Raw genomic sequence first — 72,089 nt, forward strand, 5'->3', positions numbered from 1 at the left:
ATCATTCAGGACCAAGTTTACCAAATAAATCGTAACTCTTAATTTACAAATCGTATGAACATGATATTTATATGTTTGGAAATCTAAGATTAAGATCTAAAACTCTTATGCTCAAAGTTTTCCCAAAATCATTAGTTTTCAATAGCTTATTGTGTAATCTTTACAAGCCTTCCAGTTTTACAATCCTGCATAACTAGTATTGCGTCATCTGAGCAAAACAGTCATAACCTTTAAACTACATGTCGTTAGATTCTCTAATTGGTCATTCTGGAAAGCTAAGACAAATATCTAAAATATTGTACTTGAGCAAATTTTCCCAGTTCTGAGCATTTCAGGTCGAAAAACTGGGTTAAATGCTGATATAGTTTCTGGGCAAAATCATAAAGTGCGGTTTTAGCTTGTTCTTACTCTAGACTTGATTAAAACGTGATTATCATCTTAAATCTTCCCCTTAATTCACTTGAATATGTTAATTAGGTTCCTATACTTACAAAATCAGAAACTCATCATCCTCAACGATCTTCATCTACTCAAAGATAAACAAAATTAACCCTTGTAATGAATTTGTAATCACTTTGTTAAGACCGTCTTACACCTTTGTCTAATCCTCCCGTTTTAGATTAAATTTACCTTATGTTACATAATAAGCTCTAATTAGGAAGGATTAAGCTAAGATATTAAAATTAGATTAAAAAAATTAAGCTTACTTACAAAAATTAAGGAGAACAAATGATGAAATGGATGGAGATCATGATTTTCTTCTCCCTTCTCCTTTCTTGCTTGCCGTTTCCTCTTCTGCCTCCTTCCCCTTCCATTTTTCTTTTTTTTTCTTTTATTGTTTTTTTTTTATATATGAAGTATTAAAATATTTGGGGGTATTACAATATTCCCCCTTAAAAGAAACTTCGTCCCCGAAGTTCGCATTCATAAAACATTAAAAAAAATATCTTCGCAAAAATGAGTGGTATTATAATCAACCGTTCTCAAAATAAAATTCCAGTTGCACTGTCAAACAAATAAAAACTCAAAATTTTTAAAAAAACACTTCGAAATAAAGCTGGCTGTAACACCCCGATTTATAAAGGAGCCTCTAGCAAGACATTCCCTAATAAACCGGACTGTTACCATCCCGGTTTCCCGAGGTAGTGAATAACAAATTAAACTCCAAGGCAAATTACATAATTTCTTTAACTTAATTTTTTACAAAACCTCATTTACATCAAATTACAAAGAACTAACATAAATAAAAGTGAAAGTCTTCTAAATGATGATCTAGCTACTAAGTCTTCTGATCCAGTGTCTCACGCCCATCAAGCTCCCATCCTATCTCATAAACCTGTCAAGTCTGCTCCCCAATATTTGGATCGTCACAGGTGTTCACGAATACACAAGGTCAACCACGAGGTTGAGTAGGGAATACAATGAAACAACAAAATATGATATGCATGCTCCTCCGTCACCTCCACCTCCATCTCAACTCATATCTCATAACCCGGAACGCCCAGCCATACCGATCCCCGGCAGAATATCAATCGACCGTCGTTGATATACCAACTTATGTGAGGTTATCCAGGCAGTGTCCCTGAGAACCCGCCTGGGCCTTATCACAACATCACAACGTATCACAACCTCGTCACCACCACACTATCCTCCAACTCCAATGCACATGAAATGCTTAACAGTAAACAATGCAATGCAATATGTATACCATTGAACTGATCAATTATAAAATCATGCCAGCTACAAAATGTTGTGATAGCATACTCAATACGATCAACTCGGTAAATCACAATACAATATATGAGTCATAGCATAAAGCAGCAACCACGAGATAAGTCAACGTTCACAACTTGGTCATACGAAACACAACAAATCAACACCATTCAACAACAACGATAATAAGTCAAGTGTATTTCCCTACCTTTTCGCAATCCAAGCACGCACAAGCAATCAGTTATGATCCTTCACATATCCATCACCTACATAACATAATTATATATAATTAACACCTACTCAGTCAATTAATCATTCACATAACCTAGGCTCATCGTAATTTAATAGGAATATCAACTTAAGGAACAAACACGACTTTCCCTGATTTTCCTGCACATGGCAGACTCGGTATAAAATGAATAACTAATTCCAGAAAATTCGAATTGATACAAGGCCAATTGAATTGGAACCCCATGAGTCTTAGCTACAAATTATATCTAACGTGTTTTTCTCAAATTCCAAGCTTATCAAGGGTTTTCAGACTAATTTCCAAAAACTGACAGAAACCATCGCATAAAAAGTATTGATTCATAAAACGAATTTGACAAATGATTTTTAAGTAAAACCAACGCCTAACTCATCTAAACTCTTTAAATTAAATATATGAAAAATACCCAGCACCAATTCAATATCTAAATTATGTTTTAGAAGTAATCTTTCAGCCTCTACTGATTCGCGGACTTTTTAGATAGACGTTCACAAATAATTTCTTCAGGAAAAACTACACGGTGAAATGCTACAAATTTTCACAGGCATAAACTAGGCTTGGAATAAATATGAGTCTCTTCTTTAACTTTTTGCATCCCACGAATTTAAGACAGGTAAAACACTCAAATAACACAGACCAACGAATCTGTAAATTGCTGTAACTATTCTATTCATTTATCTCATATAATTTATAATCAAAACCCCCAAACCAATTTCTAGGGTTACAAAAATTATTCCACTACTACTATAATTATGCTAACAATTGAATAAAGAGGTAATAGGATAGTCTACTTACGAAATAGGATGAGAATAGGCTGAGAAATCGCCTCGCAATGCCTCACGCGGCTCCCTTCACACACGGCTCCCTCTTCTCTCTTTTCTCTCTTTTCTCATGGTTAAAGTGAATATGGTGATAGGGAGATTAGGGTTTGGTTAGATGAGTCATACATATAGGATAGGTGCTATTAAGACGATACGGGCCTAGCCTAGTTAGATTAATTAAAACCCGAGTCACAAATACACTACACGACCCAGCTGGTAACTCGGCCTAATATAATATCATATTAAAATACCGGGTATTACACTGGCGGTGCTAAGATATGGCTATCTCAACACCAAACCAAGAAAGAAACCCGCTCTGATACCAATTGTAACACCCCTATTTTCGATTTAATTAAAAATAAAATTTACGAACAAAGCTCGCAAAAATTCGGGGATATCATAATTAATATACAAAGTCTTTAAATAAATTCTCCACTCGAAAATCTTTTTGAACTGCAGCGGAAATAACCTGAAATATTACTAGTAGCCCAAAGGGGAAAAACACATCCCACACTATCTCAACATAAGCAGTATTTTATCAATTTAAAATATTAGAACAAAAGAAAAGAGAAACAAGAATTCTTTAGTTTAGTATTTCCAATGATAAAACAAATGGACTAACTTTGTCTCTACAAAATGGTTGGTACAAAATGGTTGGTCAGAAGACAATTCAAATGCTAGCAAAATAAGAGCCTTTTATTTCCCCAAGACTAAAAGGTTAACACAACCGACCATAGCCTTAAGGTGCACACTTCGTATCTCGCGTATCTAACGGCTGGCTGACGTATGAGTCACTCTACCTCATACGACTAGTAAACGCATTTTTATATGCTCGGCTCGCCACTGCGGGTTATGAGCCAACTATAATCCTTAGCATTTTTATATGCCCGGCTCGCCACTGCGGGTTATGAGCCAACTATAATCCTTGGCATTTTTATATGCTCGGCTCGCCACTGCGGGTTATGAGCCAACTATAATCCTTGGCATTTTTATTTGCCCGGCTCGCCACTGCGGGTTATGAGCCAACTATAATCCTTGACATTTTTATATGCCCGGCCCGCCATAACTCGTTATGATACCGGTATCCAAATCTCAATATTAATGTCATACTCTCAAATGTTCTTCTAAATAACTCCTTTACACTCGGAATAAAATTCCGAGTTACTCACCTACGACCCGAGGTCAAAGGAAAAGGTAATTTAAATACAATACCAAACCATTAGTTGTTCACAATAGTATAAAAAGCTTGGCACTTAACTCAACTAATCTCAATAAAATGACCATAAGAAAATATGTAGTGATCAATATCATTTACTGGCTTTTGCCATAAAATCAATATCAAAGAAATGCCACCGTTATTTCCAAACTCGTACAAATTCATATCACTTCTAATTACTAGAACCACCACCTTGTTAGAACCTCCTATACATATTCATCCTTCTAACCCAATTACGGATGTTACATATATATACCACCATAAATGTCCGAACATTATATCCAAGTAAAGAGTAAACTCAATCTTAGGCTCAAATTATCAATACACCACGATCTTAAATGATAACTTTTATTATCTAATAGCAACTAAACCAAAGTCTTTGGAGCTAATCATTATCAAATCACCTCTTTATGAACAACTTCCTCTAAGACAAGTTATACATTTGAAGCCTTTAAACTCAGATTTTAGGATAAACCTATACTGACTTCCCGTTAAAGTGCAATTTTGACCCTTATACCTTCATACAAGAAGGTATCCTTAACAACAAATCACCTATGAAAGTAGCTTACCTCTCTGAAAACTAGATTAAATTTGTGTCAAATAACTCCGACTGAAAAATCTCTGAAAATGAATTATTCTTACCAAAATTGTACATGCTAATAATCTCTGTTTCTGGGAAACAGTTATGTATCATTCCAGACCAAGTTTACCAAATAAATCGTAACTCTTAATTTACAAATCGTATGAACATGATATTTATATGTTTGGAAAGCTAAGATTAAGATCTAAAACTCTTATGCTCAAAGTTTTCCCAAAATCATTAGTTTTCAATAGCTTATTGTGTAATCTTTACAAGCCTTCCAGTTTTACAATCCTGCATAACTAGTATTGCATCATCTGAGCAAAACAGTCATAACTTTTAAACTACATGTCGTTAGATTCTCTAATTGGTCATTCTGGAAAGCTAAGACAAAGATCTAAAATATTGTACTTGAGCAAATTTTCCCAGTTCTGAGCATTTTAGGTTGAAAAACTGGGTTAAATGCTGATATAGTTTCTGGGCAAAATCATAAAGTGCGGTTTTAGCTTGTTCTTACTCTAGACTTGATTAAAACGTGATTATCATCTTAAATCTTCCCCTTAATTCACTTGAATATGTTAATTAGGTTCCTATACTTACAAAATCAGAAACTCATCATCCTCAACGATCTTCATCTACTCAAAGATAAACAAAATTAACCCTTGTAATGAATTTGTAATCACTTTGTTAAGACCGTCTTACACCTTTGTCTAATCCTCCCGTTTTAGATTAAATTCACCTTATGTTACATAATAAGCTCTAATTAGGAAGGATTAAGCTAAGATATTAAAATTAGATTAAAAAAATTAAGCTTACTTACAAAAATTAAGGAGAGCAAATGATGAAATGGATGGAGATCATGATTTTCTTCTCCCTTCTCCTTTCTTGCTTGCCGTTTCCTCTTCTGCCTCCTTCCCCTTCCATTTTTCGTTTTTTTTTCTTTTATTGTTTTTTTTTTATATATGAAGTATTAAAATATTTGGGGTATTACAGGAACGGACGTTGTTTCTTCCCTTCAAGCTCCCTGTAACTAAGGACCAACTTGATGGGCGCATGGTCCGACCATTCCCTATCCAGATAAATGAGTCTGACATAGAGGAATAAATCAAACCATGAGGACGATCCCATAGCCCTATCAATCATACTCTGCCTATTCGCTTCACCTGCTTGCCCATTATCAAACGAGAAGTTGTAGCCCTCCCAAGGAACATCACGAAGACCACACTCATCGACCGCAGCCCGGAAATTATTCATCTGCCATTGCGGTCTACTTCCCCAAGCACCTCGTTATAATCTCCGACACACATCCAAGACAATGAGGATTACCTATTAAGTAAACGTAAAAGCTCCCAAGACAGGTGTCGGTCTGACACTGCCGGCCACCCATAAATACCCGTTATCCTCCACTCCCCCTTCCCCTCTAACCGTAAAATCCATATGATGGATCAACGCAGAAAAAAAACACACAATCCATCTCCTTCTTCCAAAAAAAGGCTAAGCCACCAGACCGTCCAACACTATCAACCTCCATACCAAAGTAACCATCCAATCTCTTCCCCACCCTCCTCATTTCACGACCACACAGTTTCGTCTCACATAAAAATAGCATGGTCGGGGCCTCTCTCCGTACCAGGGCACGGAGCGCACTAACCATGCTGGGGTTGCCCAATTCCCGACAGTTGATACTTAGGATTTTCATTGAGCCTGGCGAGGTTGACCTCCCTCAGGTATCAAGACGCCCCCGTCTGCAAAAGATTTCAACTTCTTCTGAGCTCCCTGCCCCATGTTCTCCTCCATTTCCCGCTTACCCAGTAAAGCCCCACCCTCACCAGTATTCGCACTGACCCTAGCATCTCCACCCTCGCCCCTGGTAAGACGCGTTCAACTCCTCCCACCCCTCTTCCCATTGGATCCCTCTTTCCCCAGCTCCTTTCCTGTCCCAGCCCTCCGTGCATCCTGCCCAGTCATATCTACTCCCATGTCCACAACATCCATCACTCCCCCTCCCATCGATCCTCCTGAGTCACTCCTCAAGCCTTCCCCTTCCCCTTGTATTGACACATTCAAACCCACATCGAAGCCACCCTCCCTATCCCACACCCCCGAGCGGCCTGAACAGAGACGCTCATATCCTGCTTACACTCAGTATTCACATCATCCTCTCTGATCCCTAGTATCGTCTCATTCACCACCCTACTCGCAGAACTAGGCCATTCTTCAAGCTGCTCGTTTTTCTTGCTATGAAGATCAAGAGCAATTGTCTGAAACTTCGTAATCATGTTTGTTATAGCCTCCTCCGACTCTTTACGTTGAGACTCATCAAAACTCGACCTTAGATCCCTAGCAGCCTTCCCAGCTCGTTATTTTGACGTCTTTACGACCTTCCATGGTGAAGCACGCAACCATTCCCCGAACTTTAAATCTTTATCTTCGTAAGGACCATCGTCACAGTCTTTTTCCCCGTAGCCAATACACCTACACCCATAGTCGAAGGTAGGTAATCGTTCATATTTAACGTCAAAGTTGGTCATACGTCCACCCTTCAATGTAATATGAATAGATGTTTTTAGTGGCTTCCTAATATCATGCATAATCCGAATACGTATCGCCCTATCAAGCTCCACATTTGGTCCAAACTCCGCACTAACAAACGTTCCCAGGATATCCCCAATCCTCCTTGCATTAGATAAACTCGACCTGCCCGAGATTGAGAGATCATACACCCTAGACCAAATTAGAAAAAGAAAAAGGGGGATATCAGTCGGTTTACCTGATAAATTTGGCTCATTGAAGCACCACAAGAATTTGTCGAAGTGCCATGGTTTCCCCTCCAAAACCCTAGCTTTGTCACGATCCGATTCGAACCGAAAAATAAAGGTTTTCGCCTTCGCATCCACTACGTTACCCATAATCGGTGTCGACGGGTTCCAAAGATTAATCATCGTTTCAATCGCAGCCTTTACGTTTATCGCTCTCGACGCCCATAGTTTATCAATAAGCATCAGTCTCCTACTCCCCTCCGTGCTACAACCGGCCTCTTCCCATTCAAAAGATTCGACTTGTGAACCCATCGGCTCTTTCCCCTCCCGGTGCTGGCCCCTCATACAACTTGTCATCAACACCTGCACAAAGAAACAAAGGAAAATAGAGAAAACGAATAGCAAAGACAATCTCACGATAAAAATCGAGAGAGAAAACCCCGAGAACAAGGAGAAAACGAAGAACCTAGGACGGAAACCCTAGGAAAGCCCTAGACCACTTAATTGCATATTGTTTACTGATTTTGTTATCTTAATTAAGATACTTTATTGGTGCAATTAGCCATCGACGTCATTGACATACAATAAGATTTGATTATTCATTCCCAGATTGAATCAAACATAAGGTATTAGGAATCGAGTTCCAAACCCATGCCATCCTGGTTTGATTCCTTATTCAATACCGTTACCTTTGTGCAAACCAAACACCACTTAAGAGTGTTTCAACCTTTAAGTCGAGTTTTCCATTTTATCTTTTCTTTTTCTTTAAATTTGGTCGGTTGGGTTTTGAGTGGATTCGAGTGAGACTCAGATTCTGAACGAGGATGAGTTTAAAGGTTGATGACTCTACCTATATTAATTAACTAGTTTTAATTTGCGATCTGTGAAATTCACGGGATTCTTCGTTCAATTACAATAGCCTGTCTCCTTTGTATATTGTTTTGTCAATTCCAAACTTAATTTTTCATAAAACCGTTTGTGTTAAACCTATATCCACTTTGACTACTTGTCCATTACTTTTACCAATCAAATGAAAGTAAGATAAATGCAATGTCAACTAGGTTAGTTGGTTTTTTGGTAAAGTTGTAGACGTGGTAAATGTAATACTCCGTATTTATGAGTCTTGGGGTACTCTATCGAGTAGGCCTTACTCTGTCGAGTAAGGGAGTTTTGCGAAATAAAATAGTTTCTGACCTGTTGGGTACTCGATCGAGTAACTACGATACTCGATCGAGTAGGGGGGTACTCGATCGAGTACCTGGGGCTACTCGATCGAGTAGCCGGTTTACGGGGGTTGTTTTCTCGGGTTTCGTTAATTATGCGATTAAGGTATATAATCTTTTCGTCATTCATTCTAATCACTTTTCTAAAACCTAAATCACTGTGAGAAGAGAAAGCAAACTACGTTCATCACCTTAATCGCATTATTAACAAATCCCGGAGCTTGGAAGGTCGGATTTCACTTGTCTTTACACCGTTGTAATCCTTGCGTCGAGGGTAAGACCTTTATACCGTTTTTGTTGTATTTCGTCAAAGTTAGTTAAACCCTAATTTGGGAATTGGGGATTTTGTTGTGTTATGTGCATAGTAGTAATTATGTGCTTGTATAATTAGGAGGAGGATTCGTAGAGGAAGCTTTTTGATATCAGCTGTGAGATCGTCTGACTATTGTGCTTTCCAGGTAGGGTTTCCCTACTCAGTATTACTTACATGTGGTGTGTGTTGTGCTGTAATTAGTATAATTGGTTGATTCAAACGATGTGGTGGTTGTGATTGTGATTGTTTGTCTGTGGTTCTCGAGATGCGTTCTCGGCTGAGTGGAGTCACTTGCGGGAGTGGCTTCACGCCCTAGTTTCGCCCTTCGTGGAACCCGCCACGGAAGGGGATGTGCACATTAATGGGACAGGGTTATCGCTCGGTATGATGAGCGGGGCTTAGGTGGGAACGGCTGCGGTCCCCACCGCGGTGGCGGGTCCGGTGGACGATCGGAGACGGAGATGGAGTGGAGTGCTTGATCATATATGATTGTTTGAGTTGTATTAGTTCTTGCATTGTTGATTATACCTCTTGTGTAAATAATCGACCCGGTGAATGTTTTGAAAACTGCGGTGATCCATTCGGGGATGGTGAGCAGTTATTGAGCGGGTATGACATGAGTCTTTGGGATAGTGGGACCGCCACAATCGGATGATAGAAGTCTTCCATTTGTAGTTTAGTAGTTTTCATATACATTTCAGTTAGTTCAGTAGACAGCCGTTTTGAGAACATGTATTAGTATTTGGTTTGGTTTTTGGATTGTAACCTTTCGCTAAAGTATTACTATTTAAATATCGTTTCATTATTGTTTATTTGATTATCATTGCCTCGGGTAACCGAGATGGTAACGTCCTTATACCTGAGTGGTCCTGGTAAGGCACTTGGAGTATGGGGGTGTTACAGTAAATGAAATTACGTATCGCCAATAAGAAATAAATACTCCGTAAAAAATAATAATGTTTTCTCGGTAAAGTTAGTCATCTATTAAATCTCATATCATAACTATGAAGAAGATCTTCAATTTATATGTGTTGCATGGTGAGTAAGTTTATAAAACTCATATTATTTAGCCATAATAAATACAACTTTTGCCCCGACAAATACAATTTTTACCTAAATATTTACCCACGTAATAGAAGATGTGGCAACTCCCCCTATAACTAAAAAAAGCCTTCTAGCATTTTTTTCTCCGGCCAATTACAATATTAAGGGAGTGGACCCTGTTAGATTATGTAATTCTATTAAATTATTGTGTAATAAAAGTTGGGTCCACTTGTGTAAAAGTTCAATAACTAATTCTTGTAAAACCGAAAATTGTCTTTGCTGCAATCACTCGAGAATAATTTGTACGAATACAATTTCAATTCTAAGAATAATGATTGCATACAGTGACGTCTATACGAAGTAAATAATTTTTTTTTTGCCTTATACCCTAAGAATAACTTTTTAGCGCAAAAAATTTTACCATAAAAAATTATTTTTTTCTCTTTACACACGAAGAATAACTTTTTATCCTAAAAGTTTAATATCATAAAAAATTTTTTTTACCCTTTATACGCAAAGAATACGTAAATTATATGAAGTATAATTATGCACATACAATTTCAATCACTAGGCACAATTTATACTATAAAAGTAATTTGTTACCCTTTATACACCGACAATAACGTAATTGAACCTACAATGAAGATTGAACCTACTGCGAAGATTGAATCTCTAAAGGAGATTGAACATACAATGGAAGTTGATGCATACCAAAATCAGGTAATCCTCTATACTATTTTATGTTAGTTTTGTTATATATTCTTCATTGGCATATGTTGATTTTGATTTTGTGATCATTTATTCGGGGGTGGGTTCCGGATTGAACCTCTAATAGAAAAGCCTTAATGGATTTTCTTAACGGATGTATTTGGTTTGTGAGGATCAAAATAGTTAAAAAAAAAAAGGCTTTGATGATGATAATTTTGATGATGATGATGACGATGATGATCATGATGTGGAGGAGGAGAAGGGAAGAAGAATTACCATGTGGTTAGTTTAACTGCTTTTGTCGTCGCTCGGGCAGGTCGGCGTAGCTATTTGCTTACCTGTTCACACGGGAATTGGTATGATTTATTGTACCAATCTTGTTAGTGGTCATGGATCTTTGGGTGAACCAATATTTAACAAGAAAGGAGAAGTTGTGGGAATGCTAGTAGGGGGATTGAGGGGTATCATATAAAGGTACGTGTAAGTGCTTTCAAACATTTTGTTAAAGTAGCAAAGCCGTTAGGAAGAAATTTATTCACCTCAATATTAAAGTAGGAAAGAAAATTGAGAAAAGAGAGAAAAATGGGGAACAAAAGGAATTGTTGTGATTCTGTATGACTGTGTCGGTTCAGGGTTGATTAATATTTACTTTACTCATGCATCGATAATATTGAGTTTTAAAAATGGTCGATCAAATACTTGTCGAGCATATTCGATTAATGAATGAAAAAAAACTCTCTCGTATAGGATAATGGGTTATGTTTATATTCAACAATATTAGAATGAATATGAATTGAATTTTGTGAGAGATCTTCGGTTTGATATTCTCATTATTTATTTCGCTATTTTGGTATTCATATCCAAGTTTCTATTGTTCGGTTTTTTGTTAAACCTTGGTCGTTTGGGAACCAAGTTCTTGATGTTCTGATGATTAATTTGCACTGTAAAATGTGACGTAATTGATTTGCAAAAGTTGTTATTTATCAATTACATATCGCCAATATTCAACAACGAATAAATACTCCGTAAAAAATAATAATGTTTTCTCGGTAAAATTAGTCATCTATTAAGTCGATTGTGAAGAAGATCTTCAATTCATATGAGTTGCATGGTGACTAAGTTTACAAAACTCATTTATTTAGCCACAATAAATACAACTTTTGCCCCGACAAATATAATTTTTGCCTAAATATTTACCCACGAAATAGAAGATTTGACAAAAAATAACTATTTTTTACCTAATAGCGGTAATATGCAATAAGTGGCTCAACAATTCCAAGTTTGTAGAAAAATAATCACAAACATATAGAATAACGTAAATGTATTCTAGTAAGTTTTGGCAAGATATCATTTTTATGTACTCCTTTATATAGGAGACTCATTCGTCAATAAAAATCAGGGGCGGCCAATGAGTTTTCGTGGCCCTGTTCGATATTGAAAAATGTGGCCTCAAGACATAAATAAATTCAATTTCAAAAAAAATCGATCTAAAATTGTTGTTTTATAAAAAAATACAATACAGAAAATCCTTTTTTTGAGATTGAATCAACTCTTCAATCCTTTTTCAACTCTTCAATCCTTTTTTTTCTTCTTTTGTTTTTCATAGCCAGATTCATGTTTTCTGACTTTAGAAGACATAGGGGGAAATTAACAACCAACACACTTAAGCAAATGAGCAATTCATAAGGAAGAAAGACTAGAAAGCCATAACGTAGTGAAAAACAACCACAATTGATTATTGATTGAATTATAGTCTTTAAAACTTCAAAATGTTTAACCTAAAATAAAATCAACATTCAACAAGTATTAACAACAATAATTGAAATAGACAAACTTATTGAAAGGAAAAAAAACTAAACAAAAACCATAACTAATCAACACAAATAAAAAATAACAGACTTGCCGTAACAAGTGAAGAGTAGAGATGATCGAAGTTCGAATGATTGAAGAGTAGCAATGATCGAAATTTGAATGATTGAAAATTAAAGATGATCGAATTGATGAATTGCTTCTCTTTAATCTTTACCGTGTACTTGTTTTAATGTTTTTTGGAAGAGTAAAAAGTAAAGCAAGTTTGGTTTGTCCTTTTTTTTTGTTTCCTGTTTGTCGTAGAAAAGTAACATTGGATTTTTTTAAGTTAAAAAATCAGGTAAGTTTTGGCCCTTTATGCACATGGGCCCCGGTGCAAGGAGCTGAATTGCTCAATGGTTGGGCCGCCCCTGATAATAATTACACAATTCTTCTCCTTCTTATAAATTTATCATGTATCAAAACAGTAAAATCAAAACAACCAACAACGTTATCCCGTCGTCGGCGATATGACTGTCATTTTTTTCATTTTTGACAAGCTTACTTATTAGCCTACCCTTTTAACTTCAGTTTTTTTTTTTTTTTTGGGTTATTTAATAGGAATAATCTAAACTAAGTCTCGCCTATCCTCTTAATTTTGCTCTCATCTATCTATCTATATAAAAGTATAATACATGAACCACTAATCACTAAACTGTACACGTATCGAATTATGGTGTAAAGATTTCCTGCCTAAGATTTTCTAATATCTCTAACCCTAATTATAATATTGCTTACAGAGTTACGGCTGCCTAAACCAAACATTTCTTATTTTGTTTTCTTCCTCTTCTCATCTCCCGCCATCTTAACAATCCATTTTTTTCATTTTATTTCCCAGATTGCTACTCGATGGTTGTTGACTCCCCAATCTCCATACCATGAATCTGTATTCTTCCGCCTAATACATTTTTCTTCTTCCGCCTAATACATTTTTTCTCCGCACATAAATTTTCGTCATTGTTTGAAGAGCATCATCAAAAGTTCATTGATAAATTAGTGTACGTAATTAGGCAAAATATCCCAGACTCGATGTTTGTCGACTCCGGGTGACGCCCAAATTGGGCACCACCCTCTCACAACCATTCTTAATTGATGGGGTCTCCATCACCCCATGTGGGAGGGTGACGCCCAAATTGAGTGTCATCCGGTGACGCCCTTTCATTTTTCCTAAATAAACAATTTGAAAGTGTAATACTACAGTTTTATGAATCTCTGGGTACTCTATCGAGTGGGCCTTACTTTGTCGAGTAAGGGTGTTTTGATTTTAGAAACAGTACTCTGCCTATAGGGTACTCGATCGAGTAGCCTGGGTACTCGATCGAGTAAGTGGCACTCGATCGAGTACGTTAGTTACTCGATCGAGTAGGTCGGTTAACGGGTATTATTTTGACGGGTTTTGTTAATAACACGGATTAGTATATAATTCATATCGTCTTCTTCCCTAAACACTTTTACAAACCTAATAAACTTAAAAAGGAGATTGAAACTACGTTGTTCGCTTCATCCGTGTTCTTGACAAATCCCGGAGCTTAAGAGGTCGGATTTCATCATTCTTTGCATCTTAGTGATCCTTGCGTCAAGGGTATGATCTACATACCAATTTTATAGCATTTAATTAACTTTGTTTAAACCCTAATTTGGGGTTTGATTCAGCTGTTGAGATTGTCTGCTTGTGTTTGCATTTCAGGTAGGGTTTCCCTACTCAGTATTAGTCACATAATGTGGTTTGTTGTTGATTGTGATTGTTGTAAAGTATCATATTCATATTGTGACGGTTGTTGGATTTGGTTGTTGTTGATTGTTGTTGATTGTATCTGTCTGTGTTCTTCGGGGTGCGTCCCTGGCTGAGTGGAGTCACTTGCGGGAGTGGCTTCACGCCCATTATCTGCCTTCTGTGGAACCCGCCACAGAAGGGATGTGCACATTAATGGATTTGGGTTTATCGCTCGACGGAGATGAGCGGGGCTTAGGTGGGAACGGTTGCGGTCCCCCACTGGCGCGCGAGGAGTAACATGTTGCGATGGGTACTCTGCGGGGGCTACACACTTTAGTGTGTAGTCGATGATTGAGGAGTTGGTGATGGAGTTCGGGATGATGTGATGAATGAGTTGTGTTGATTTATTGTCTTATTGTGATTATATAATTGTGTGATTAGATCGACCCGTTTAAATGTTTAAAAAGCGTGGTGATCCATTCGGGGTGGTGGCGATTATTGAGCGAGGTATGGTTGACGCGTATGGGATAGTGGGATGAGTCATCACGTGGCGGTTAGAAGTCTTCATTTGTGTCGACGATGTTTTATAACTTTGTTAGTTTTATCGAGACCAAATCGAGAACCTTGTATTTCAGTTTAACAGTTTTGGTTTTGATCATGTAATCACTTTAAACTATATTGTTATTTAAACTATGTTTCTTCATTGTCATTTGATTATCATTGTCTCGGATAATCGAGATGGTGACATTCTTATACCTTAAATGGTCCTGGTAAGGCACTTGGAGTATAGGGGTATCACAGAAAGGACCATGTTCTATAAATTGACCATAACAAGATTAGTCCATTGGGCTTAACTTATTAGTTAGTTATATAATGGGCTTTTCTGTCAACGGACCCATGTTATCCATGCCCAACTCATCTGAAAGACAACTTCTAGTTCGGTATATTTGGGACTCAATTTCTCAATCCTTCATGCATGGACATGCAGTCTACGTAAAGCCCGCCTGACTTAAACTAGTACTCCGTACAATAATTCATATACTCCTCCTCATCCACTCTAAAGTAACATAAACCCAATTTTTGTGACAGAAAAAGTGAGCCCATATTATTTTTTGGAGTAGAAGTAGATGGGAGGGAGTAACTAAAATACTTAGGAGTCGTTTGGTTACATACGGGAACTTACAATGCCTAGGAAGTGTCATATCACATGATTTTAGAATTCATGTGAATTAGAAAATGTTGTTTGGTTACATGTAGGCATTGTAATTCATGTAGGCATTCCCACTTACCTAGGGGGATCTAGGTAAGCAACTTCCTCCATTATGGAGGAATTGGAATTCATGGGAAGTTCCAATTCATGTGAATTGGGGTAACCAAACAACCTACCCATTTTGCAATTCACATGAATTAAAGTTCCTGTATAATTTAGTGGGCAACCAAACGACCCCTTAGTAAAAATTTACAAAGTATATTTATTGATACTAATGGTTTATAATAATCTTATCTTAAAGACCTCTCACGTAGTACATATATATTATATACTTTTTTTTTTCCATTTCATCATTTTTTTAATATGTTTTAAATTCTGAATCAGAATATTTTTGTAAGAAATATTCAATTAAGAGTTTTTTTTTTTCTATTTCAAATCACAAATCCAATGTCAAGCATGACCTAGGTTAGTGAGTCTTCAAGCATTGGAGCTGCAAGTCAACCAAACATTTTCGTAAGAAACACTTCACAAATCCCAACATCGACATGGGCTACCCTTCGTCGAAATTATTTGTATACGAAATTATACGAATGGTTGAACTAGGATTTTTAACATGTGTTCCAAATGCATACATTAAAAATTTAATTTGAAAATTATTTATAAGGTTTTTCATTTATTATGATAAATACTTTGTATTAGTTTGTACACCATTTGCTGATGATATATTCATAAGAATCTTTCTCTAATTAATTTCTTATCGTTGCTCTTAGGGTATAAAAACCGTTATATACTTCATGTAAGACAATTGTATCCATACAGATATACAATGGAAAAATCCAACCAACAATTAAATGTTGAACGCTATTTAAATGATCTTGATTCTTGTTTGTAGATTTGTAGGTATAAACTCGTCATCATATATTCATACACAAATTTTAGAATAAGACGGTTTTACACCGTGAGATGGTCTCTTTCTATACAAAATTTATTCATTTATTACTATCAATAAATTAAAAGAGTAATTTTTACACAGATAAACTGTTTTACAATAATATGAAACCGACTCACGCACTAATTACTAATATTCCTAATCCCTAATGATAAGTAGAAACTTTACGACCACTTTCTCTCTTCTTTCTAAGCAATCCAAAATTCCAAACCTTCTTAATAACCGTGAATATTAATTAAACACCTTTAATTTGTCACTCAAAAGTACACTCCTAGTCTTTGTTCTCTTTCTGCTAATTACACGACAAAAAATTCCTTGCTTGACTCCCACTGTTTAAACATAAAAAATATTACCGTATATTAAAGATTAATTAAGATTACAGAAATCAACAAATAATTAATTGTTAATTTAACTTTAAAGTGTAGGCGAAGTAGTTCAATTATTAGGGGGAATGGGTGTCTTTTTTTGCTAATGATGACGAATTGTTTAGTAATACTATGAGTATGAGGTATGAAATTAGTCAGCTTCTTGACTTACAATAGTGATTCTACTATTTTTGTTTAGTTTGATGGGCTCGAAAAAAATTAGATACTTGGTTAATTGCACTTTTTTTTGTTAATTGCATGTATGTTTGGTCATCATCACTTTCGATTTTTTTTTTTTTGGTCATGTTAGAATATAAATCCCTACAGGTAAAGTGTCCCACATTATTGAAAGAGAGATTGGATTAGTTTATAACCAAAGGGGCTACTCGTTTTATTGTCAATTGATTTTAGGATGTAATCTCCTTGTGTTGTTGAGTGGTCCGCCTTTCCTCCGTTTGAGTGTGGTCTGACCCATATGCATGTTCTAACATGGTATCAGAGCCCAAGGTTTCGTCATGGGTTTCGAATTTAAACTGGGCTTAAAAAGATGCCACCGGTGGAGGGCCTCTTTGAGGATTCGTTAATTCCCACATTGGTGCGCTCCCTTGATAACTAGTTTATAATTAAGGGGGCTAGTCCTCCTATTGCCAATTAATTTTAGGATGTAACTCCATGTGTTATCGAGTGGTGCGTCTCTTCTCCGTTTGGGTGTGGCTCGACCCGTTTGCATGTTTTAACATGTCAAATGAGCTATAAGGGAGATATAGTACTAGGGGTGGGACAGACTTAGAATGATTTGAATATAAGATCTATTGTCCATTATACATCCATTTTAACTATTATGCTAAGATATATCCAGTACATCATCATCACTTTGATAAAACGTATATGTAATGAGGTGGAATTGTTCGGCTACCATGTATCTGTTTTGTAACGTAAAGTAGACATTTTATTTTACCAAGTAGTTTATTTGCCTAAAATTTTTCTATACCGTTTCACTATATTGCACATTTCAACTAGTATCCCTGACATTTTAAAATATACTTTAGGTTAAGTTTGTTTTCTCGATCTTCAATTACCTATCTTTTTAGCTAGTTTTACGAATATAGCTTAATTCTTTTGTTAACTCAAATTATATGAACTAAAATGTATATCCAACATTTTTTTGTCTTTGAGAGTTTGTGTAAATACATATGTATTTTAATTAAAAATTTGGAACCTTTTTGCTCATAGAAAAACTAGTCTAGTATGAAACGGACTCACTATAAAATTATTTAAACTCACTTACAATTTATTTTATAAACTATATTCTTCAATTTGATTTTTATAGTCAAACAAGTCAACTTTCAAAAATTCTCACAAAATATAGTATGGTAGATATATGATAATTCAAAAGTAATTAGATTTATAAATCAAACATGCATAGCGAATTATAACTTTTATATATATTTTGAGAAATTGATGATGGAATGAAATAGATATCGATAATATAACATGAAAAACAAATAAAGATCCGTAACAATAACAACATATATTACCCCTATCGCATCCATTTAATTTTAAATGATCGATGGGGCATATTCTCACTCACACCGTGGAGTCAACATATTGAGCAAGGTCAAAGATATCCACAAAGAAGCCAACGCTTAGATAAATTTAACCGACGCGCACTGTCGGCTGTCTCTTGGGTCCCGGCTGGGGCGACTAGCCGGCCGAGGCACACATCCACGAACTCATATCCAAGACCCTCGGCGGTGAGTCAACAGGCCCGCCCGGCTGCCATGGGTCCCTCGGCCGAGGGGTAGATCGGTCTTTCCACCTGTTAGCCACTTGGCCACTACGTGACAAAAGTTGAAAGTCATAAATACTCCTCAACTCTCATTGAGGAGGAGATCCACAATTTAACCTAAGAATCACTATTCATCCGGTAATATCTTCCTTATCTCTCTACAATATATACTTCACCAAGTAACAACAACTTATCTTTCTAAGTTTTCATCGACTTGAGCGTCGGAGTGAGATCGCTCGGTCCAAAGCCGAGCCCTCGGTTTGTTCTTTGTTTCAGAGACCGAAAGGAGGATTCAACCAAGGACGTTATTCTACAAGCACGGGTGGTAACATATAAGCGCTCGGAATTACACCGAACACGTACATTTGTTTAAACTATTCACATAATTTAGACAAATGTAAGAGAATAGAATAAACAAATGATTGAGTATGTAATAATTTATATTTTGTTTTAAAAAATTTGAGTAGTGTATAAGCAGCCGAAGCCCTTGACGTTTGATGTATGCGTGTGCATTCAATTAAGGGGACAATTTGTCCAACTCCATGTTAACATATGTTATCATCATGTATTTTTTAATTAGTTTTTGGTATTTTATTAAAATAGACGATTACCAATGTTTGGTAAAGCTACATTATATTCAAACATATTAGCTCAAGGCAAAATGGGTCCATTAAGTGCCAACCATCTACAAATTTATCGTTAATTAATTTCGACTTTGCTTTGATATATAGGCTTAGCCTACAAACATTTGCTCATTTGCAACTTAAATTCCTACGAGTAATTTGTAAGACAATCATGCAATGCCACCTTTTTAACGTGGAACCCCTAATATTCCTTTTCTTATATAAGGTATTTCATATATTGAGTCATTGAGATATTGACTTTGTCGATGTTAACTACATTAGTTGGCCTGGTAAAGTTATGTGATATAATACTCATATTATAGGTTTAAATCCATTAGGTATCAAAATCATTTCTTATTACTGTTTTATACCAAAAAAAAATATTTACTTTAATTTTAATTTATTTTTAAATTTATTGTAGAATAATTTAAAATAAATTTTAAAAATATACTTTTATATAAGTACTCGCTCTAAATTTAGTGATACAAATTTGCATGTAATTTTGTTCAAAAAACTTTATAACTAGATTGAAAATTATATCATCACCTAATTAGCAGTTTAGGAGGTGAGAGTGAAATATATAATAGAATAATCCTTCTGAGGAGAAATGGACCAAAAAGTAATGTAGAGGATCATTTTCCATTTAGGAGTATAAGACAGCTAATTGCGGTTGGAGGGTTGATTGAAGTGTCTGCCTCTGCTGAAAAAATAAAAAGTTTGAAAATCTAGTTAATTTTTCATTTTTTCAGTTTATCTTATTGTATTAGTAGTCTGTCGATTTTTAGTAAATTTTCGCCATCTAACCAAAAATTCTACTCTGCCACGGAATTAACTTTTAGGAGCAAGCATTTTGGGATGCCATAAGAAATAGTTGCTATGTTGGACTTGATTAAAGGACTTAAAGACCTTACGTGTGACAACCATTAAATTATTATGTTGTGGTTTCCCGCAAACAAAAGTATGAGTACACAATCAAGTGCGTGCATGCATATGCTAAGCTTCGATACAATTTAAAACCATTTATGCACAATGGTGCATGTATATATGTCAAGATAACTTATTTGTTTCAATTGGATATAATATGAGATCGTTTGAATAATAATCATGGCATTCGTGGCCATGTTCTAAACCCACATGGGCAATTATTTAAACTAATTATTGTAGCATTGTGTACTATTAGTAGTGGGGTCAGAATCCCCTATTTACTAAATGAATAGGCAACGTCACAAATTTTCTCTCCAAAAAACATATTTTTAAATAAGGTAAGTAACACTTATGTATACATTAACTAAGTAAGGTAACTAATAATCATAATAATTTATTTCATTAACATATTATCTTTTCATTAAAATTAATCTTTTCATCAAATTATATTTTTTTTGACTAAACTCTAATCTATAATCTTTTAATTAAAATATTTTAATAAAAAAATTGTATCAAACTATAATTTATTAAATATTTTATTGATTTTATTATTTGAAAATGATTTGACTCATATACTATGTATAAAACAAAATTATAAACCGTTTTAATTACTTTCGAGACAAAAAAAATGAGAAAATTTATAAATTGGAATCATTAACTTTGCGTTATAAAAAAGATATTATTTACAAAAATACATTTCAACATGCTATTCAATTCTTTTAATTAATTTTCAGTTTCAACCTTTTATTTCTCAAAGCAAAATGCAATGATGAGAAAAATGAACAACTAATGAGATACCAATATCATATATCTAATTTAGTAATAAAAAAAAGTTATAAGCCGTGTATTTAATGCACGGGTCTAACCTAATTAAGTAATATAAAAATTAAAATTCTATAAATACCGCGCATTTATTGCACGGGATCTTAACTAATTTATAATTAAGAGATCAAAAACGAGTTCTATCTTAATATAAACTCGAAAAAAGTCGAAAAATATAACTATGAACTTCAAAATTATAACTTTTCAGCGGGGATAAGCTCCCCTGCTAACCACCTCACTCTACCACTATTCATATTTAAGCTCAAATTTAGCACCTCAATTTAAGCTCAAATTTAGTACCTCAATTTTAAAATAATATATGGGTGGTATTTGTTGGAATATTTTTTGTTTACAACCTCTTTCAAAATAATTTTTTTAAAAAATTATTCTTAGGCAAAAACTACATATGATATATTATATGATGAAACAAAATTTAAACTTAGGTTAAGGTCAGTAATAATGAATTTCGAGGAAATTTTTAATTTACTAATCGGTACAAATAATTTTGTTAACATCCATCCACATTATTAATTCCAAAATGTTAATGGTAAAGTTAATAGCTAGTTTGATTAAGATAAGTAATATTGTTGGAGTATACAATCTTAAGTAAAACCGAACAACTTTTACTAATTCACATGAAATGCAAGTTCATGGGAAAAGGTTTTACTACTTCCAAAGCATTCTACGATAATCAAAAGAACCCTAATTAGGTACTTTAGGCCCTGTTTGGTAAACAGCATATTAGGTGAAATTAGTAGATTCCGGCTTAAATAGTAGTTTGACCAATCAATCTACTAATTTTACATGTTTGGTTAATAGCATATTCAGATAGCATATTGGTAGGAATCTCTTGTTTTTGAATATCTTTGCTAATAGCAAAGATATTGTAATAGCATATTGAGTTTATACATGGAAATGGTAGATTTGTCCTATAATCTGCTAATTACCAAACACGCTTTCTTAATTCTGCTAATTTCATATGATGGTCAAACCTGCTACTAAAATCTGCCAACCGTATTCTGCTAACGCTATCTGCTATCATTAATCTGCTTCTGCTGTTTGCCAAACAGGGCCTAGTCTCACACTCTCACGTGTGTTGCGTATAAATTAAGCACAGTTTAGACTCGTGATGCACAAATTTGAGTCCTACGACACCAAATCATATAGCACCTAGTACATACCTAGATTGGAGATTAGTAAGAAGAAGTACTACATACACAATAATATAAAGTTGTAGTTGTAATGATTTTTTGATAATAAGGATAATACATGAGCCTCGTAAGTTTTCCCGTCTTAAGTCAAATTAAGCGGTATGCTCCATTTTTGGTGGCGCGCTTTTGTCAATTCACAAAATTCCTTCAAGTTTCAACCTGCTTGTGACCATAATCCCGAGAATAAAGTTTTGATTTCTCATAAGATGCCGAAGGTGTCCTAAAATATCTGTTGATCCCTAGTCAGCATCTTTTACGGTTGAGACCAGCAAAAAAAAAATGCTTCTAATAAAGAAAAAACTAAATCGATAGGAACATTTGTGTATTGTATGCACAATAAATCACAATTATTATTTGTCCGAAGATTTTTGCTTTTAATGTTCTGTACAAAAGTAGGAGTATATATTTATCGTTTTGAAGCTAAGCTCACTTAAAACTATTTTTCTCGTCTGAGTCCATATCATTATTCATTTATTTGAGATTTTAATAAACTTTGTCAAAATAACACTGATTATTATTCGAACCTTTACCTTCTAGTTTATAGGGAGATTACCAACTTAACCACCACACCTCCTCAATTTATGTGTAGGAGGCTAGTAGTGGCTTTGATATTTTTCTTTTTGTTTCTTCCTTTCAAAATTTCATATAGGACTGAAGCCGCTAATTCACAAGTAGCGGATTTACCCTGATTCTAAAAAAAGGTTGACATAGAGTCATTGACAACAATTTATTTTAAATAAGCACCAAAATAATAAACAGTTTGATAAATAACATTAAAAACAAAACCCCAAAAAAAAAACCTTATTTCTCATCCAAAATACATCAAATTCAATAAACCTTTGAACTTTTTCTTAGTAGTTGATTCATTCATTAGCTAGTGTTTACTTTTTTTGCTACAATAATGAAAAAAAAGGTACATAATGTGTAAGCCAAACATAATCTAAGTCTAAGTAGCTAGTATTCCACTAAACATAAATTCTTCTGACATTCTTAATTCCTCTTATATATACAATCGTACGTGGAGTGGAACATTACTACTCCCTCCGTCCCGGTCATTTGTTTACATCTTCTATTTTGGGTGTCTTACACGCACAATCATACGCGGGAACCACTACTACTCTCCATATCATTTTCACTAATCAAAATTAAATAAAATTAATTTCTCATCATTCTAAGTGCAAGTTCTTGAAGTTCACCCATTTCATTAAGTGATCTTTTCTTTCCAACAATACCCTCAAGTTTGTGTTGAATTACACCTCCATAGTGATCATGACTACCTTGTTGTTGGTCAATTGAATCAAGTGAACTTTGAGGTGAAATAGGGGTATTTATGTAATTTTGTATAGGTATTGTTGTTGTTGATGATGTTAGGCAACTTTGGGATTGAAATGGTGGTTGAATGCTAGGATAGTTGTTGTTGTGCATTGATGCTCCACTCCATTGATTTTCTATGTTGTTGCAATTGTCTACTAGATTGTTTGCTAGTTGTGCCTTTGCTTGCATCAATTGTGCTTGTAAATATGTTACCTATACATAACAATTAAATTGTGTTAGAAACACGATAGCCCTGAGGTTTGACATTTTGTACGAAATACCCAATACTTTGATTTGGAACTGAGAGATCATAACTCGTGTTTACGAGTTCAAAAAGTGAAGATTTTTTTTTTTCAAACTGATCATCTTTTGAGATACTGCAATTTGAAAAAAGAAAATTGTCGAGTTTGGAATTCGTGGCCAAGAGATATGGTCACTCAAAATCATATACATAATAATTTTTCAAAGCTAATTAAAACTAGATACCTAATCAAGATGTTTAGTTTTATGCACATGCATTAAAACAACATGAGCGTTTACCTGTTGTTGCAAGGCAAAGATATGAGCAACACAACCGTAAACCGGGTCACGAATCCGGGCTTGAGCTTCATAAGCAATAGTAACAACAGCCTCACATCGATCATGGACCGGTAGATGCAAGAGTAGTTTAGACACATTACTAGCCCCAAATACCTTATGAATAGCGGCAAAACGAGCCGGACCTTGATCGGAGCTAAAATACGGGGCGAAAATGCACCCGGAGGCGCACTTTCGCCTCAAAAATTTGCATGCTCCACAAGGAGATCCAGGCCCGGCTGCCATGGCTAGAAGTATAAGAAGTTGGAAATATAAAAGATTTTGTAAGGCACACGAGTGCACTAGGAAATGATGTTAAAAAATGTAAGTTAAGGTGTAAGACTTTAATGTGGAAGGTAGGGGGTGTGGGTCATAATAAGAGAGGGTGTTATATTTATATGTAAGAAGGTAGGGTATAGAGGGCCCATTAATGCATGGTTTTAAGGGGACATTTGGTAATGGTTTTATGTAAATTATATTTGGAATGACCTAAATTGGCTTTATTATTGTATCATACATACTCTATTTTTAATGTTCTAGTTTGAGTGTGTCTTATAGCCACATAATTCACCATTGAGATTAATGATTCATTGCATCAAATGAAAAAGGCCACTTAATTATATGTATGTTATTAATTACTTATGTTAAATAACAATATAAAAATATGTAAGAGACGGTCTCTTACTAAATTATTGAAAAATTTATTTTTCGTATGCATTTTATGTAGTTTTCATAATTCTGTTATTACTGATCGTTGCTCAAAGTAACTTTTTGTTTGATATATGTGCATAGTTAGGGTCTATTTTGTTATAGATTGTGACACACTAACGATTTATATTAGTAAGTTTATATATATTTATACGTGCCAATGTTATAAATTTCATACCATTTTTTTAAATGGTCTCACAATAAATTCGTCATGTAAACCTCTTTCAAAAAACCAATTTATTTATTTTCTCCAAAAAAAATTTGATTAACGAGTAAATCTCCTGATAAAGGGTTTCTTGATAAAATTATTGTATGGCAACTTCTAAAATAAAGATGACACAAAAATTAATACAATAATCATAAGCATGAATGATAAAATATGTTACTAATAAAAATGGTGATAGTCAACGAGAAATGAGTAAGTTCTTCATAAAAACATTTACTATAAAAAAAAATCCATAATTATTTTGGACCATGATAAATAATACGGAGTATAACAAAATACACATAAAGGTCACGAGGTCTAATCTCACGGAGTACATTATTACAAGGACTTAAGGAGTACATGTTATTTAAAGCATAATCAAGTACTTTGAGGAAGTACTCGTATTATACTAACACAAAAAAGAAGAGTACATGGTATATGGTATAGTGATAGTTTGGTCTTATTGCAAATGCAATGCTTTGCTTTTGATGGGATAATATATTTTAAGAGTTGTGAGTTTGATTTGGAAAGAGTCTTTACTCTTTAGGTCTTCCCGTTCAATTTCTCCGCCGAACGCCGCATCAAGTGAAAGAGATACAAAGTACAAACTGCTGCCTTTTGTTTTCTTGCTTCTTGGCTAAAATCCACATTCCACTCACACGTGTCATTACACTTATACAAGAACTTATTATGTATAGGACTCGAATTGAGCTAGATTTTAGGTCGAGCCTAGGGAGCTCAGTTTTTGTAAGCATGGTAAGATCGAGCTCGGCTTGATGAGCTTGAATTTGCTTTATGATTGAGCAAGGTCAAGCTTGTGTTAAGCTCAGCTTTCTATCATTCCTACATAGAGCTGGCCAACAGCACGGGTCGACCCGGTCCGGCCCGGACCCGGCCCGTCTTGGCCCGTTATTTTATGCAACTTGGCCTGGCCTTAGCCCGGCCCGGCCTTAGCCCGCCGTTAATCCTGGCCTGGCCAGGGTCCTGAAATTCCAACCCGGCCCGGCCTTGGCCCGCCATTTTAACAAAAAAATAAAATGGTAAGGCCCGCCAACCCGGCCCGCCCGCCAGCCCGCCTCTGGTCCTGGCCCGGGTCAGGCATATCCCAGCCCAGCCTGGCCTGGCCAAACCCGTCCCTTCCCCCTGGCCTGGCCCGGGTTTGATCAGGAGAGCCCTGCCCGCCCCCTGGCCAGCCCGGCCCGACCCTAGCCCGGCCTGAGTACAGGTCTATTCCTACATACCACGTAACGTAACAATATGTATTGTGTATGTATAATAATTACTTAAAATAAAGCACTTTCTAAACATAAAATGGAATCAATTTCATGAGATTTCTTTAAGCAACCAAACTACCACTTATTAATACGAGTATAACAAAAGTACAAAACTTGTTAAATATAATGGTTGTTTATGATATGATACGATCTTATAAAGAAAAAATTAATTTTTTTTTTCTATTTGTGATTTAAATATGAAAAATAGTGTCCCAAATATACTTAAAACCAATGTCAAAATTAAATTCTTAGGCTAAAAGTAAATATAGTGAAATTTAAGGCTCCAAGAGATAGCAACTCTAAGTTTGTCATTGAGCATAATTTTTTTTTTTTTTTTCCAATAGACTAACATCAACATTAAATTGGATTGACCATAGCATATTACTCCACACTTATGTTTAGGCATAATAGTTCATATAGTATAGTTTGTTTAATCATTGTGGGACTTGCCATTTTGGGAAGTAGTGAACTAAGTCGTAAGTGGGAGACTAAGGTTTGAAGGGAGCTTAATAAAGTTTAAAGTGAGTTTGTGTGTCTTTTGACTTGAAAGTTGAAATGAGCATTTTTCATACATATAAACTGGTCTTAATTATTTATTTACTTTTTTTATTTTTTATTAAGGCTATTTTAATTAAAGATAAATAAATAATTGAGAAGGAGAAAATACTATTTACTTGTCATCTATTAATAGATTACTCCATGCACTTGAAAATTGTGACGATTACTTTTATAGTACTCTCTGGTTTAAAATAATCTTCTTATTTGACTTCTTTGCTCTTTGAAACGTTATTTTAATTACTTATCTTTTCTCTATTTAAGAACTACAAAGTACTATTTTTTTTTATGTTTTGAAAATATTTCTATGTCACACATTTTTGTGATAAACCTATACAGTTAATATCATGTCATAGCTTTTAATATTTTAACACTTATTTTTAGTTAAAGTTTTTATCGTCGATTGAGAAGATTATTTTGAGTTAGAGGCAACCACGTATTTCAATATTGTTATTTTGTTAGTGGCCATTTTGCTAAAAAAAAATGATTTTAAGAGCAAAAAAAATAAAAATATCATAATAAGAAATTGTGATGGTGATGCAAATTAGAGCATATATAATAAATTACAAATTATTGAATAAAATTCTTTAGGTAGCTAAATATTTGTTTTTTATTATTAATAAAGACGTATTTAACTTACAAAAGAATTGTTATGTAGGCCGTGTTTGTTACTCGACAAATTATTACTAGTATCATATACTCCCTTTGTTCCGATCATTTGTTGTCCTTTTTTATTTTGGAATGTCTCAATCAATTGTTGTCCTTTTTATTTTAAGAATGCATTTGATGAACAATTTGGTTATTCACACTCAATTCGGTCCACATGTCATTTAGTTAATGACCCTCTTCTCTTTCATTGGTCTTTATGCCAAAACCAAAGGACAACAAATGATTGGGACGGAGAGAGCAGTAGATTTAGTAGAATTGTTTTGATAGGGCTAATCGCACACCCAGATTAAAGATAAATACCCCAATCTAGGCTAACAACAAATAATGTAGTTAGGGAAGTAGAGGTCGAATCACAGGGAGACGGGAGTTGCAAAACAAGTTGTCATGAGGTGAATTCTATCAAGATCGAGTCGATTTATATGAGGTATGGTTTGGTAAACTAAAGAGATTAACAAGATGATAATTAACAAATAAAGAGGAATCTAGGGGTGGGTTCATACATGCAAATTAGTAAAAGGGCATCGTCAAGTTAAGGGTATTGAAGTCGATAAATGTCTAGATCAATGACAAATGCCTCTCAGTTTATTGTCAACCTTAGAACGGATCCTAGAGGCTTTCGATCCTACTAGGTCGCTCTACTATTCATGCTTAGTCTGATTCTAATCCCGACTTTCGATCTTAGGAGAAATCAACAAATGTAGTCAAAGATTGTGACCACAAATCATTAACTACACAAATGGTAAAAGCATAGAATAGAGATAAATAAGAACAATTACATAACCCAACTTTGACAACAAGAAATATTAATCTACATGTTTCCTCTTCACCCTAGACATGTAAACTACTCACACATAATGAATAATTAAACTAACAAACATAAGAGATGACAACAATAACATATATAATAACAAGGATAAAACTAGAATTGAAATGAACAAGAGAAAATTGAGAATAAAAAGGTAGCAATTGTGAAACTTGAACAAAAGAGCAATGGAAATAGAAGAACAATATCTTAATACAAACCCCAATCAAATGTAAACTAATGAACCAAAGTGTTTATGTAAATTATTGAAGGAGATAAACTAAGTTTCAAAACCCTAGAAAGCATGTAAATGAAGAAAATTAGATCCATAAGTCGAAATATGAGCTTGGTATATATAAAGAGAAGTCGAGGAAGTTGGAGCGCCGCTGGCTTGGAAGTGACCCAAGCCACCCCAGTGGTCGACCCGATCGGGTCGTAGGTGGTCAGTGGTGTTCATCATTTCTTCTCCTTATCACTACTACAGATATGGTGGACAACAACGGCTAATAACCGTTGTTATAGAAAAAAGCGAGCGTTGTTGTTCGGGCGGTTGCTAAAACTTTTAACAACAGTTACATTTATTTACTAATAACCGTTGTGATCGAAGGTTTTAACAACGATTCAGAACCGTTGTCTTTATTAATTATCCGTTGTGAAAATAAGTCCCTGTATTGAATAAATTTTTGGTAGGAAAGTAATAACAACGGTTTCATGACATAAAACCGTTGTTGATAGTAATGCGCGCGTTTAATAGTTTATTGTAGGGATGTTAATAACAACGGAATTTTGTATGATAATCGTTGTTATTACTAATGACAACGGTTTTTTTTAATAACCGTTGTTATTGGAGTTTCTTTAAAAAAAATTGCAAATTCAATGCATTACTGCCAAAATCTCTGCATCAAATAACCATTTGACAAAAATTGTTCTCATGTTCTCCATTACAATTCACCATTAGAATAATGATATTACTAAAACTATTGAAACATCACTATATATACAATATGCAACAACAATATCAGAGTCGTATTGCAATGTTCAACAAAATTCTCTTAAAGCTCTAAGTCTAAAGCTCTAAATCAATAAAACTAGAACTAAATTGACCCTAATATATACCTCCTTAGTCTTCATTGCAATGTTCAAGGACGTACTTGTTGCTTTTTGTACTCAGAGTCATGTGGCTCGTTGATGACATACTGAAAACAAAGACATTAACGAAAACATATATGTTAGAGTAGCATATAACAACAACATGCAACATCAACGTAACAACAACAAGGCGTCGTATAGTATTTAATTTAATTTTTAGTAATTTAATTTAATTTAATTCATTAGTTCTTGGCATATATTAATTAAAGGACACATACACTTGGCATATGAAAGTACACATAAACTAATTATAAATTCATTCCAATATCTCAACCGGTCCAGTATCTCATTTTTCTTTCAACCTCCCCAAACCCTAAACTCCAACCCCTAAATCTTCAAAACCTAAACTCTAATCTTCCTTCAATAATGAATTAGAACATTCGTTTGACATTAATAACGATCGAGTACAACAAATGTTTCATACGCCGCTTAGAGGAAATCGAGAGAAAGAACAGGCTCTTCCTTGATAATGTTCAGATCCCACTCAAGGAGGCTACTCTTCGTGGCTGGGTGCCGGAGTTGGAGGAGCTGCATGCAGATATTGCATTTGCCTTACGAGACCTCAAATAGCAAAGGAGGAGAGGATAATTCTCATGGAAGAGAATGCCTCCGCCCTAAAAGTCGTTCCAAGTAGTAGTTTAGTTTAGTTTTTTTATTTTATTTTGTATATCAATTAACTAAGTTTATGAATATTAGATGTGGATTTGTTTTACTATCTATCCTCTTCATCATCTTCTTTGTTTTATTTTATTTTATTTTATTTGTTTACTGATAAATACAGAAAAACTAATCGGATAATTAGAGAAAGAACAATGACGGAGAAAAACACACAAAAATATAATTAAAGAAAGAACAATAATCACGGAGATGACAAAACCTAAAACCATTAAGAGATAGATATATACCTGATAATTAGAGAAAGAACAGTGACAGAGGCGATGAGAAAGAGACGATGACGACAACAGTGACAGAGATGACAGAGCGACGACGAGGGAGAGTTTTGACGGTGAGGGAGTGTGTGTGTTTGTGTTTGTGTTTGTGTTTGTGTTTGTGTTTGTGTTTGTGTTTATGTTTGTGTTTGTGTTTGTGTGGTATTGTGGTGTTTGTTTTTGTTTTTGTTTTTGTTTTTTCTATACACTGAAAGTATTGACAACAGTTTTGTATATTATAAACCGTTGTCATTACTAATAACAACGGTTTCCACAAATTACTCGTTATTATTTTCACTGATTTGCGCCAAAATAATATAATCCAATTAACAACGTTATTATATATTACGTGTTAAATCGTTGTTATTATTTTATGAATGACAACGGTTATTATTTATATAACTGTTGTTATAAGTAATTACAACGGTTATAGCTATTGTTATTAATTTTCACTGAATTCCGCGAAAATAAAATAATACAGTTAACAACGTTATTACCAATTCACGTTAATATGTGTTGTTAAACGACCGTTATTATTGCCTATATTTGTAGTAGTGTATTCGCTCTAGCCTGGAAGCCCTAGTGCTAGGGGTCATCAACCCCGATAGGGGTCGCAACCATCACACTTTGAGCTTATTTTATTCTTCATAATGAGCATGAACATGACCTCGAGAGGTAGGGGTCATAGCTTGGCGTCGCAAGCGTTTTTCGACAACGCATAGCAAAACCGAGTAGCTTGCTTAGACTAGCTAAATATGCCATTTACCAAACACTTACATTAGCACAATTTATTCTTGAAATGGTTTTACACGAATATTCCTCACTAAAACAATATTAGTTGAGAAGTTATATGAAAGTGTAGGTAAAATGTAAGAGGTAATTAATTTAGTGTAAAAAGTCAAAATCTATATTTTTTGTTAACTCTTCTTGAGTCCCTGCCTTCTTGTTTAAAATTTGATTTACAAAATAACCCACCGTCAATCCACCGCCTACCAAAACCGCCCTCTCTCTCGCCGGCGACTACAACGAAAACCAAATTCCTCCTGGTCGTCGGCGAGAGTTTCCATCTTAAATTACAAGGGATTGTTTCGGTTCGTTCCGTGGTGGCGGCTTTGCAACTGCAAAGGGATTTCGGCCTTTCACGGTGTTTTTTTTCTCGATTTCTACTGTGTAGCGGTTTTCTGGGTTGATTTTCAGCGTGTTTTAGTCATTGTTTTTTTCGGGATACTAGTTTTCATCAGGATTCAGTAGGGGAAGTTCTTCACTCTTAGTACTCCATTTTACCCTCTTTCTATTTCATGTTGTTTTGCTCTGTTATAATCTTTTATTTTGTTTGCTGATTTCGTTAGTGTCAGGCTGCATCGTCCTTTAAATCATGTCTTCCTTTTCCGATGCTAATTTTCTTGAATACTTTGTTTTTGTCTTTGGTAGTGAGGTGTTGTCCGATGATGAGGTTCAATTTCAGTCTGTTCTTAATCAATTGGATTATTCCCCTCTTTCTAAAGTTCAAGCTATTAAAGATTTGGTAATACCTTTTTTCATTAACATCAGTTTGATTTTGCTGGCGACTGCTATGATAAGGCATGTCGTCCGTTGAGTTCGATTATCAAGAATAAAATCGATCTTGAATTAAATTCAACCTCATCGCTTGCTGTCTCTTTATGTTTGAATTTAGCGGCATGTGCTAATAAAATTCATGAGTTTGAGGGAGCTCTTATCTTTTGTTCTATGGTTTTAAATTTCTTTCCTAGTAATACTAAAGCTCTCTTTCGTAAGGCAGTAGCTCTTAAAAATCTGAATAGGTTCTCGGAGGTTAGTGTGACTTTGGAGGAGGCGAGTTTGGTCGAGCCTCATAATAGAGATATTAGTCGAGAATTAGAGGAAGTTAGGCAGTCACTTGTTATTAATCAAAATGGTAAACGAGTTGTTATAGACTCTATGGATGCAAACGATGTTCGAGCAGAGAAAAAGTTTGTTTCTTCTCTTCCAACTCAAGAAGCTAATACAGTGCGGAAGAAGATTGTGGATGACATTTGTTCATCGTCCCAGTTGGGTTCTATTGATAATGCTATACCGTCTTCAGATTTTTCAGATTGTTTGGTTTTGGGTAGTAGCAAAATTGTTAGTAATGAGTCTTCATCTGATTTTGACATGAATGTTGATCCTACTCCTAGCTCTAATCAAAATCAAGATAATCAATTTCTCAAATTTAGCAAAAATGGCGGAGGCCATTCCCACCTAAGAATTGATGCAGGTTCTTACAAAAAACTCCTTCAAGGTAAAGAGATTCAGGTTCATCAGTACAAGTTTTTAACCACAATGACAGTCCGTGTTCACAACCTTCCACCTAAGGAAGACCAGACGGGAACTCTCCGTGAAGAGTTTTCATGGGAAGCAGCAGTTCCGTCATTTAGTCCTACTTCTAATCCATTGTCTGAGACGCGTGAGATGTCCAATGAGACTATAGAGAGAGCTGAGTTGGTTGATGAGGAGGTTCTTGTTCAAATTGATAAGAAAAAACGCCTAACTTTGGACTCGTCTTCTATTAGCAAAGTTTCCATGGATAAGTTTCATTTCGCAGCAGTTAAGGAACACTCGAGCAAGATACGTAGCCACAAGATGGATCATTTCAAGGGTCGAGGTCGCATGCCGCGGGCTGATGATAATTTGAAGACGAAATCTATGGTTTCTGTGGAGCATTTAGCGTTTGTTTGCAGGTACACTAAGACGGTTACGGTGGTCAGGAGGTATAAAAGAAAGGATCCCAACATGATCCAATTTGACGCCCACTATCATCCACCATTCAAGAAACGTCGGCTTTCATCTACCATGCTGTCCATTTCTAGGTGTAGCCAGGTTTGCTTGTCATCAAGTAGTTGCGGGGTCTCTGAGGCCCCTCGGTTTGTATTGTAGTTAGTTTATGTAGTCTCGAATAATATGTAATTTTGTTTTGTTTTATTTATAAAAGTTCATTGTTGTCAAAAAAAAAATTGATTTACAAGTCTTATACTTCTATACTTAATTAAACGTCATCAACTTCGTACAGAGAGGTACAGAAAATGATTGGTGAATTACACAACCATAATCACCATGATGGTGGTCCAAATTTGTTTGGAGTTCGAAAAACTTATTGTTCTCCAAATATTGAAATTGATGGACAATTTTCCGCTTTACTTAAATTTGTTAGGTCCGATTAGTGTTTCTAAAAAATTACCTAATATTCGACAAGTTCAAAAAGCTTAACGTTCTTGTTTGAAGGAATTTTCTAGCAAGTCTTACACTTGTTTACCAACCTTACGAATTACGATGATGAAGACTGATAATGAAGATGAAGATTTCAATTGCTTTTTCTTATTTTAATTTTTTGTGCAAACTCGTGGAAATTTTAGCAAATTACTATGAGTTTGAGGGCATGTTAGAGGAATTAGGTTATAGATAGCTTACGACAACTATTGTCTAGGGTTTAGAGTATTAGGGTTTGGATTCCTTCTATTTTGATACTATAAATACATGTATTATTATCATTAAAATAATAACTCAATATGACATCAACACATTAGTATATTTGTTATATATTTTTTATTTGAAACAAGTGATTTGTCAAGATGTGTATGGAGCGGGATATAGAATACACAAAAGTAGGACAAATGATCCTCATTGTATAAGTGGTGGCATCATTACAACAAAAATACAAGTACGTTACATGCATGATAGTTTTCTTTTAGGAATTTTCTTTTTTTGATAAAATGTAAGCTTTCATTAAATCAAAAGAAGATCGTGACCATACACCGTGCTAAGACGACCCATTTTGGGCCAGACTATACACGCCAAAACAAATAAAAAAGAAACAGCTAGGCCCAAGGCACAAATATCCCAACAAGTCCACCGACATTCTCCAATCTTACCCTATTTCATTCTAACAACAAAATCAGGAGAGAGAGAAAAGAGCAGCGGCGACTTCTCAAGTTCCACACAAAGCATGGATCCATTGATCCTGCAATTTCTTCCTCCTTATCACAAATTTAGCTAGCCAAATCTTCATATCTTTGATGATTCCAATAGCCACTGTTTCAGGTCTGATGATGTTTGCCTCATGTTTTCTGCGATTTCTCTGGTGCCAGATGGAATACATCATTGCATTGATGATTCCATTGATAGTATCCTTCTTATTCTGAGATCCAGGGATGTTAATCCGCCATTCAGTCACATCGTCTCGAGGTAAGCTGAAACCCATCCATTGTTCAACTCTACTAATGATTCTCTGGCTATAAACACAGGAAAAGAAAAGATGCTCCAAGGTTTCGATCCCATCTCCACAAATAAGGCAGGTAGTATCAATGTCTAATCCAAAGCTTTTCAGTTTTTCATTTGTGTTCAATCCTTTATGGAAATAAATCCATGCTAGAAAGCTATGTTTGGGAATAGTCATTTGATTCCAGACCAGGGACGTCCAAGAGACTTGGGCATTTTTATGTCTGAGATACTCATACCCCTTGGCAATAGTATATGCTTTACCAAGGATATTATCCCATTGACCTTGTAAGTAGGGGCCAATAAGAAGATCCCTTACTTTGCAAACTTTTCTCCAGGACCAGCTGGTGTCTTGGGTCGGCACATAACATTTCCAGTATTGAGCTTAAAGATAAGTGTGACTAACCCACTTAACCCAAAGGTGATCAGCTTTTGCATAGAGCCACCACAAGAGTTTACCCAATGCAGCCTTATTCCAAACTAGGTCATCTTTAAGACCAAGACCCCCTTCAGACTTAGGCTTACAGATTTTGGACCACCCCACCAAAGGAGTCCTCATATAATCAGTGGACCCATCCCAGAGGAAATTTCTGCAGATTGCTTCTATTCGTGCTATGACTCCACTTGGCATAATGAACATTTGAGCCCAGTAATTATGGTAAGTTTTCAACGTAGACTTTATCAGGACTAATCTACCAGCATAAGATAACTTCCTGGTATCTAGTCCCCTAATTTTGTTCATGAGTTTCTCAATAATGGGAGCACAGTCATGAGCAGTCAGTCTAGTAGTTTTGATGGGGACTCCCAAGTATCTAAAAGGGAGAGTCCCTTCCACACACCCAAACACCTGAAGAATATCATGTTTGATTTCTTCTTTGACCCCATTAAAAAACACATTAGACTTACCCTTACTCATCTTCATTTTAGGAATTTTCTGATTTGATATTTCATGCTTTGCATATTGTTTTAGAAATATCGCCATCTCGCTTATGGCTTTGAAGTTAGTAACTTGTATTTAACTTTTTCGCTTAAAAACTATAGGTTTATAAGAATATTTTTAAGCAAATTTGATGAAGTTTGGATTGATAAGGTAACTCTTTCCTAAATTAGCAAGACATACGTATGAATGTAAATATAGACCACAATTTGTTATACCACTGGAGTTGCGTATATATGTTCATGAATATACCCCGAGCTTATTTTACGTCATTGTAGGATTTCATATTGGAATTGCATATTTATATAATTGTAGGTATATATATACTAAGTCGATCTTATGTTTAATTCGCTGACTTATGTGAAAATGATGTTATATTAACGTAACATGTGATAATAAAATTAGATTAGATTAGTAATTTTAATTACGTAACATTATGTGGAACAAAAACACACTCACTTGCGATTTATCAGGCGTGACTATTTAACAAGTTATTGGATTAACTTATAGTGTTGTAGGCTATTGTTGGATATCTTTAGGAGCTTTAGCCGTAACTGATCTTTATCTGCTTTCAGATTTTTATTTTGTAAGTTAGAAGGTTTAGGTATATGGAAGACAAAAATTGAGTTTAACTTTAATCACTTACATGTATGAATGAATTTATTTGACACATAATGAAGATTGAGTGATTAACTAGTTTTTATATGTATTGTTACAGTTGTGGCGCTGTATGTGGGCTAAGATTGGTGGTGCTGTGAAATTCGAAATAGACCAGGTTAGCCTTAAGGCTATTAAGAGCATTCATATGGTTCTCGACAAGCCTACACCCGATGAATTAGCAATTAAGTTGTAGGTTACAACCTACAACTTATCACCCATTTCAAGTTTCTTGGATAAATGTTATTATTACGTTAATTTAAATATATCCTTTGTTTGTGTGTCTTATATGTGGTTGTGTGGTACTATGCTTCAAAAGACACTTTATTATAATTCTAAATCAAAATAATAAAATTTGTTGTTTATTGAGAATAATCTTGTTGTTCAGATAACATTTTACATGTGCCTTCATTCAACAAAAGTACAAAATCCAAACCTAATGATGTTTTGGTAATAGTAGAACGATATTTCTATGAACCATATTACCTATATCCTTGGATTACCCAGGTTTAATAACTTCAATTTAATTTTTTGATTTTAGATACTTCCTCCATTTCAATGGGTTATATACATTTTTTGTCTTTCTATTCAATTCCATACATTTCTAATTTGGTTCACTCTTGTACATATTAAAAGACTATCATAACCCTAACTTATTTGAAGGCAAAGTTGGAGCAAAATTAGTGGGACCGCAAAATTAAAGTAATAAGGTAAGTTGTATAAGGGTAGATAAGTAATTACATTTTCCAACTCCACTCACTTAAATACTTGTGCAAAAAGCAAATGTATATAACCCATTGAAATGGAGGAAGTATAATTTAAAGACGGTATCAAACAACTTTAAAGATTGTATTGACAATTGACTTTGCTAATTGTAGCGTGGAATGTCATGATGTTGAAATATATGATTGTACTGAATTGCAATATACTTTTTTAATTCTTTAATTTTTTTTTTTTTTGCTTATTAAAATTTACTTTAAGTGGTTAACAATAATATTGACTAACACGTTTATAACTTATTTTTTTTTCCTAAGCGTATGTGATTAATCTATCTGGAGAAATGCTTGGCATCACTTATTATGATTTCGTTTGTTCATCCAATTTCCTACATATCAATATCACATAGAAGTGATTGAATCATTTATATAGATAAGTTTTGTGGTTTTTATCTACGGAGATAGAGATCAATTTTACATTATAGTTGTGTCGCTATATTATATTCCTTAGTTCTTATGGGGTATATATATCTGTTATATTATAACCTATATACGTTTTGGTACAATATTTATTCTGAAAATAATTTGTTTTGAGTATTAAAATAAAATCTTTTATCCTAAGTTTTGACATCTACAAAGAACAACCAAAACAATGTTTTTAAAACGTCTCCTCTTTGTGTTGAACATGTTGGCGAAAATCAGATATATTTCCGTTATTTTCTAAAGGTATTTATTATTCGTATGCAACTTAAAATGAGCCATAAATATCGTACTTTAATATTGAAAATGATTATTTTAATTATTAATTAATTAAATAGTGTACAAATTAGAGATTTATAAGAATAATCCAAAAATTAAGCTAGTTGATATTTCACTTAGTAGAGAATTAGAGATTTATTATTTTTAATTTTTTCTTTATATAAGCTCTTAATAAGGTGGACCTTACGGACATAGACTCTTAAGTCTTAACGTGCCTCCCATAGTCGAACTAGACTCTAGGGACAAAGGGGTCTTTTAAATAAAAAAAAATCCATTATTTATACATATATATTGCCATAATATGTATTTTGCCACAATTTACTAATAATTTGCCACGGTTTATTAGCATTGTGTCATAAATATTGTTAGATTTATTAGTGTTGCGCCACGAATATTGTTATAATTATTGTTGTCGATTTTTTTTCTTTCTTTTCGATATTATATTTATTTATTTTTCTTCTTTTCGATATTATATTTATTTATTTTTCTTCTTTTTGATATTATATATATTTATTAATGATCTTAGAAAATTTCTAACATCATGCATTTAAATTACTAGCTCCAATTATGATGGTTATTATAATACAATATTATGCGTTTTAATTTATATCGGATTACCACAAGGTTGTATGAGTCTATTAAGAATATTGTTTGTGTGTTAGAGATTGATGGGACATATAGAATAAGAGTGGATGAGATAAAAAAAAGGATATTGACATCGACTGCATTTGAGGTTCATCCAAATTATCTCCTCACTTGTGTTTACTGTTAGAATATATAGTATGAGTTTACAATTTTGCTAGACTGCTATATGGGATTCTCGGAATCTGGTATAATGCTGATACGGACGTTGTTAAGTTGAAATTAGGCATGCGTTTTCGTAAGCTTTAAAATTGTCCAGAAACAAATATTGTTGGTTGGTAAGCTTTTATTGGGTAATTTGGCAGCTTATTGGTTATGTTGAATATTTTTTGGTTCTGAAACTTTGGGTTTTGTCAACTATCCCTGTACTGATAACAAGTTTGAGGCTCTAACGGATGTTTGTAGAACATCTGATGGTCAACTATTTGACAAAAATAGTGAAATTGTCGGAATGTTAGCATGGGTTATGCTAGTTATCAAATTGGTATTCATTTTTTTTTTGTGACTAATCAAAATGGTATTTATGTGATTACTATTATCGTTTAAAGTGAAAGATAGAGGTGGAGGAGATGAGTGTCCAAGTTAAAAGGAAGAAATACGGTAAAAAGCACAAAAAACCATTTTAATGAAGTATAAGAAACAAAAGAGATGTAAACTTAAAACTGTTTTCACAAAATTTACTAGCTTGTTGTCACGCCTTGGTTACTTTGACACTAGAAAACCAAGCTCGTGTGCCACTTAACTCGCACCCCTTTGCAAGCTAAGTCAGGCAACCCCTTTGCAGCGGAATATTATAAATAATGTAAATGCTAAATGTCGGATAAGAAGGCTAGACACTAAGTATGGAAATGTTACTTATATTACACTTGAATGCTTAAGGGAATTACAAGGCTTCGATACAATGTGTGTGTGTGTGTGTGTGTGTGTGTGTGTGTGTGTGTGTGTGTGTGTGTGTGTGTGTGTGTGTGTGTGTGTGTGTGTGTGTGTGTGTGTGTGTGTGTGTGTGTGTGGTAGGATGGTTGGCAAATGATGCCCCTTACCCGTATTTATACTACTCCTATGGAACTCTCTGGAAGCGGAACCTTCTGGAATGCTCTGGACATCACAACCCCAGAAACATCCGGAATGTTCCAGACACTACTAGATATCTCTATCATGTATATGAATATTCTAGTACCTACTAGAATATTCTGGACCCTTCTAGACAATTCTAGTATGCACTAGAACAATCTAGAACAACCCAAAAGACTCTACATTATTCTAGAATATTCAAGACACTTCTAGAACACTCTAAATTACTCTACACTATTCTGGAATATTCCGAACCCTTCTAGAATATTCTAGTTGCTTCTACTATCCTCTAGAAACTTCTCGACATTTCTGGGTACTTCTCCAATCTTCTAGATTCTTCCTTGAAGATTGATCCTTTGAGCCTTGAAGCGCTCTCAGTACATGAACCTCGGTTGTACGGAAATCCAACCGTGACATTCTCCTCCACCAAAGCCGTAGACGTCCTCGTCACGGTCGATCCTCGATAACTATGCTCATATGTTGTCTTCTGGCCTCGATGACTAGCTGTGTAGCAACAACAACACCCTTGTTGAACATATCCCCAATTCCTCGCGGGGTTAGTCCCTTCTTGAATCTTTGGTCGACGCCTTCTTCTTGGCGCCTTAATCACTCGAAAGGAAGTGATCCTTGCACAACATTCCTCTTGTGCGAGCTCGATATCAATCTCGCTTCCGTTTGACATGATGGTGATCACGCCATCCCCGAGTTTGAAGGGCCTGAAAGAATCGATAAAATCCATGCCAAGCACAACATCTTCGTCGATATCCATATCGGCGATTATGAATTTGGCCTTCCCCTTCCACATCCCCAAGCGGATTGGGACTCCATAGGACATCCCGTAAATTGGCGTAGCCGAAGAATTCACTGCCTTCAACTCGCCCCCAGTTTTGGTGTATCGAATACCCATATCCCTAACCACTCTCAAAGCAACTGTAATACTCCGTATTTATGAGTCTCTGGGTACTCTATCGAGTAGGCCTTACTCTATCGAGTAAGGGTGAGTTGCGTTTTAAAATAGTTTCTGACCTGTTGGGTACTCGATCGAGTAACGTGGGTACTCGATCGAGTAAGGGGGCACTCGATCGAGTACCGTAGCTACTCGATCGAGTAGCCGGTTTACGGGGAGTTATTTCTCGGGTTTTGTTAATAATGCGATTAGGTATATAATCTTTTCCGTCATTGTTCTTAAACACTTTTCAAAACCTAATTACTGTTAAGAGAGAAAACAAAACATCGTTCTTCGCATCTATCGCATTGTTAGCAAATCCCGGAGTTTGGAAGGTCGGATTTCACCTTTCTTTATAGCGTTGAGATCCTTGCGTCGAGGGTAAGATCTATGTACCGTTTTTATAGTATTTCGTTTAAGTTGTTTAAACCCTAATATGGGGAATTGGGGGTTTTGTTGTAGATAATGATTGGTAGTGATTATATGTATGTATGATAGGAGAAGGATTTGTAGAAGAGGCTTTTTGATACAGTTGTTGAGACCGTCTGATTGTTGTGCTTTCCAGGTAGGATTTCCTACTCAGTATTAGTCCCATAATGGGATGATTGTTGATGTGTTGAGATTGATTGTTTAATATCGTAATTGTATTGTGACGGCTGTGATTGTGATTGTTTGTCTCTGGTTCTCGAGGCGTGTCCTCGGCTGAGTGGGGTCACTTGCGGGAGTGGCTTCACACCCTAGTTTCGCCCTTCGTGGAACCCGCCACGGAAGGGGATGTGCACATTAATGGACAGGGTTATCGCTCATTATGAGGAGCGCGGATTTGGTGGGTACGGCTGCGGTCCCCCACTGGCAGGGCTGGTCCAGTGGACGGTCGGTGATTGAGATTGTTGGGATTGGTGTGGTTGTGTGTGTGTGACGGTTAATTTTGTCTGTTTATCTTATTGTTGATATATTGAGTTGTGTGATTAGTACTGACCCGGTTGTTGTTTTGTAAACCTGCGGTGATCCATTCGGGATGGTGAGCGGTGAATTGAGCGAGTTTGAGTTGAAATCTTGGGATAGCTTGGAGGTGCCACCGTCTGACGATAGAAGTCTTCCGCTGTAGTCTTTTAGTTTTATGACATTTTAGTATTTCAGTAGACAGTTGGTTTTAAGAACTTGTACCCGTATTTTGGGATTTGGCCTTGGTTGTACTTTTCACTAAAGTTATATCATTTAAAGTTGTTTCGTTATTGTCTTATGAATATCATGCCTCGGGTAACCGAGATGGTGGCATCCTTATACCTGAGTGGTCCTGGTAAGGCACTTGGAGTATGGGGGTGTTACAGTAACGTAGTTGTGTGTTGCACCTGAGTCGATTAGCACCCGAGTATGAACACCGTTCACCTCCCCATTGACGGTCAACAAGTTCCCCTTGTACTTGCGTTCCGCCTCTTCATTTGTTGTTATCATCTCGTACGCGACCTTGTTAGCCTTTTTAGTCGGCCCGACTTCACAATTTGTCGTAGCATCCAGCCCCACAGGCTCCTTGCTAACGACCCCGGTAGCCTTTAACGTCGGCTCGACGCCAAATTTTATCGTGGTATCCAGTCCTGTCGGCTCTTCCACAACCCCCGTATTGAGAAGTCTCATTGCCCCAAGCCTCTGTGGTTCATGGGACTCAGATGACTCATCATCTTCGTTGTGCATCACCATTCCGCTAAGCTTTGCCCGCTGGGGGCAATCTCTGACCATGTGCGGCCCTCCGCATAAGAAGCAGTTGAACGTCTTACCTTTGTCGCGCCCCTGCATACGACTCCGGTCATGTGTTGCTTCCTTGGCCCTCGTACCATCACCCGTGATGGTGCTTGATTGGCAGTCTCCCCCACCAATCTCGTTGCCGCTATCCGCCTCTCTGCCCCTCCTTCGATCACTTGTCACCTCGTATAAGGACTCTGCCGCCACAATCGCCTCATTTAGGGTCTTTAAGTTGCGGCGTTTCAACTCTTGTTCTGCCCAACGTTGTAACCCGTCCATGAAGTATATGAGCAACAAGTTCTCCGGCATACTTGACACCTCCAATACCATTGATGAGAATTGCTTCACATATTCTTTTACGGTCCCCGTGTGTCGCAACGCTCGCAACTTCTTCAAAGCAACCTCCTCGGCATTCTCGGGGTAGAATTGCTTCTTGAAGTCTACCTTGAACTCGTCCCATGTCCTGATTTGGCATAGTCCCTTCTTCACCTCGGCTTGTCGACGTCTCAACCATAGGATTGCGTCATCGACAAGGTAGATACTGGCGGTAGTGATCATCGTGGCATCATCTTCAACTCGGAGAGCGTCAAAGTAACGATCAACGTACCACATGAAATTATCTATCTCCTTTGCGTCCCGACTCCCGTTGAATTTCGACGGTTTAGGCACCTTGATCCTAATCGATGCCTCCCCAATTGTGGCACTCCCTGCCACTGCAGCTCTACACACCACGATTTGTTCATGAAGCTCGTCGATTCGCTTCAAGAGGGGCTGGACTAAGGCAGCAAGCTTCTCGTCCATCCTCTTATCAAGCCTCTCTTCAAGTGAGCTTGCAAGAACGTTGAACGCACCTTGCATCTCCTGCTTCACAAGGTCGCTCACCCCATTATCCAACGCCTTGACCTGATCACTTACATTCTCCACGTTTTCACTTATTCTCTCAAGCACCCTTGGTGCTCCACCATAGCTTCCTCCAAGCGCGTAAGCCGAGAACTAGTAGCCTCCTTTGCCTTCTGCACATTCACGGTCCCACTAATGGCACTAGTTGCTTCATCACCCGATATCTCCGCAATGTATGGTCTTCGCAGGCGAACCTGCACTGATACCACTTGTCACGCCTTGGTTAATTTGACACTAGAAAACCAATCTCGTGTGCCACTTAACTCGCACCCCTTTGCAAGCTAAGTCAGACAACTCCTTTGCAGCGGAATATTATAAGTAATGTAAATGCTAAATGTCGGATAAGAAGGTTAGACACTAAGTATGGAAATGTTACTTATATTACACTTGAATGCTTAAGGGAATTACAAGGCTTCGATACAATGTGTGTGTGTGTGTGTGTGTGTGTGGTAGGATGGTTGGCAAATGATGTGTGTGTGTGTGTGTGTGTGTGTGTGTGTGTGTGTGTGTGTGTGTGTGTGTGGCAAATGATGTGTGTGTGTGTGTGTGTGTGTGTGTGTGTGTGTGTGTGTGTGTGTGTGTGTGTGTGTGTGTGTGTGTGTGTGTGTGTGTGTGTGTGTGTGTGTGTGTGGTAGGATGGTTGGGAAATGATGCCCCTTACCCCTATTTATACTACTCCTATGGAACTCTCTGGAAGCGGAACCTTCTGGAATGCTCTGGACATCACAACCCCAGAAACTTCCGGAATGTTCTAGACACTACTAGATATCTCTATCATGTACATGAATGTTCTAGTACCTACTAGAAGATTCTGGACCCTTCTAGACAATTCTAGTATGCACTAGAACAATCTAGAACAACCTAAAAGACTCTACACTATTCTAGAATATTTTAGACACTTCTAGAACACTCTAAACTACTCTACACTATTCTAGAATATTCCAAACCCTTCTAGAATATTGTAGTTGCTTCTACTATCCTCTAGAAACTTCTCGACATTTCTCGGCACTTCTCCAATCTTCTAGATTCTTCCTTGAAGATTGATCCTTTGAGCCTTGAAGCGCTCCCAGTACATGAACCTCGGTTGTACGGAAATCCAACCGTGACATTGTGCCATCTACCCAAACTTTCTTCCACCCTCAAAACCTTATACCATATGTTAGGTTTTTGTTATAATAATATATGATAATAAATAATGAAATAAAAAAAGGTGATCTTGTGTTCTAGTTGCATTGTTTGTACTTGTTACATTTGGTAGAAATCTAAACATTTAGAGGTTTTTTCCTATCACAATTGCAAGCACTAGAATATATGGCTAAGTATGAAAGCTACATGGACCATAGAAAAAATTATAAAGCCAAGCATGAAGAAATGTGAAATGTAAAATGCTAATTAAATCACAAAATGAAGCACACATTACAAGTTCACAAAATTTTACATGAGATGCTCAACTTAGGATGCTCTTAGAATTCTCATGTGATGCTAAACAGAGTGTTTAACCGGAGATTAAAGAGGCATTAAGGATTTGCATAAGATTCCTCGAGCATTTAATCAAGAAGTTAAGAAGATATACCCGAAAACCCACGTCCCCGATCGGGGTTGGCAACCCCGATCGGGGTTGACCCCCTCTTTGGATTTTACGTTATGCCCCTATTTTATTATAAATAGGGGCATTAATCCGTCATTAGGGATATCTTTTCATACGTCTTTCATACACTATTTCACTCTCTAGCCTTAAGCAAAATTCTCTTATAGTTTTCATTTTAGTTTCAATATTGTTAAGCTTTTAGTTAATGTTAAAACATTTGATTATAATATATTCAAGCTTTAGCATGTGTATTATTCTTAATCTATTTATGGTTGTAAGGAATCTTTGATATTATTCTTAATCTATAAGACAAAATATAGTCATGTGAGATCTTGTTTGATTTATCGTCATGAATGCTATAAGAATATCAAATTTTTATAATTTTTAATAATGTGTAACTAAAGATATGCACGTTACAAAACGTGACTCGACAAGTGTGATAAAGCAACTGTAACCTTTGGTCTGGATGGGAGGGAGTAGTTTACATCGTAATATTTGCTAATCAACAAACCAACCAATAAACCAAACCATTCGTAATCGACCTTGATAGAAATCTTTTCATAGCATTTAATAGCGCAATTCCCGTCTCCTTGTGTTCGACCCCTATTGCTACATTAATTTATGTCTAGGGAAATTATCTTTGCATAGGTGTGTGATAGCCTATCAAATTTTGGCGCCGTTGCCAGGGAGCACGGTTTATTGCATTTAGATTTGTTGATTTCTATCTAGTTTTCTTTGTCTTAAGGAACACTTGTTCCTTGAGACCGTTACTTATCATTTTCTAGAGATTGTTGTCTTATGCCCAAGTCTTCTCATGGTGGATATTTGCTTTCACCGGATTCCGAACCCAAGAAAACCTTCCGGAGAAGACGGCGTTTTTGGAAATAAATGAAAGAGGCCGCTTCTCCCGTGCAAGTTGAAAGTGCTAGAAAGTCTTACCTAGATGATCTTAAAGCTCTTGAAAAGGAGGAGGTTTCTAGTTCATCATCTCCACCACCACCACCATCTCCAACTAAAAAGACGTCGAAACCTTCCGATCACTCCAAGCCCACCGCGGCTATGCTTCCGGCCGGTATTACAACTACTCAAATTACCATGCCGGAATTCGAGATCAAACCGGCTTTCATTAGCCTTGTGGAGAGGAAGCAATTTGGAGGAAGTCCTTTGGAGGATCCCAACTTGCATGTGCAAAATTGGGAGACATTGGCTCTTGCTTTCTATCAAAAGTTTTTGCCACCGGAGAAAACTCAAACCTTGAGGAGCCAAATCACCGGATTCTGTCAACAAGCTCTTGAGAGCTTATATGAGGCTTGGGAGAGGTTCAAAGTGTTGCAAAGGCAGTACCCACATTATGGGTTGGATGCTTGGTTCCTAGCTATAACATTCTGCAATGGATGTTGTGCCGAGTCCCGAACGATTCTTGATTCCGCCAACAATGGGCGGTTTGATCAAATTGACACCGATATTGCTCATGCCACAATCGAATCTATGGATCCATGACGTGCAATTATGTTAATTCCCGAAGTGTGTCACTCAAAGGTAAAGAAGAATCCTCCGACAATCCCGTCTTGTTAGCTCAAATTGCCTTACTCCAACAATAATTGGCGGAACGAGATGCTAGAGATTCTCTTCAACAACTAAATGTCATTTCCTCTACTAGTCAAATCATTGTGTGCGGAGGTGTGGGTCATTATGCCGCTCATTGCCAAGCTACTATGGAAGAGGTATGTGCTTATCAAGCTATTAGACAAAGTTCTTATCCACCGGGTACATTTTCAAATACTTATAACCTGAACTCAAAATTACATCCGAACTTGTCTTACACAAGCAACAATGTGTTAAACCCTCAACCCCAACAAAATTTTGCGCCCCAACCATACGATAACTTTGTCCCTCAACAACAAAAGTACAATCATCCACCGGGTTTTCAAAACCAACAACAAAGACCTCAACAAAATTACCAACAAAACCAAGGTCCACCACAAAATGTCCAACAAAATTACCAAGGAGGGGGTAAACTTGAGGCTTTGATGGTTCAAATGAAAAGGAAATTGTTGGCTCAAATTCAAAAGAGTGATCAAGCTCACAATGCTGCAATCAAGATGTTAGAGCAATAAATGGCTTAACTAGCCTCATCTAACTCTTCAAGGAAAACCGGCCAACTACCGCCCCAAGGTACGCAACCACATGAGACCGTTAATTCTATTTCCTTTAGAAGTGGTACAAGCTATGATGGACTATCCATGACTTTGGATGACGAGGTGGTTGTTAAAAAGCCCAAGCTTGGGGGAAATGACAAAAAGAAAACTAGTGAAGAGCCTCTTGTTAGGGACCGTGTGCCATTTCCTCATTGATTATTGATGCTTAAGAGAAAGAGCAAGCTTGATACCAAGGATGTTGAGCCCCCTATGCCCAAAGAAAGTAACGAGGTGATTGTTGAGAAAGATGGCTCTCCTAATGCTAAGGAGGGTGATGCCGTTTCTAAAAAGGTGGATGACCCTATTGAGGTTGAGAAAGAGAAAGAGAAAGATGTGGAGGATGCTCCTCTAAAAAAAGTTGTTCAAGTACCATTTCTCTACCGTCTAGCAAAGCACAAGGAAGAAGGTAAGTTCGGTAAGTTCTTGGAAGTTGTTAAGAATTTACAAGTCACCGTCTCATTTATAGAATTGTTTACCCAAGTCCCTTCCTACTCAAAGTTTATGAAGGATATTCTCTCAAAGAAGCGATCCTTCAATGAGGTTGAGACCATTGCTTTCACTGAAGAGTGTGTGCACTCTTAAAAAACAAGTCTCCCCCGAAACTTAAGGACCTCGGTAGTTATTCTATTCCTTGCACTATAGGCACATATACCATTGATAAGGCCCTTTGCGACCTAGGTGCTAGTGTAAGTTTTATGCCCTATTCAATTTGTGAAAAACTTAACATGGGTGCTTTAAAATGCACTAGTATTACTTTGCAAATGGCGGACCGCTCTTTAAAGCGACCTTTAGGTATCTTAGAAGATGTGCCCGTCAAAGTTGGTAAGTTTTTCATATCCGTTGACTTCCTCATACTTGATATGGTCCAGGACTCACAAACCCCAATTATATTGGGTAGGCCATTTTTACACACCGCGGGTGCGTTAATTGATGTGAAAAATGGGAGGTTGACATTAGAAGTGGGTGATGACCGGGTTACCTTTAGTAAAAACAACACCATTAGAAGCCCAATGTTACAAGAGTCTTGTTATTTATTTAGCACTGTGGACTCTTCTATTGCCTCTACTACACTTGAATCCTTACCGATGGATCCATTGGAGGAAGATATTGGTGTTAATTGTTTTGTATATAACAATGTTAAGGGCGTTATTGTTAAGAGTGCCAAAAGGAAAGGAAAATTTTATTGGAAAAATTTCCAATGGATGCGGAATGCAAAGGAAGCTATGAAATGGAGCTCGGATAGTAGCAAGCTCAATGATGAAATTTGATCAAATAGCTTCTTAAGTCGTGCGAGACGTTAAACCAGCGCTTATTGGGAGGCAACCCAAGCTTTTTAATGGTTTTTATTTATTTTAATTTTTAATTTTCCGCAATTTATTGTTCTTCGTAGATTAGAAATAAATTACTAGATTTGACGGTATTTTGTTTTGTGATTTATAGGTGAAGAAAATAAATAAAATGAGGCTTAAAGGAGAAAATTCACGCTTCTCCATGCAAAAACCCCGTTCGGGGACGTAAGTTTCAAAAACGGGACGAAAATAAAAGAAATACGGAAACAAAGGCAAAAAGCATGATGGACTGGTTTATCAAGTAAGTAATTCTCCCTTTTCTCTTTGTTTTCATCCAATTTAATCAATTTCATCTAGTTTATCAAACCCTAGCTCAAATTGGGGAAATTGATGTTGTGCTTATTTGTACTAGAAATTGATTGTGTTATGCTCTATTCATGTTTATGGGATGAATTAGTTCACTAATTTATTCTATTATACTTGTTTGGATGGATTTTGGTTTGCCTTAAGATGAATTTTTGTCTTAAATTTCAGAAAAATGGCACCAAGAAGACCCTCTACCCATGGAGCTTCTAAGAGGATAAGAGGTGAGGCGGAATCCTCTCGGGCTGCGGAGGATGTGCAAATGCAATCTCCTATCCCCCGGGTGGATTTCCTCCTCCTAACAATGATGCATGTACTTTTACTACATATGCTCCCGGTCCGGATTTTTGTGGTTCAGATAATGGAGTTGAGGCATTACATGGAGGATATGAGGGGTATGATGGCTATGGCGGGTATGGTGGTTATAGTAGCTATAGTGATGGTCTTGGTAGTGGCCAAAACATTGGTGAGTATGTCACTCCTCTCCAAGAGGATGATTCTAATGGGAGTGGTCAACAAGGAGGAGCATCCGGAAGTGGAAGTGGTAAGAAGAAGAAAGGAAGGAAGGGGTTCAACTTTTGGCCCTATTCTTAGATGAATGATGAAGGAAGAGTCCCTCGTATACATACTAGCTTGGGGGAGGCTAGTTAGTCTAGTAAGTTTTCTTTGCTTTGCACTTTAGTTTATTTCTCGCAACCCATTAAATATGACCCCTTGTCCTTCTTGTTTATGTGCTTTGAGCCGTTTTTTGTATGGTTTAGTTGGGTAATTTAATTGTTGGCACATTGAGGACAATGTTATGTTTAGCTTGGGGGGAGATTGCATTTGCATTGTAGTGTAGTTTGCATGTAGAAAATTTGAAAATTTCGAGAGAAATTTGTGTGTTTTTGCTTGCTTTTGGCCTACTTTCCCTCTTGCTTATCCTAATGATAGCTTATAACTAATGACTTATTCTTTTATGATTGGATAATTGTGACATGAGAATGTTTTGACATAGTAGGTGGGAGATGGAAAATGAACAGAATAAGCTTGATCTTGACTATTGGCAAGCTAGAAAATGGTAAGATAGAACCTCTTTAGACCGACGCATCCATATCTGGTCTCTCTTAGGTAAGTGTAAGTGTCTCCTTATGATGTGTGTTTCATCAAAACGCATAAGTATGGTCTTAATTTCATCTCTTTATAAGCATGCATTCATATGTTATTTGTGGGATTTATCTGTATGCATCTCTTTAATTTAAAGGAATATAACGAATTTTATAAAGATGATCACTAGTCATAAAATAAAATTGCATAAACAAAATTGAAGAGGATGAAGAAACAACCTTTGGTCCTAGCAAATTCGGCCTAAGAACAATATCGCAATGATATTCGCCTATTAGTTGCACCCAAGATGCTCCGAGAAATACCCTTTGATTATGCTAGAATCGATCCAAAAATTAACAGATTAATTTTTAGGTTCTGTTTGTGTTTCTTTCGATGAGAGGAGGCAAGAGAATGAGTAGAAAAAATTAGGTTAGAATAATGTTCTCCCTCACCCATATAAACCGTGTATTAGGAAGTAATTAGGGTAGATCATATTCAATTAATTCTCGGCCCATTTCACCAAAATAAGGAGTACAATTTTCTTATTTTCGGTTATTCCAAAAATGTATAAAATGTGTTAAATTGTCATATAGTGAGGATCGAACCCATGACCTCTTGGTTTGTGTACCCTCACTATTACCACTATGACACATTCATCTTGTTGATATTAAATATAACCGATTACATTTAATTACAAATTAACAGATTAATTCGTTCAAGCTAACATTACATACATTTAATTAAATATAACTTATTATATTCAATTTACGAATTGACAGTTAATTCGTCTCAACTAATATTATTTAATCTTCATTAAATAATTGTCTCATCAACACATTGACTAACTGTTTAGTCATATTAGGCATCAATGTGATCATATTTCTATAACCACATCTCTCAAACACATCCTATAGGTGTGACCTTTAGGGACCAGTTGATCACCGCCATCTGTATGATAATAACATCAAACTTTCTAGCAAGCCAACCGTTATTAGGTAATCGTTAATCAACTGATTAAAATACGAAGTATACCCTTGTGAACCTGTAAGAGATTTACAAATGTTATCACACTAATTTGTGGAGGACACAAGCTCCAACAAACTCCCACTTGTCCTCACAAGTGTATGTGCGATAACCGATTCTCATATCCTAAAATTTCTCCCACTCAATGTAAAACAATTTGCAAATTCCGTATTCACAAAGGTCGTATTTTACAAGTGATCTGCATCAAAAGTGGTTTCCCCGACTAGAGAGTAACTTAACTGATAAACGAATCATCATTCGAGCATGGCCATGCATTTCAGTTACAACTCCTCGATTGGCCGTGAGAAATAACTATACCTGATAAAGGTTTGATATTTTCCTCAACTCGAATCCTGCAGATGTAAGCACAGTATGAAATGACCCAGAAAAAATCTACTTAGCCTCCATTTACGGCAGACCGTGAGAAAGAAACCAAGTCACCCAAAAACTGCCTTAATCTCAAGAGACAGTCGATAGTCAAAAGAATCGACTCTAGGAACACAATGGACGTCCAATCCACAACCCGGCACCGAATGTTTTTAAACATTTAGGACTCCATTACGTTGTCACAAAAATTTGTCCTACGAGGTATCGTTATAATCTCGCATATGTGATCGATCAGTCAACTGCTTGACTTATGGCTCGTTGAACCCACCATCAATCGACTGCACAATATAATAGCCGGAGTTATCAGCTCACATTGGCGATTACGGACCAAACAAATATAATATAATTCAGTTCACTTTGTGGCGTTCAATGATGTCAGTACAATCCACATGAAAAACAAAATATTATATATTAAAACGATGAAGTTATAAATAGTATATGAAACGATAATGTATCAAATCCATAATCAACTACTACAACTCAGGAACACGTTTAATTCCCATGAAAATAACGTGCCCTGCATGCTTATCATAATTCAACGATTCAGTAGTAGAATCTGCTACAACACTCTGTCTAGAACTCTTCCAGTTGACCGCAACACCATTAAGAGTGAAGACGAACCCGGACTGAGATTTTGAATCATCTCGATCCGTTTGGAAACTAGCATCTGCGTAACCGATTGTGCATAGCTTAGTATCTCCTCCATAAGTCAATACCCAATCCTTAGTCCTCCATAGGTACTTGAGGATGTTTTTAACAGCTATCCAGTGTGTTTCTCCTGGATTGCCTTGGTACCGACTCGTCATACTCAATGTATATGCCACGTCTGCACGTGTGCATATCATGGCATACATGATCGATCCTATTGCAGATGCATAAGGAATACGACTCATGCGTTCAACCCTTCAGCGTCGTGGGTGATCGAGACTTGCTCAATCGCATCCCGATCGTCATTGGAAGGTTCCCCTTCTTGGAGTTGGTGATGCTGAACTTCTCAAGAATCTTATCCAAATAAGACGCCTGACTAAGTGATAACGTCCGTCGTGATCTATCTCGGTAGATACGGATTCCCAAAATGCGCTGTGCCTCACCCAGATCTTTCATTTGGAAATGGTTCTTCAACCATCCTTTAACCGAAGATAGGAGAGGAATGTCATTCCCAATCAAGAGTATGTCATCGACATACAATATCAAGAATACAATCTTGCTCTCACTCGACTTGATATATAAGCATGGTTCCTCGACCGATCGAGTGAAACCATACTCTTTTATCACCTGGTCGAAACGATGATTCCAACTCCGAGAAGCTTGCTTAAGTCCATAAATGGAACGCTTAAGCTTGCATACTTTCTTAGGATGTTCAGGATCTATGAAACCTTCGGGTTGCACCATGTATAACTCTTCCTCCAAATAACCGTTTAAGAAGGCGGTTTTCACATCCATTTGCCAAATTTCATAATCCTGAAATTCGGCAATCGCTAAGATTATCCGAATGGAACGTAGCATGACTACAGGTGCAAAAATCTCATCATAATGCAATCCGTGCACTTGAGTGAAACCTTTTGTCACAAGTCGTGCCTTATAGGTATCTGGTTGCGCGTCTACAGAACGCTTTATTTTGTAAAGCCATTTACACTGTAGAGGTTTTACCTTATTAGGTAAATCAACTAGATCCCATACGTCATTCTCATACATGGAGTCCATCTCGGATTGCATGGCTTCGAGCCATATCTTTAAGTCGGAACAGGTCATAGCACCTTTATAGGTAGCGGGTTCATTACTTTCTAGGAGTAAAACGTCATTCTCCTCGATAATACCAATGTATCTGTCTGGAGGATGAGAGACTCTACCCGACCTCCTAGTTTCCTCAGGAATATGAACCGTGTCATCAGTTGGAGGAACAACTTCCTCCATCCGTTCCTCGGTTGTTGGTTCTGGAATCTCCGACAGCTCGAAGGTTCTATTACTCATCTTGTTCTCGAGAAATTCTTTCTCTAAGAACGTCGCACTAGCCGAAACAAAAACTCGATGTTCGGTGGGCGAATAGAAGTAATGACCAAATGTTCCTTTTGGATAACCTATAAAGTATATCTTGACCGATCGCGGGCCGAGCTTATCCTCGTGTCTCCACTTGACATAAGCCTCGCAGCCCCAAACCCGAATAAATGACAAGTTAGGGACCGTTCCCTTCCACATTTCATATGGAGTCTTGTCGACAACTTTAGACGGACTTCGGTTAAGTATAGGAGCAGCTGACAAAAGAGCAAAACCCCATAATGAATCAGGCACTACTGTGTGACTCATCATGGATCGAACCATATCAAGTAAGGTTCGATTTCTCCGTTCAGACACACCATTTAATTGAGGTGTTCCAGGTGGAGTTAACTGTAGAACGATTCCACAATCTTTAAGGTGTTGATCAAACTCATTTGAAAGATATTCGCCACCCCGATCTGAATGGAGTGCTTTAACCTTTCTACCCAGTTGGTTATGTACCCTGTTCTGGTATTCCTTGAATTTATCAAAGGACTCACTTTTATGCTTCATTAAGTAGACATATCCGTATCTACTTAAATCGTCCGTGAAAGTGATAAAATATCTACAGCCATCTCTAGCGATAATTGACATAGGTCCACAAACATCAGTATGTATGAGTCCTAATAGGTCACTAGCGCGCATTCCAACACCTTTGAAGGAAATTCGAGTCATCTTGCCAATGAGACATGATTCACACGTGCCATATGTAGAAAAATCGAATGCGGGAATAGTCTCATTATCGACGAGTTTCTTCACGCGTTTCTCGTTTATGTGTCCCATTCGACAATGCCATAGATAGGTTGATCTTTGTCACCAACCTTTATTTTCTTATTATTCACGTGTAATACTTCAGTGGTTTGGTCTAAGATGTAAATTCCATTCATGGAAACTGCTTTGCCATAAATCATTTCATTGAAAGAGAAAATACAGCTATTATCCTTTATTGAAAATGCAAAACCGTCTTTAGCAAATACGGAAACTGAAATAATGTTCTTCGACAAACTGGGTACATAGTAATAGTTATATAAAAATTACTCAAAACCACTAGGGAGTTGGATTACGTATGTTCCCTTCGAGACAGCAGCAACTCGTGCTCCATTCCCGACTCGCAGGTCCACATCACCTTTATCGAGAGGTATGATGTTCTTTAGACCCTGCAAATGATTACACATATGAGAACCACAACCAGTATCTAGTACCCAAGTTCCGAAACTTGCATGGTTAATCTCAATCATGTGAATATAAGATGACATACCAACAGGAACGACGCGGCCTGCTTTGATGTCCTCACGGTACACGGGATAGTTCCTCCTCCAATGTCCAGTCTTGTGAAAATGGTGGCACTCAATGTCACCGCCCTTGCTCTTTGCCTTGCTCTGTGAGCCACTAGTCTCACCAGGCGCACTCTTACCGTTTCCTGGCTTTTTAAACTTTGGCTTACCTACAGCTAGGTCGCCATGAGCCTTGCCCTTACCTTTACCCTTGTTGTAAATCGTGAGAACATCCTGCTTCATGCTCCCACTCAATTTCATATCCTTCTCGGTCTGTACGAGAAGGGAGTGTAGCTCATGAGGACTCCTTTTCAAGTCATTCATGTAGTAGTTCGCCCTGAAAAGGGCAAAACCATCGTAAAGAGAATGAAGCATTCGGTCTATGACAATGCTCTCACTGATTTTACAATCAAGTGCCTCCAGCTTCTCGACATTCTCAATCATGTGAAGAATGTGTGGGCTAACCGGTTGGCCCTTCTGGAGTTTCGCATCAAAGAAGTGACAGGTATGCTCATAAGTAACGATTCTCGGTGCCTTTGAGAACTCGTTAGTGAGCGTGGTGAAAATCTTGTTTGCACCCTGAGCAATGAAGCGTCTCTGCAAATTGGTTTCCATTGCAAATATGAGTACGTTCTTTATCGCACCCGCTTCCATAACGAAGTCACTATAAGCGAGTGACTCGTTGACTCCTGAATTGGGGCCTGGGTTGACCAAGTATTGGCTCGATTAAGTACTTGAGCTTACCGTCGCAATGGCAAAGCATTCCGTAGTGCCGCCCCCCCCCGCAAAGTTGGACCCGTCGTTTTTTCGGACGTGTGAACTGATTCATCTGGTCCATAAAAATTTTAAGCCAGGACGCGCGATCAAGTGTGGCACTAGGCATTGGGATTGCGTTATTTCCAGCCATTTCGTTGTAACAGTATTATGAAAATAAACGTATTCTACACTGCGAGAAGAAGAATAAAAATAATAAGCATGTGCATCGTTTATATTTTTAAGTCTAATGAACTACTGTCATAACGCGAAGACTCAAAACATTTATACAATCGACCTCCCTCAAGAATTATATAAATGATCCCAAGATTCAATTATCTGCAAATTGATAAGCTAACCTTTTAGCTAATTCTACCGTTAGAATTCTTGGTCGATAAATTTCTGTAAATACTATCTTTAGTCCATCATAATCACGAGAAACTCTTCGGACTATGATGTTGAGGTAAACTAAGTCAACAACACAACTTACCCAACGTAGAAGGGGTCATATTATGCCTACCGACGAAGAAGGGATTCATAGTTGTTTGCCCTTATAAAGACTAATCTCAATTTCCATTTTAGAGGAAGATCCCATCAACTTTATTTTAATTCATTTTAAGTGAACTAATATCTAGCATGCGAGAATGAATAAACTAAGGTGATGGCTTAATAAGACTGTGACATCTGTATGTCCATGAAAACTAACATACAACCTATATGAGTCAATTTTCATGCATTTTAGTAGTATTAGGTGGTTTGGTTTTAGGCGGAATATGATGCATAAACTAACATGTGAAAGAAAAGCAATAAGAATGAAAACGTAAAGACAGTAAAAGTCCTAGACTCCTAGTGTGGCCTATCCTATCAAAATGAACAATAAATACAAGTTTGGAATCCATCCTTGGACCCGAGAAGCTTGTCTTGATGTTCCATCTTGATCCATGTAGCGGGAGTGAGCTCCAATCTCCATCTTTTGTCTTCTTTTGAAAAATACAATAAATAAAATTTACATAATAAACCTATTTATTACATCCTAATTTCAAAACACAAAACTAAAGAAAAATAAAGGAGATTCGAGATCTCATAATTACATAAAAATTATGTTTCCTTCATTACGAAAACATAATTAACTAAGGCCACACTAAGTATTACAAATTACAACTGATTGCAAAAATACGTAAATTAAATTCATTCAATCGATTCATTCAACTAAAATAAAATGCAACAACTAAAAATAAAGAGGATGAAGAAACAACCTTTGGTCCTAGCAAATTCGGCCTAAGAACAATATCGCAATGATATTCGCCTATTAGTTGCACCCAAGATGCTCCGAGAAATACCCTTTGATTATGCTAGAATCGATCCAAAAATAAACAGATTAATTTTTAGGTTCTGTTTGTGTTTCTTTCGATGAGAGGAGGCAAGAGAATGAGTAGAAAAAATTAGGTTAGAATAATGTTCTCCCTCACCCCTATAAACCGTGTATTAGGAAGTAATTAGGGTAGATCATATTCAATTAATTCTCGGCCCATTTCACCGAAATAAGGAGTACAATTTCCTTATTTTCGGTTATTCCAAAAATGTATAAAATGTGTTAAATTGTCATCTAGTGAGGATCGAACTCATGACCTCTTGGTTTGTGTACCCTCACTATTACCACTATGACACATTCATCTTGTTGATATTAAATATAACCGATTACATTTAATTACGAATTAACAGATTAATTCGTCCAAGCTAACATTACATACATTTAATTAAATATAACTTATTATATTCAATTTATGAATTGATAGTTAATTCGTCTCAACTAATATTATTTAATCTTCATTAAATAATTGTCTCATCAACACATTGACTAACTGTTTAGTCATATTAGGCATCAATGTGATCATATTTCTATAACCACGTCTCTCAAACACATCCTATAGGTGTGACCTTTAGGGACCAGTTGATCACCGCCATCTGTATGATAATAACGTCAAACTTTCTAGCAAGCCAACCGTTATTAGGTAATCGTTAATCAACTGATTAAAATACGAAGTATACCCTTGTGAACCTGTAAGAGATTTACAAATGTTATCACACTAATTTGTGGAGGACACAAGCTCCAACATTATTAGCATTTTGGAGCCATTCACATGATTAAAATTGCCATTTTGAACCCCTTTACAAAATTTATCCTTAGCTACATATAAAAATTGTCTACCTTGTTCAGCTAGTACCTTTGAGTAGTTGTGTTTGGGTGCTTATTTGAGATTTGGTTCATCTTTAAATATCATTGTGAGCTTGGTCTTAATGCTCTTGGAGAAAAGAAGTGAGAAAAGAAAAAGAATTGAAAAAATGAAAGAAAAAGAGAAATGAAAAAAATGAAGAAAAGTGATGAAAAGGAAGAAAAAACAAGATGAGAAAAAAAAAGCATGAAATGAAAAAGAGAAGCATGGTTTGTATTTTGAAAGAAAATAATAAGTTGGTGTAAGAAGCTCTCATGGCTTATTCATATATTTTGGAGAGCATTCTTATGATTTGTATCAAATTTTTTGGGAATTGTTTTGGGAATTGAGCATCCTTGCATATGGTTGTTACTAGCTTGACTTAGCTCCACATACCATAAATCATTTGTTTCCTTTTATTACCCATTAGTTATTTGCCTTCTTCTTACCCTTGGCTTCCTTTACATGTTTGCATTTGAATGTTTTGACTTGTGGTTTTGAAATGATTACCATATTAGATTGCGGGCACATTCTCATGAGTCGAGGATAAATGAGTGTTATTCACACAAATGTCCTTTTCACATACAAAAGAGTTTGAGTGCATCGTGAGAGTCCATTAGTCAAAAGACCATGCAAGAGCTTAAAGGTTCATTCAAAGTCTTCCATGCTACGCCGTAATGTAAATCTCATCCATGTTTTGCATTATTCCTTATGTCCATGTTGTCTTGGGTTTTGAATCATTATGCTTAGCTTGTTTTAGAATATTACAATTGATAGGATATGGTTTCTTGCTTAGGGACAAGTAAGAGTTTAGCTTGGGGGAGTTTGATGTATATATTTATATATACTTTTACTCCTCATTTTAGCTCGGTTTTTATTTCATATCATACTTTAATTGGTATATTTGTGAGCTAATCTTGTGTTCTAGGTGTATTGTTTGTATTTATTACATTTTGTAGAAATCTAAGCATTTAGAGGCTTTTTCCTATCACAATTGCAAGCACTAGAATATATGGCTAAGTATGAAAGCTAAATGGACCATGGAAGAAATTACAAGGCCAAGCATGAACAAATGTGAAATGTAAAATGCTAATTAAATCACAAAATGAAGCCCACATTACAAGTCCACAAAATTCTACATGAGATACTCAACTTGGGATGCTCTTAGGATTCTCATGGGATGCTAAATGGAGTGTTTAACCGGGGATTAAAGAGGCATTAAGGATTTTCATGAGATTCCTCAAGCATTTAATCAAGAAGTTAAGAAGATATACCTATAAACCCACGCCTCCGATCGGGGCTGGCAACCCCGATAGTGGTTGACCCCCTCTTTGGATTTTACGTTATGCCCCTATTTTATTATAAATAGAGGCCTCAATCCGTCATTAGGGATATCTTTTCATACGTCTTTCATACACTATTTCACTCTCTAGCCTTAAGCAAAATTCTCTCATAATTTTCATTTTAGTTTCAATATTGTTAAGCTTTTAGTTAATGTTAAACATTTGGTTATAATACATTCAAGCTTTTGGTTTTCATTTGTTCTTCATTGCAAGTTCTAGCTCAAGTTACAATTCCATTTTGGTAATTCTAATTCTAGTTTATTAGTTTACATTTCTATTTTAGTTATCACATAGTTTCGTCATTAGCATTTCAATTATATCATATAGTTTCTTATTACATTTTATGATTCATCACTTAGTTTATATCATTTCTATAAGCATGTCTAGCATTTCTTACAACATAGTTTTTAGTTTATAATTTAATATGAGTAGTTAAATTTCCTTAGTCTAGGGACTAGGGAAGTCATGCAATATTTAATATATGTAAAATGATAAATTAGGTAGATATAATATTGTCTAATTGTTTCTATCACATGTTTGCATCGTCACGTTTAATCTTTGTTTAAAGGCCTTATTGATTAAGTTTGTTAATTCGTTCTATAAGTCGAGAGGCATGGAATCGGATTAGGCTAAGCATGTGTAGTAGGACGACCTAGTCATAAACGAGAGTTTCTCTAGGACCCGGTCTATGGTTGACACTAATATCGTGAGGTGAGTGTCTTTAAGCCTAAACAATTGACAATGTTATTATTACCGAGTTTAGCATGAATATGTATTTACAATTGCATGTGTGACCCGACTCCCCTAGACTCCTTTTATCATATACTCGATCCCATCCAGACCAAAGGTTACAGTTGCTTTTTGACACTATTTATGGTCGTAAGGAATCTTTGATATTATTCTTAATCTATAAGACAAAATATAGTCATGTGAAATCTTGTTTGATTTATCGTCATGAATGCTATAAGATTATCAAATTTTTATAATTTTTAATAATGTGTAACTAAAGATATGCACGTTACAAAACGTGACTCGACAAGTGTGATAAAGCAACTGTAACCTTTGGTCTGGATGGGAGAGAGTAGTTTACATCGTTATATTTGCTAATCAACAAACCAACCAACAAACCAAACCATTCGTAATCGACCTTGATAAAAATCTTTTCATAGCGCAATTCCCATCTCCTTGTGTTCGACCTCTATTGCTACATTAATTTGTGTCTAGGGAAATTATCTTTGTATAGGTGTGCGATAGCCTATCAGACAGTGAAGGTGGTGTGTCACTATGACTAACGGCACCATCATCACTTTCAAGGTACATGTTAGGCTCCCCCATGTATGTATGGGTGTGTCATCGAGAAATGAGAACTTATCTTCATAGAATACAACATCACGAGACACAAAAAATTCAAGGCGATCCATATCATATAAGTACCATCCCTTCTTTCCTGCCGGGTACCCCCAGAAAAATACACTTTCGGCTTCAACTAGGAAATCTATCTCCCTTTGCACGTTGATTATGGGCATAACACAACGACCCAAAAACACGTTGATGCTCAAATGGTGGAGGCGTACCAAAGATAGTCGCGTAGGGTGTCTTTCCACCTAAAAGAACAAAGGGTATCCGGTTAATAAGATACGCTGCAGCAAGGGCACATTTTGTTGGGGTTGGTGTCCTTAACAGTTAGTGCAAGGACTTATAAACCTCTAAAAAGGATCAAAGGGCATACTTTTGGTATTATTATCAGTTGATCCACGTTTATCAATAACGGTTGGCTTGCTAGATAAGTTTGACGTTATTGTCATACAGATGGCGGTGATCAACTGGTCCCTAAAAGTCACACCTATAGGATACGTTCGAGAGATGTGACGGTATGAAAATACTGTCATGTAGATGCCAATTTTGACTAACCAGTTAGTCCGAGTTATTTGACTAGTAATTAGTCAAATATGTGATGTTGAGATATTATATTTAATACGGATTAAATATCATGGGCTAAGGCGAATTAACCAGTTAATTCGTAAAATTAAATATAAAACGATTTATATTTAATTAAATGTATATTGAATATAATTATACAATACTGTTTTTGTCGGACACGAATTAATAATTCAGCTAACCCGTATTATTAGCTGATGCCTTAATTTCCGATAACCGATAACAGTTTATAATCAAACCGCGTCATATACATTTAGTCATTGGGGTTCGGACTACGAGTCAAATAGAAGAGGAAATGGAAAAGCCCATTTCCTCCCCATGGACTCGGCTTGGCCGAATTAGGAGAACAAAAAGGAGAGCCTCCTCCTTCTTGTGTGACCTAATCATCATTAGTGAAGAGAATTAGGGTTTTAGAGATTAATTTCTTCTCTGAAACCGAGATCTCACATCTCGAGAAAAACTCACAACAAGTTCTCCCTATATTGCAAGGCAATCGGAGAACACGTTCTAGCACAAGGGCATATCTCGGACAAGTCTTGGGTGCAACAATTAGGAGGGAATCTGATTTGATTTCTGTTCTTTACGCCGTGCATCAAAGGACCCGAGGTTGATTCTAATTCCTTATCGTTTCTATATTGTATTTATGTTTTATGACGATATTCGCATGTTAAATTTACGTTATAGTCCTAAATTTAAAGGGTAGTATACGGATATTAACCCACAAGTGGTATCAGAGCGAGGCCACGTGAATTTTTCCATGTGTTTTTCATAAAACGATCTTGAAACGATTTTGCTTTTGTCTCAAAAACCGTGCCTAGTATACACGGCAGAAATTTTGAAACCGTGTCATGTATTACACGGAAATTTCATCTTGTTTTCGTTTTTGATTTATGCATATTGTTGTGTTATACGGAGATTATAACAATATGTCATGTTTTGTCAATTATAAAATTGTTTTTGATGTGTTTTTGATCAAATTTGCGAATGATTTATTCATCAAAACAGTTTTCACGAGGGTTTGAAGTTTTCAGAGGTTTTAGCACTCGATCGACCAAGGTTTTAATCGATCGAGTGGTTTTTCTGACAAGTTTTTGCTCGATCGAGTCCTTGTTGTACTCGATCGACCTGCTTTTAAAACTCCACTGCTCGATCGAGGAGTCCTCGTACTCGATCGAGCAAGATTCTTGATATAAGTCCTCGATCGACCACCAGTTCGTCGATCGAGTACCTCCCGATTAGCATACCTCTCGATCGACTTGCGATTCGATCGATCGAGCCCTCCGTCCCTCGATCGAGCACTTATGTCCCTGGATCGAGGGATTTCGTCTTTGATGACTTTGAAAATTTGTTTCTTTTGATTTAAATTTTCTTTTGGCTTCAATATGTACTTTATACGGATATAGTACACTCGCTATGATTGTGAAACGGTTCACACACGTACCATTAAGTTATTTTAAAGCGTTTTTAAAGTAACGGATTGTAATGGATTAAAATTAAATGATAGAAGCGGTTTTATCACATGAATTTTAATCATTAAAAGGTGGTTTGGATAATTTTAACATAATTACGGAATTATGTCACGAATGAATTTGTTTTTAGTTGATGCATTTTTATTTATCGTTAATTATGAATGTTTTTGAATGCCTTTTATTACGTATTTATTTATTTATTTTGCAAACGGTTGTAACTTAATGTGGCCTTAGTAGAACGTGTTACCGTAAAGATGGAACACGGTCTTGGTTGTATTTTGAGATCTCGTATCTCCGTTTTGGATTTTTCACTTGTAATTACAGTTTTAATTAGAATGTAATTAGGTTTATATTTTGTAATTTTAATTGTAATTTTTGAGAAGACCAAAGACGGAGACCAGATGCTCACTCCCGCTACATGGATCAAGATGGAACAACAAGACAAGCTTCTTGGGTCCAACGGTGGATTCCAAAGTTGTATTTTGTTCTTTTTATTAGGATAGGCCACACTAGGAAATTTTATTTACGTATTGCATTCAATTATTTATGTTATCGTAACGATAGTATGCATCATATTCCGCCTAAAAACCAAACCACCTAATAATTGCATGAAAACTGACACATATAGAGGTCACGAGTTAGTTTTCATTGACATTCGTATGTCACACGTTTTTTCAAAGCCATCATCCAAATAAATTCATTCACGACAAACGCTAGTTATTCGTTCACTTAAAATGAATTATAATTTTGTTGATGGGATCTTCCTCGTATAAACAAAAATTGAGAACGGTCTTTATAGGTCAAACTCCAATGAGTCCCTTCTTCGTCGGTAGGCATAATATGACCCCTTCTACGTCGGGTAAGTTGGAACCGATTGACCTATTTTATCTCAACACTATGATCACACAAACGATCCTGTGATTATGGTGGACTATAGATAGGATTTCGTAAATCTATCGACCAAGAGTTCTTAGGAAGAATTAGCTAAACAGTTGGCTTATCGGTTTACGTAAATTGAGTCTTGGGATCACTTGTATCATTCTTGAGGGAGATCAATTATGCAAGTGGGAGAGTCTACATGTTTAAAATGAATTTTAAAATAGACTTAAATCACCTCGATGAGTTGCTTATTTCGTTTTGTTTTTCTTTCTTTTTCAAAGTGTAGATCACGATTTTAAATCGCTAAAACAACAAATGGCTGGTTCAAGTGATAACCCAATGCCAAGTGCCACATTGGACCGTGAGTCCTGGCTTCGGATCTTCATGAATCAGATGAATCAGTCTACTCGACTGAAGAATGATGGATCCAACTTCGCGGACTGGGAGGCGGCATTACGGAATGCTGCTGCTGCTGACGGGAAGCTCAAATATCTCTTGGAGCCCATCCCGGCAAACCCAGGTCCCACGGCTAGAGCTGCTGAAATCACCAAGTTTAATGATTTCTGTATGGAAGCGGGTGCGATTAAAAACGTACTCATTTTTGCAATGGAACCCAATTTGCAGAAACGCTTCATAGCCCATGGTGCAAACAAGATTTTCACCACGCTCACCAAGGAATTCTCGAAAGCACCGAGAATCGTGACTTATGAGCATACCACTCGCTTCTTTGATGCGAGACTCGAAAGGGCCAACCGGTTAGCCCACACATTCTCAAAGCATGATTGAGAATGTCGAGAAACTGGAGACCTTTAACTGTAACATCAGCGAGAACATTGTTATCGACCGCATACTTCACTCACTCCACGATGGTTATTCGCAATTTAGAGCGAATTACTATATGAATGATTTGAAGAAAACTCCCCATGAACTGCACTCCCTTCTCGTACAGACCGAGAAGGACATGAAGTCCAGTGGGAGCATGAAACAGGATGTTCTCGTTGTGTCAAATAAAGGGAAAGGTAAGGGCAAAGCTCCAAGCAAACCTAGCGAGGGCAAGGCGAAGTTCAAGAAGTCGGGTTCAGGTAAGAGTGGGCCTGGTGAGTCGAGCACCTCATCAGGCGCGACAAAGAGCAAAATGGATAACATGGAATGCCATCACTGCCACAAGTCTGGGCACTGGAGACGCACATGTCCTGTTTACCATGAGGACATAAAAGCGGGTCGTGTTAAACCTGTTGGTATGTCTTCTTCTTCTACTTTTATTCATATGATTGAGATTAACCACGCAAGTTACGGAACTTGGGTACTTGATACTGGTTGTGGTTCTCATCTGTGTAATCATGTGCAGGGCCTCCGAAATCTCGAGCCTCTCGCAAAGGGTGAGGTTGACCTGCGTGTCGGGAATGGAGCAAGAGTGGTTGCCGTCTCGAGGGGAACATATGTGATCCAGCTTCCTAGCGGATTTGAGTTATCATTATATGATTGCTATTATGTTCCTAGTCTTTCGAAAAACATTATTTCGGTTTCGCACTTGACAAACTCGGATTTTCATTTGTAATTGAGAATAATACTTGCATTTTCTCTTTACACAATATGATTTATGGCGGGCGAGTCTCCATGAATGGAATTTATGTTTTAGATCGACCACCGAAAAATTACACGTAATGAATAAAAAGTTAAAGGTTGGTGACAAAGATCAAACGTATCTATGGCACGCGCCGCATGGGACACATTAATGAGAAATGCGAAAAGCTCATTAAACATGGAGCTATCTCGGCCTTTGATTTTCAATCATTTGGCACGTGTGAATCATGTCTCATCGGTAAGATGACTCGTATTTCCTTCAAAGGTGTTGGAATGCGCGCTGCTGACCTATTAGGACTCATACACACGGATGTATGTGGCCCTATGTCAATCACCGCACGAGAAGGCTATAGGTATTTCATCACTTTCACGGACGATTTGAGTAGATATGGCTATGTCTACTTAATGAAGCACAAAAGTGAATCCTTTGAGAAATTCAAGGAATACCAAAATAGGGTACAGAACCTACTTGGTAGAAAGATAAAAACACTACGTTCAGATCGTGGTGGCGAGTATCTTTCTCACGAGTTTGATCAACACCTTAAAGACCGTGGGATCGCCCTACGTTAACTCCACCCGGAACACCTCAATTGAATGGTGTGTCCGAACGGAGAAATCGAACACTACTTGATATGGTTCGATCCATGATGAGTCACACGGTTTTACCCGATTCATTATGGGGTTATGCTCTTTTGTCAGCCGCTCTAATACTTAACCGAAGTCCGTCTAAAGTCATGACAAGACTCCATATGAACTATGGAAGGGAACGGTCCCTAACTTGTCCTTTATACGGGTTTGGGGCTGTGAGGCTTATGTCAAGTGGAGACCTGAAGATAAGCTCGGCCCGCGATCGGTCAAGACATACTTTATAGGTTATCCTAAAGGAACACGTGGTCATTACTTCTATTCGCCAACCGAACAACGTGTTTTTGTTGCGGCTAGTGCGACATTCTTAGAGAAGGAATTTCTCGAGAATGCAAAGAGTGATAGAACCTTCGACCTGTCGGAGATTCCAGAACCAAACACCGAGCAACCATTGGAGGAACCTATTCCTTCAATCCCGGCTGCGGTGAATATTCCTGAGGAACCTAGGAGGTCGGGAAGAGTCTCTATTCCTCCGGACAGATACATTGGTATGGTCGAGGAACATGACATGGATGACGTTCTACTTCTAACAAGTAGTGAACCCGCAACCTATAAAGGTGCCATGACTAGTTCTGACTCAAAGCTATGGCTTGAGGCCATGCAATCCGAGATGGACTCCATGTATGAGAACAACGTGTGGGATCTTGTTGACTTACCTGCTAAGGTTCGTCCCCTTCAATGCAAATGGCTTTACAAGATAAAGCATTCTGTGGAAGGTCAGCAAGATATCTACAAAGCACGACTAGTTGCTAAAGGTTTCACCCAAGTGCCAGGTTTGCACTACGATGAGATTTTTGCACCCGTAGTCATGCTGCGTTCCATTCGGATTATCTTAGCGATTACCGCTTTTCATGACTATGAAATTTGGCAAATGGACGTGAAGACCGCCTTCTTAAACGGCTTTTTGGAGGAAGAGTTGTACATGGTACAACCCGAAGGTTTCATCGATCCAGTACATCCTAAGAAAGTGTGCAAGCTTAAGCGTTCCATTTATGGACTTAAGCAAGCATCTCGGAGTTGGAATCATCGCTTCGACCAAGTGATAAAAGAAAATGGATTTACTCGATCGGTCGAGGAACCATGTCTATATATCAAGTCGAGTGGGAGCAAGATTGTCTTCCTAATATTGTATGTTGATGACATACTCCTGATTGGGAATGACATACCTCTCTTAACTTCGGTGAAAGTATGGTTGAAAAACCATTTCCAGATGAAAGATCTGGGAGAGGCACAAAGAATTCTAGGCATCCGTATCTATCGAGATAGATCACGACGGATGTTATCTCTCGATCAGAGTCTTACATAGACAAAGTCCTAGAGAGATTCAAGATGACTAACTCCAAGAAGGGGTTCCTTCCTATGGCTCCAGGGGTGCATCCGAGCAAGTCTCGTGCACCAGAGACACCGGAAGAGAAAGAGCGCATGACACGGATTCCTTATGCTTCGGCAATAGGATCAATCATGTATGCCATGATATGCACACGTCCGGACGTGGCATATGCATTGAGTATGACAAGTCGATTCCAACAAAGAACCAGGTGAACCACATTGGTTGGTGTCAAGAACATTCTTAAGTACCTACGGAGGACTAAAGATTGGGCATTGACTTATGGAGGCGATCAAAAGCTATGCGCAACCTAAGACGCAGATGCTAGCTTCCAAACGGATCGAGATGACTCGAAATCTCACTCTGGATTCGTTTTTACTCTTAATGGCGCTGCGGCCACCTGGAAGAGTTCAAACAAACTGTCACAAAGAGATTCTACGACCGAGTCCGAGTACTATGCCGCGTCCGGGCTACAAAGGAAGCGATATGGATGCGTCAATTCTTACATGGGCTCTCGGTAGTGCCTAGTTCGAATGACCCGATCACCATCTATTGCGACAATAGTGGTGCCATCTTCCAAGCTAAGGAGCCAAAGTCTAGCAACAAGTCTAGACATGTACAACGGAAAGCTCATCTAATCCGGGATTACGTGGAGCAAAAGACAAAGAGTGATAGAAAAGATTGCTACAGATGATAACATAGCAGATCCTCTCACTAAAGCATTACGACAAGATAAGCATGAAGGGCATGTTAATTCCATGGGAATTAAACGTGTTCCTAAGTTGTAGTACTTTTATGGATCGATTCATCCTCTCTTGTACTCTATACGACATCATCGTTTTGATATTTTATATATATATATTTTGTTTTTCATGTGGAATTGTACGACAATTTTGAACACCACAAAGTGAACTGAACAAACATCATATCTTTTTCAGTCCTTAATTGCCCACATGAGTGATAACTCGCAATTATTTTGTGACGTTGGTTGATGGTGGGTTCAACGAGCCATAAGTCAACCGGTTGATCGACCAATCACGAGGCGATTTATACGGATATTTCGTAGGACACAATTGTGACATCGACGTGGAGTCCTAAATGTTTTATAACATTCGTTGTCTTGGTCGTGGATAGGACTTCCATGGTGATCCTAAGAGTCGATTCTTTTGACTATCGACCGTCTCTTGAGACTAAGGCAGATTTTGGGTGACTTTGGTTTCTTTCTCACGGTCATCCGTAACAGGGGGCCAAGTAGATTTTTTTTCGGGTCATTTCATGTCGTGCTTAGATCGGAAGGAGTTCGAGTTGAAGGAAATATTCAGCCTTTATCGTGTACTTGATATTTCTCGGGGGCCACTCGAGGAGTCAGAATCGAAATGCATGGCCATGCTCGGATACGGATTCGTTTTATCGGTTAAGTTACTCTCTAGTCGGGGAAACCACTCTAGATACGGATCGATTGTAAAATACGACCTTTGTGGATCCAGATCCGCAAATTGTTTTACATTGAGTGGGAGAAATTTTAAATGAATATGAGAATCGGTTATCGCACATACACTTGTTCGGACAAGTGGGAGTTTGTTGGAGCTTGTGTCCTCCAGTTAGTGCGGATAACGTCATTGCACATACACTTGTACGGACAAGTGGGAGCTTGTTGGGGTTGGTGTCCTTATCAGTTAGTGCAAGGACTTATAAACCTCTAAAAGGATCAAAGGGCATACTTTTGGTATTATTATCGGTTGATCCACGTTTATCAATAACGGTTGGCTTGCTAGATAAGTTTGACGTTATTGTCATACAGATGGCGGTGATCAACTGGTCCCTAAAAGTCACACCTATAGGATACGTTCGAGAGATGTGACGGTATGAAAATACTGTCATGTAGATGCCAATTTTGACTAACCAGTTAGTCCGAGTTATTTGACTAGTAATTAGTCAAATATGTGATGTTGAGATATTATATTTAATACGGATTAAATATCATGGGCTAAGGCGAATTAACTGATTAATTCGTAAAATTAAATATAAAACGATTTATATTTAATTAAATGTATATTGAATATAATTATACAATATTGTTTTTGTCGGACACGAATTAATAATTCAGCTAACCCGTATTATTAGCTGATGCCTTAATTTCCGATAACCGATAATGATTTATAATCAAACCGCGTCATATACATTTAGTCATTGGGGTTCGGACTACGAGTCAAATAGAAGAGGAAATGGAAAAGCCCATTTCCTCCCCATGGACTCGGCTTGGCGAATTGGGGAGAACAAAAAGGAGAGCCTCCTCCTTCTTGTGTGACCTAATCATCATTAGTGAAGAGAATTAGGGTTTTAGAGATTAATTTCTTCTCTGAAACCGAGATCTCACATCTCGAGAAAAACTCACAACAAGTTCTCCCTATATTGCAAGGCAATCGGAGAACACGTTCTAGCACAAGGGCATATCTCGGACAAGTCTTGGGTGCAACAATTAGGAGGGAATCTGATTTGATTTCTGTTCTTTACGCCGTGCATCAAAGGACCCGAGGTTGATTCTAATTCCTTATCGTTTCTATATTGTATTTATGTTTTATGACGATATTCGCATGTTAAATTTACGTTATAGTCCTAAATTTAAAGGGTAGTATACGGATATTAACCCACACATTTGCCCCAATATTTAATAGGCAAACCGGCCTGAAAACGGAGAGCCCGAGCCACATTAAGTAAATGTTGATGTTTACGCTCTACGCGGCCGTTCTGCTGAGGAGTAACCACAGAAGAGCTATGAAATATGATACCAGTTTTGCAAAATAAGGTTGTAGACAATGAAACTCAGTACCATTATCGCTCCGGACAATCTTTACATCAGATGAGAATTAACGACGGATCATAGCGAGAAAATTAAAAAATGTGTCGTATACTTCAGTTATATTAGTCCAGAGATATATGCATACACCCCTAGAAAAATCGTCGACAATAGTAAGAAAATAACAGGCACGACTTGTAGACGGAGGGTCATAAGGATCCCAAAGATCGCAATGCACAAGCTCAAACATAGAACCACTTTTATTATTACATAACGGAAATGTATTACAAACATGTTTTGCACGATGGCAAACCTCACATGGTTTTGGCAAAGTGTCCTTACTACGATTAACAAACGGAAGTAATTTTATTATTTTCTCGGAAGGATGACCCAACCGCTTATGTCACAAAGAAATACTTGAAACAACTCCTATATAGTACTTGTGATTATGCGTGATTCATGTCGTAAGTAGTATAGTCCATCCAACCTGTCACCCTTGCCAATCATCGTTCTCGTACATCGGTTCTGAATAAGACATATATTGGAATTAGTCACAAATTCACAATCAAGTGCGTCACTTAATTGTGAGGCGAAAATTAAATTACAACGTAATTGAGGAACATAGAGAACAAGGTTAAGAGATATGGTTGGAGTAAGCCTAATTCGACCAACTTGAGAAGCATGAACTTGCGTCCCATCTGGCAAACCAACCACACGGCTGGATATAGTACGAACATCAAGCAAGTTTTCTAATAAACATGTTACATGATGCGAGCAACATGTATCAATTAGCCACTTACCAGAAAAGGTGTGTATGGGTGTGCCATACACGATAACCTGAGGTTTGGATGAATCTCCTTCACCTGGTGATGTAGCAACCGCGTGAGTTGTTTCAGCCTTCATGCCACCAGGCGTCCCACCGTTTCCACCCCCTCTGCCTCGGTTAGATTGCGCGCCACGATTAGACCCTCTACGGCCAGGTGAGTTAACACTCTTAAGCTCATACCACCAGTCGGATAATTTTTCCATAAGATCAAAGCACATACTATAGTAATGTCCCTTCCGATTACAATTATTACACAATAATTGTTCACGTTTAGTGCGCGATAATTGAGAGGAAGAACGAGGTACAGTACATGTTGTGCGGAAGCGATACAGAGTAGATGCAAAAATAAAAGACACAAAGATTTAACGTGGTTCACTATCAATGCGATAGCTACATCCACCAGGGCGAGGGAGAATAATTCACTATGTCGGGAGAATTACAGATTACAAAAGATGAGCACAGAGTTTTTCTAGATCTGCCTCTTAAAACTCTCAATATGTTTGCCTCACAAATCTCTCCTTAAAAGAATAACTAGGTTAAGGTAGTGTTTATATATTAAACTACCCTAACAAAGATTATCCTAATTAAGAAATATAATTAATAGAAACAAAATATTTCCTAATTAAAGTAAGGAAACCAAAAAAGAAGATGACGTCAACTTTTCACCAAAAAAGTCAACTCTAGAAAAGTCAACTCTAGTATTCCAAACGTACAGCAATATTTGCTTTTGGTCAGAGTCTCCCGCGACCCGCAAGAACTCGCCCTTCTTTTCTTCCTTAGCTTAACTTTATCTCACCATAATCAAACTCCGACATACTCCGCAAGTGACATACGAGTCACATACTAACAATTCTCCACCTTGACTCGGACAGTCGCATTTAGCAAACGACTTCCAAACCACTCGACCACTATACTGTGCCACTCGCAAGTAGACAAGTATCTCGCCATGTTCCAAAGCAAATGAGCGCTCACACTAGAACACAATAGACTCCACCTTGAGTCTATAACCATCCAATATACCCGGATCGGGTCTGCCATCCAATTAGCTCCCGACAAAGGCTCGTCCATTTAGCCCTGGACCGGGCCGCTCAAGGCTCCACTCGAGCTCAAGACCCGAAGGGTCTTGACATAATCGTCTATATTCAACAAGTCCAAGCAATGTTTGAACTTGCCGAATGGAACCGCTTAGTGAAGCAATCTGCAGGATTGTCACTGTTCCCACTTTCTTCACTTTAATTCTCTTCTCGTTCCTCGAAAATGATACGACATCTATGTGCTTGGTTCTATCATGATGCACCTGATCCTTCGCCAAACAAATAGCACTTAAGCTATCACAATACAACGAAGCGACCTCCTGATGTAGACCAAGCTTACTTACAAGACCCTTTAACCATATAGCCTCCTTAGCAGCTGTTGTTAAAGCCATATACTCCGCCTCCGTGGTTGACAATGTCACGAAGATTGTAAAGTTGACTTCCAACTAACAATGAACCACCAAGTGTAAAAACATACCCGGCTACGGACCTCCTGCTATCTACATCTGCAGCATAATCGGAATCAGAATATCCAACAACTAAACACTCATCATCATTCCCATAAACGAGACCAACATCCGCCGTTCCTCTCATGTAGCGGAAAATTCTCTTTACCGCTAACCAGTGTTCTTTGCCAGGTTGAGCCATAAACCGCTAACAACACTAACAAAGATGTGCAATATCAGGCCTAGTGCAAACCATGACATACATTAAACGCCAACCGCACTAGCATAGGGAACCGTTGACATATAAGACTTCTAAAACTTCAGTTTGAGGTGCGAAGATATAGTTAACTTACCGACAAAGATAAGGAGTATTTAAAGGTCTAGCATTACCCATACCAAAACGGTCAAGTATCTTCTCAATGTAGCTTTTCTGAGATAAGAAAAGCTTCCTTTTAGAACGATCCCTGTAAATCTCCATCCCTAATATCTTCTTCGCGGACCCTAGATCCTTCATATCGAACTTTGAACTGAGTAGCTTCTTCAAATTATCAACATCTGACCTTTTCTTAGCAGCAACAAGCATATCATCAACATATAAGAGTAAATAAATCAAAGACCCATCTTCTAGCTTGTTATGATAAACACAACAATCATATGGGTTTCTCTCATACCCATGTTCTACCATAAAAGTGT

General features: G+C 37.0%; 1 protein-coding gene and 1 non-coding gene across 2 annotated transcripts; both read right to left on the bottom strand.

The window, feature by feature from the left end:
• Positions 1-23,255: 23,255 nt before the first annotated feature.
• Positions 23,256-24,236, bottom strand: LOC141652076 (LOB domain-containing protein 16-like). The gene is made up of 2 exons (XM_074459725.1): positions 23,955-24,236; positions 23,256-23,627 (listed from the first exon to the last, which is right to left on the bottom strand). The coding sequence occupies exons 1-2, from the start codon at positions 24,234-24,236 to the stop codon at positions 23,256-23,258; spliced, it is 654 nt and encodes a 217-aa protein (XP_074315826.1).
• Positions 24,237-45,738: 21,502 nt separating this feature from the next.
• Positions 45,739-45,846, bottom strand: LOC141654399 (small nucleolar RNA R71). Its single transcript, XR_012547960.1, has one exon. It is a non-coding gene; the product is annotated as a small nucleolar RNA R71 (small nucleolar RNA).
• Positions 45,847-72,089: the final 26,243 nt, after the last annotated feature.

The sequence above is a fragment of the Silene latifolia genome, chromosome 4 (assembly GCF_048544455.1).
Source record: "Silene latifolia isolate original U9 population chromosome 4, ASM4854445v1, whole genome shotgun sequence".
Lineage (NCBI taxonomy): Eukaryota > Viridiplantae > Streptophyta > Magnoliopsida > Caryophyllales > Caryophyllaceae > Silene > Silene latifolia.

Bases quoted from the DNA above. Each gene is read 5' to 3' on its own strand.
- LOC141652076 (XM_074459725.1), bottom strand. From the start codon at position 24,236: ATGGCAGCCGGGCCTGGATCTCCTTGTGGAGCATGCAAATTTTTGAGG. The intron at 23,628-23,954 runs GTAAACGCTCAT...TGTTATGTATAG, and splicing joins TCTTTGCCTTGCAACAACAG to GTAACATATTTACAAGCACA.